Raw genomic sequence first — 72,089 nt, 5'->3', positions numbered from 1 at the left:
GGGGTATAGGATTTAATTGTTGCAACCCCTTAACCATATTTTTAACACATTTTGCCCAGTTAATTTATGCAATTTCTTTTGAAATATTTTTTGTATATGAGATTGTAAGTTAATGAATTTCTTTTGTTAGATTTTTATGATTGAACAAATGTTTTTTAACCTTTTCCCATGGAAAGAGACTTTCATTCTAAGGTACAGGAGTAATGCAAATTGATGAATAATTCTAGTTATATTTCATATGCATTTGTCTTTGCAGACTTACAATTTGATCTTCTATCATTAATAAAAATGGTAATCGAACACAGGTTTGTACAAAGGCAGTTTTGATAGCATAAAATTGTAAGGTGTAATTCCCAGAGTTATTTTTATAGATTTGCTTATTTTATGCAAATATATGTTTTCAAAGAGTGTAAGGCAGACCCCAGTTTCCATAAATCAGATTCAACAGGATGTCCTTCTTGATGAGGTGTTGGGGGAACAAATCCTCCATCATGCCATACAATGCTCACATTCGCTTGCGTGGATATGGGCTTGTTCTCTCCTCTACGCTATCATAGATCAGCTCCATTGGCTTTGGAACGGGCAGAACCTGAAGGGCTCCAATCAATGACGCTTCCATAGGAAGTATTAGATAAAAACCGAACTGTCTTTCCTCCACAGGATTCCCAATGAACCCAATCAGACAAGTGCATAAAAGTTGGAACATGACATGGGGGAAGTAATGGATGTGTACTGTTGTTATCCCAACTAACATTTTTAAACCCATGGATCTAACCACATAATGGTCTTAAGCTTAATCTTCCCTTGTAAATAATAGGGCAAATTGTTTGAATATGTCTTTTTTTTTCTGTGATTTATGAGGCAAGAAAATCTATTCAATAACATTACTATCTTGAACAAGTAACCCTGTAGGAGAATGCTCAGTGTGGAAAACTAATAATTTAAAATTGTCTATGGAGAGAATTCTATTTAATTGTGTTTGTTGTATATGCTGTTCTATCCAAGTTAATTGTTTTTCTGCAGCAGGGATTAAAACACGTGGGCTATTTAATTCATATGGCCCCTTTAGTATTTGAAATAAATTAGTCAATTGATAAGTAGGTATATCAAGACTGGGTCTCAACCAATTAATGTCTCCTAATAACTTTTGAAAATCGTTTAGAGTCTCTATACTGTCTCTTCTAATTTGAACCTTCTGTGGAATAATGGAGACATCTGTTAATTTTTGTCTCATATATTTCCATAACTCCTGCCATTGTGTCTTTTCTGGGGCTACTTCTAATCTATAGTCTTAGAAATTTTCAAGGAGGTATTGGTAAATCTCCTGTAATTGTGATTGAATTTCAGAAGCTATTAAAATATCATCTATATATTGATAAATTAGAGTATTAGGAAATCTTTTTTTGACTATTTCTAAAGGTTGATGCACATATGCCTGACATATAGTGGGACTGTTGAACATTTCTTGTGGTAAGACTTTCTATTGATACCGTTGAGTGGGTTGAGCCTGATTTAAAGCCGGGACAGTAAATGCAAATTTCTCATAGTCTTGAGGTTGTAAAGAAATAGTGAAGAAATAATCTTCGTTACGAGGAAACGAGCGGCACCATCAACCTGGGCCGACTTGCCCAGATGTATGTCATGCAGAAGCATATGCTTCAGGAGTTGGGTCGGCCCGGCATGGTCTGGCTCTGTGCTTACCCCTGTCCTCACTGTGGCTGTAGAACCTTCCATGACCCAACTCCCATTCTGTGATCCTGTTGCTTGAGTGTCTAGCTGGGTGCACATCTCATAGGCTTTACTCTGGGCACTTGGGCACTGAAGCCCAGACATAAGTGTACCGTTCAGGAACACAGCAGCCTGTTTCAGACAGCTACTCAGGGTTGGGGGGAAATGCTCACAGGGGACTGGATGGTTTCTTTGGGGAGATTTGTCCTAAGGAGTTAGAAATATGCACCTGAATCTCTCAGGGGGAGGGATTGAGGCTTGGGTGGTAGATGCGGTGATTACCTTTGCTTGAATGGTTGTGAATAAATGTAAGTAATAAAGAGAACTGGATGTTAACCATCTGGTGTCCTCCATGACATGTTAACATGACTCTCCCACCTGCAGTTACTGGCCAAGTAAGAAGATATGAGCATCGTGATGCACAGCCACTAGGCTGGATGAGGTTGGTTCCAGTAGATCACATCACCATGTATCCTTTCTGGTTTGGTGGTTCTTTCTGGTGCACCGGTACTTACTCACCTCTGTGATTTTTCAGTGGGATAGCACACACAAGGTGCGTCCACAGGGGCTGGAACAAGTGGCTTCCAGTGAGCACCAACAAGGTACAACTTCTCTGGTGCCGTCACAGGTAACTAGTCCAGTCCTTGGACTCAAACACTCCTCCCCACTGGGAGCCTCCATTGCTGGCCTCTGGCTGTTCCATGGTAGGGCTTCCCTGTGCACAAGTCAGGCCCCCAGTACTGAAAGGGACATCAGCCTGTCCGGGAGCCAGAGCCCTGGCCTCACAAGTCCATGCCTGTCATTCCCCTGGATCCAGCCCCTTCTTGAATTCAAGTTCCTGTGACCTGAAAACACATTTACATTCTTTTCAGCAAAATACTGAGCTGGAATAAACCTCTGCTTTGTTCTGTGTCCTGTGCTAAGAATAGGACATCCTTTGGTAGAGGATGGTCTAATGTTCGAATACTTTCCCCTCATGATCCTCCTTCCCATTAATCAAGGAGGTGGTAAAGCAACGCTGAGCCAGTGACAGGCCCCGGGTCTGAAGAGTGGACAACCCCAAGCCAGTTCCCGGAGAGCACTTAAGTGGACACATGTGAAGGTCACCCCGGGGAGATGAGGGTATGGAGGGCCACCCTGAGGGTCAATACAACCAAGTGAAGGGGAGATGTCCTAGTGTGCTGTTGGATCCCACAGTCAGTGGACAGTTAGCTGGCCATAGAGGAACAGGCTCCCTGCCCACCTGCCACTGCATTCTGGCCCTAGGCTGTCTCAGTTTGCTCACTGAGTGGCCTGCCAGAGCAGCACCTAGTGAGAAGGCCACATATCCAGGCCCAGGTGCAGGCCTCCATTAGCCTGTATGTATCCCTAATTGTGAGGAAGTCAGTCCTGTTTTTTCTCCTTCTACTGCCTCTCATTCAGTGCCAGCCACTCATGTGCTTGCTGCTCTCTGCTGGGTGTCAGCAGCTTCCTAGCTTGTCACATACAGCACCTGGCCCTTCGTTCTCTTTTTATTGCCATTCCTTTCTTTCTCTTCTACCTTCCACTCTTCTAGCTTGGGCCCATCAGCTTAGGAGCTCATTTTTCTGTTTCTTAGTATATTTCTTATTGATTTCAGAGAGGAAGGGAGAGGGAGAGATGGATAAAAAATCAATAATGAGACAAAATCATTGGTTGGCTTTCTCCTGCACATCCAACTGGGGATCCAGGCGTAAACTCCAGCCCCTGCTCCAACTGAGAATTGAACTTTGTCCTCTTGGTTCATAGGCCTCTGAGCCACACTGGCCAGGCCCACTCTGCTTCTTCTAGTGGGAAAAGAAAATGCTGAAGTCTCTGTAACTGTGGGTGAGCTCCCCACCCTCCAAAAAAAGAGGATAAGAGAACAAGGGTCAGAAAATGCATATCTCTTACAGCAAACGCTCTCTTTCTCTTCCTCTCTATTATTTTCTCTCCCTCTCCTTCTCCCTGTCCCTCTGTCTGACATGCACCTTCTCTTCCCATCCCCACCTTGACATGGAGTAGTGTCCATAATGGGAATTAGAACCTCTGGCATTTGAGGAAAAGCATAAAAATTTGCAGGATCTGAGGGAGGAAGGGCAAAGGCAAAACATCCTGTGGTCTGGGTGTTAATTCCTCCACACATAGAGCTCGTGCCCATTACCTTGTGGGGAGATTCACCTGTGGGGCCATCTTATGTAAAGCTCTTGTCAGCATGTCCTCCTCTGGAATTGCCCACTGTCATTAGCATTCTGTGCATGTCTCTCTCCATTCACCTCTCTCTAAAGAATTAATTTTAAAAACCCAGCATATTAAGACACAACAAAAGAAAACTCATTGCTGCATGTTGCCTCTAAAACCAAGGGTCCTGCACTTGACGCTTTATTTGTTCTGGAGACCACAACTGAGAAATCCAGAAAAATCCTATATTGCAATCTGGACTTTCCATCACAATATTCAGAAAAGCATAGTATCAAGGCAATGAGGCTTAGAAAGCTTAGATAGGAACTGCATCTATGAAGATGGGCACAGAAGAGACCTGGATAGGAGGTGACTGCTGGTACACAGAGATCGTGTACATGAAGGCCCTATGGGCAGAGTCTCTAGGACATCAGAAAGCAAGCAGGGAGAGTGACACACACATAGTAGGTTCCTTACTACTAGAATGTACCCTAGAGTCCACCAATCTGCACAGCAGTCAGGCAGCCTGGATACCGGGCAGCTGGAGCACACGAATGTCAAATGGAAGACTCTGAATAAAGAAGAGCCAAAGCCTGGCCTGTTTGGCTCAGTGGATGAGTTTTGACCCGTGAACCAGGAGGTCAGGATTCAATTCCCAGGCTGGGACATGTCCCCATTGTGGGCTCTTAGCCCAGTAGGTGTCTTATAGGAAGCAGCCAATCAAGGATTCTCTCTCACCATTGATGGTTCTAACACTTTCTCCCTTTCCCTTCCTCTGGAAAGCAATGAAAATAAATATGTCTAAAAGTATGTACTTAGCTTAGGGTTTTGATACCCAGAATATCCATTTAGAAATACAAGAAGGAGCCTTTTGTCATGGTCAGGATTTTTATGCTGTTCCTTCTTCCCCTTTAATCTTCCTTTTTAGTCCACTTCCCCATGGGATTGTATATAAAGTGATCTATTTCATGATGCGAAGTTTTGTATTGTTTGTCTAGTATTTCTCTACACCATAGTACGTTATCAGTACAAACCTACAGTGGTAAAATTAAGCTGAGTAAATTTGGCATCCAAATGGCTTTATTAGGTATTTCACCAATCCAGCAGCATTCCAGCTGGCAATGAGATTGGGGCTCACTGAGCCATACGGACCAGGGTTTGTCCCACTACCATCCCCAACTTTGACAGGCTAGACATTAAGGTCCTTAAAAAGTTGAAGTTCCAGCTTCCAAAATTAATTTCCCATACAGTATTCCAGTAAAAATAACTTTAAGAAACCAAATATTTTGGGGGAGATTTTTAAAATTGAATTTGGAAGGCTTGTTGATAACTATACACTCAACAGTCCAACAGGTGAGTTTTTATAAATTTTCCCATTTGGGACGTTTGTTGACATTCACTCCTAAAAATACTGAGGCTTCAAGATAACTCGATGTTTGGAGAGCATATATTAAATGTCAAAAAGTTGAAGAGGAAGTGCAGGAGCATTTCTATAGAAAAATACATATATCAATCAAAGGGCCCTTTTGTTTATTTAATTCAGAGGTATAGTCAGGAAAGCTTGTTAAGTGGCAAATTCTGTTTCAATGGTGTTATTCCCACTTCAGAAAGGTTCTGATGTCATTTCAATTAACAAAAGGATGCTTACATTTAGACTTGTTCAAACATTTATATAATTCCACATGTAATTTTTCATCCTACTTATACTATTCCTTTAAAGATTGAGGACATACCAAATGCCACAGGAAGGAGGTGAACAATTGCTTTACAGCCTTGTTGGAGGTGCCTCAACCCTTTTTTCCATTTAGGTTTTCCAAGAAGATGTCATTTGATTACCTCCCCCCGACAATTGCAAACAGGGCAGCATGCCATGAAGAAGTAACACAATGCTTCATTTTGTATGCAGTTCACTTCAAAGACTTCATGCACTTGTGGTCAAAGACACCTTGGGAAATTTAGGGCCAAGAATTCACCTCACCATCCAAACACATGGCTTTTATGTGTTTGTAGTAAAATCAGACAAGAAATCCCATTTAGTGGAAAACTTTATTCTGAATATTTTAACAATCAGATATTCAATTTAAACATTAAAGTATGTTGTTATTAAAATCAACACATAAAATAACCTTGAAGAATTAAAACTTTGCATTCTATGCAGAAGTTTCACAAAGGGATCTAAAATTCTTGCTTCTTCCCCAAACCCACCATTTGCTTCTATTCATTCGTAAATAACAGAAGACAATTTCTTTTCAAATAAAAAGCCGTCCATAACATAGCATTATTTTTAAGTTCATTTTCTACTTCATCTGTCACAGGGACTTCCCTCCTGGCAGCTCTTGAGAATCCCAATAAGTTGAGCTACTGCACTGCATGATTCACTCTCTCTTGCATAGATGGTGAATCCTATGATCCCCACCAGCATCACACTCATGGCCGCTTACAGAGGTGTCCCATTGGCTGTTGCAGTAATTGTTATGCCCCCCAATCATACCCATTTCGTGTGAGGCTGTAATACTCATCCCAGCGACTCCTTCCACCATAAGTCAGAGGGGGCCCTCGGGTTGATGGTGCACCACCTGTGCATCCTGTAAAGTCAGTGACCAAATAAAAATACTTTAACATCTTAACGAATAATTTTTATGTCAGTATGACATGACCCTAGTAAAGTCTTAAAAAGTTGGCAAACCTATGCTTTTATACACCTGTGCTAAAAATATGTCAGGAAAGCTGAGGTAGACAAGGGAGCTTACAATTACTTAAAATACTGCTGAAGAATAGTGTTTTGACGGAAATAATTGACTATGAATACATATGAAGGCACATTTTCTGAAAACGGGCTGGAATTCTGACTTTCGTATTATTCTTATGTTTCACGCTGTCAAATGCTCTTTCTGTTTAAAAAATTATACAATACCCCCCTGGCTGGTGTGCCTAAGTGGGCTGCGCACCGGTCTTGGCACTGCAGGATCCCGGGTTCAATTCCAGGTTAAGGGCATGAGCCCGGTTTGCAGGGTCCATCCCTGGCCCGGGTTGGGGATTGTGCATGGGGAAACCAATCGAAGTATCTCTCTCACATTGATGTAGCTCTCTCTCAGCCCCACTCCCTCCGTCCACTCTCCCAAGATCAGTAGAGATATATCCTCAGGTAAAAAACAAAACAAAACAAAAATGTTGCACTTCATTTCTTTAATAAGGAAAATAAATGAGTATGATCCTGCCCTCCTGAAAGATTTGGACTGTTCCAAATGAGCGACTAAGGAAAGAATACAAGACTTCCAAGATAATACAAAACACATACTGCATATAGTACAGCCTGTTGCAAATAAAAGTAAAATTCGAGTTAAACACAAGATGGCCTGTTAATTCCAATCCTGCCCCTTACACGCAGTATATCTGGACACTTACCACAGCTCTCATATGAACCTCTATAAAAATAGGAAAATGCAAATGGACAGAAGGCTTCAAGAGTCATTTCTCCAAAGAAGATACCCAAACAGCTAACAAGCTCATGGAAAGAGGATCAAAATAATGGGTAGTTAGGGAAACGCCAACCAAAACCTAAGTGAGATACCACTTTATTCCTAAGTAGGTCCCAATGTTTGAAGAGGAAAACAGCAGGGCTTGTTGGGAATTTAGAGCCACTGGAATCCTGTGCACAAGGAACAGAAAGGGCACAAGGCGTGGCTGCTGTGGAAAATAAGGGAAACTCCTACAACAAACATTTAACACTGAATTGCAATATGACTCCAAAATTCCACTCTAAATTTTGCACGGACAATAACTGGAGACTTCTATGAAATACTAGTCCAAAATGCTCACATCAGTCCTCTGGTGGAAACGACCCCAACGGTTGAAGTGGTAAATGAGCTGTGTGCACTAGAGCTGCAAGGGAATATTTAACCAGCCATTAAAGTGGCGGTGAACTGATTACTGCCACATGGATGACCCTTGGACACATTTATGGTAACGGAAACAAGCCAGACACAAAAGGTCCTATCCTGTTTCATGCTGATACTGTGATCTGTGGAAAACAGGTGAATCAATACAGATAGAACACTAGTTGCTGTTTCATAGAAGCTGGACTGAGGAAGAGAATGGTAGCGACTGCTTTACCTTCAGAGCTTTTATGTATGATAAAGAGCTTTACCTAAAGAGCTTTTATGGGTGATAAAGATGTTTTGGACCTACTCAGATATGGTGGTGGCATAAGACTCTGAATATACTATATGTTAGTTGGTCAATGGTGAATATTTAGTGTTATGATAGATGAATTTCACCTCAACAACAGACAGTGTATAGTATAGTTTAGGTGTCTTACGCTTTATTGCCCATTACCTATAACTAGTAGTGCAATCATCATCTCTTGGAGATATATGGTAATTTCTCCTGGAAGGGATTGTCTCTTTGCGAGGAACGCCTGCATAACTCCCTCTCCCACGTGACAGCGTTCCTGTAAATGACAAGTACTTACGTGAGGATATCATCTTGGAGAGCAATGTTTTAAGGGAAAACAATTATTCAAAACAACACTTTATTTCCTCTTTCCACAACAATGTTTAAATTTACTCTTAGGCTCTATTTAGGCTCATGCTTGTATGCGCTGTGATATGTTACTCTGGAATGTATTATCTTTTGACATCTTGTCCTCCCTGTACATCTTCCTTAATTTCTTAAATGACCATTAGTGGGAAAAAACCTTTCTGATTCTGAACAAAGTGCAAGAAATTTCCATGATGTCCACATACATATTTATCCGTGCCTACCTATAGCTTGACAAGCCTCTATCAGCTTTTCTCCTTCTCTACTTTGCTCTCTCTTGCTCACAATCTCTTGTCAACATTACTAAAAACTTCCTAATTTTCCCGTTACACTCACTTCTTCATGCACTTTCACCTAAGAACTAATAGTTATTTCGGTACGCAAGTATTAAACTATTAGCATTTCGGTTAAAACACGTTCATTGCTCCTGGATGCCCACAATATAGAGGCAAGTTATTTCCATTTAATTTCAAAATTGACTGTCTCACTTACCTTAGAACTTTTATGCTACACTTTCAACTACATTTTGGACTCAGGAAAAGCCACATGTGCTAGTGGTGCACTTGGATCTATTCTAATACTTGCAAGATATCACCTGTGCATAGTAATATTTTCTTGGGCCAGTATATGCCAAATTCATTCCACATATAATTTTATAATTTATCACCAATTTAGCATGGCTCTCTCCTAATGCTGACTAGTTTAAATGTATAACCTTAGTTTTGGTAATGATGGCAATATAAATTTTACTGCCTTAATCTGTACTACAAGCATTTAACAGCTCATGTGAAGAGCCCCGGATGTCCTTCAAAATATGAGAAATATTACATTTCCCATGAATATGACCATGTTTCAGTGCTAATTCTTATCCCAAATGTCCACAAATGAGCCTTTAATTTATGTGCTCACTAGCACATCCAAAATTTAAATGGATAGGCTATTTGTGTATATTCAACTGCAGAGACATATTGTTCTTAACTACACTGATTCCCTCAATGGTTTCAACTTTCCAACATAATAAATAGTGAGAGTCTCTATGTTAGACTTTAAGACATCTCTGTACTGATATGAATGAGTCACATTTGCCTTGTTTTTTTCACAACTATGTGCACTCTGTGATTTACCACCTTGCAATGCCTGACTCTTTCAAGTGTGCCTTTCCACCCTCATTTTTATTAAAAACAGACCCTATGAACCCACACATATCACTTTTCAGCCTGTTGACAAAATACTTATATTGTACTTATTAAGATGTGTTAATTTGGTTGCCATATTTCCTCAACAAGCATATGATTCTTGGAATCACAAAATATAACTTTATGGATATACCACTGGCCCGGTGCATGAAATTCATTCACAGGAGGGTGTGTCCCTCAACCTGGCCTGCACTGTCTCTAATCTGGGACCCTTGGGGGATGTCCGACTGCCAGTTTATGAATTGAGCCTGATCCAGAAGTCACATATCCCTCTTGAAATCCAGCACCACTGCCTCCTAACAGCTCGCCTGCCTGCCTGCCTGCCTGATCTCCCCTAACTACTATGCCTACTGGCCTGCTCACCCCCAACTGTCCTCCCACCCCCCAACCACGCTGCCCTTCTCGCCCCCAGCTATCGAACAGGGAGAGACTGATGGATACTCAGGCATCCTCCTAAAGGACCAACACACAAATTTCCCTGTGCTCTGGCAAAGGGAGGGTGAAGTGCACTGGAGCTGTGAGGGAAGAAGCCAGGACTAGGGACTCAGGGGATACAGCTCAGAAGATAGATACCCAAGTCTCCAGTTATTGTCGGTGCAAAATTTAGAGTGGAATTTCGGAGTCATATTGCAATTCAGTCCCGACTGTAAAACATTTTCTCTAGGCCACTAAAGAGATTAAGAATGACAATTGGTCTCCAGTAGAAGCCACCACCCGCCATGTTGCAAAAAATCTCTTGCCTGAGGATGACTGCCTACAGGGGCAATTCAAGTCAGAAGCCTACAAGTGTGTAGCCAGAGGTGGTCTCCTGAGGCTTTAAGTCTTTGCCTGACCTAATTAGTCATAAACAGCCTTTAACACTGTCCAGCATGACAGACTGAGAGGTGTAGAACAGCGGTTCTCAACCTGTGGGTCGCGACCCCTTTGACGTTCGGCCGACCCTTTCACAGGGGTTGCCTAAGACCAATCTACATATCAGATACTTACATTACGATTCATACCAGTAGCAACATTACAGTTATGAAGTAGCAATTACAATAATTATATGGTTGGGTCACAACATGAGGAAGTGTATTTAAAGGGCCTTAAGATGAAGAACCACTGATAGAGGATCTACATAACTCATCATCACAAACTCAAACAGAAAGCCAAAAGTAGGAAACAAAGAAACAATCCCAAAATGAAAGCACTAGAGAATTCTCAGAAGAGAAAAATGAAGTAGAGATAAGAAATTTATCTGAATCAGAGTTCAGAGCAATCATGGTAAAAATGCTCAATAGCATGAAAAAAAATATAGTAGCTATAAAAAAAGAAAAGTTCTAGGTTAAAAATATGACATAACACTAGTAAAGAACCAATTGGAAGAAATACACAGCATATTAGGGAAGCTGAGGATCAAATCAGTGAATTATTAGTCAGAGAGAAAATATCACTCAATTAGAAAAACCAGAAAATAAAACAATTAATAAACAGGAGCACAGGTTAAAGGAACTGTGAGGCTACTGGAAATGTAACAATATTACAGTAGTGGGTGTGCCCAAAGAGGCAGAAAGGGAGAAAGGCATAGAGAAGGTGTTTGAAGAAACAATGGCAGAAAACTTCCCTAACTTCTTAAAGGAAAATGTCACACAAGTGCAGGAACCACAGAGAACCACAAACAAGAAGAACTCAAACAGGCCCATTCCCAGACACATAATAATTAAAGTGCCAAAAATCACAGAAAAAGTGATAATTGTCAAGGCAGCAAAAGAAAAGAAATGTGTTTCCTACAATAAAGTTCCAATGAGGGCTGACACCTGGTTTCTCATCAGAAACTCTACAGGCCAGAAGGGAATGACATGAAGTACTTAATGTAATGGAAAGCAAGGTTCTGAGACTAAGATTACTATATCCAATAAGGCCGTCATTCAAAATAGATGTTTAAATAACGAGCTTCCCAGACAAAGAATGGCTAAAGAATACAACACCACAGACCAGAATTACAAGAAATGCTAAAGGGACTGCTGTAATGAGAAGAAGAAATGAGAGGGAAACCTAGGCATACAGAATTAAAATGGCAATAAATCAGTATCTATCAATAATAACCCTTAAAGTAAATGGACTAAATGCTCCAATCAAAAGGCGTAGGGTTGCAGAATGGATTCAAAAATATGACTCACCTATACGCTGTCAACAAGAGACCCACCTCAAAACAAAAGTCTCATACAGAATGAGAGGGAATTTTGCATGCAAATGGAAAAGAAAAGAAAAGCTAGATTAGAAATAAACATATCTGACAAAATAGACTTTAACATGAAGGCCACCACAGGGGACAACAATCCTAAACAGCTCACTAGATCAGACAAACTTAATTGACATCTTCAGAACAGTTCATCCCAAAGATACAGAATATACATTCTACTTAAGTGTACATGGGAGATTTTCAAAGATAGACCACTTGAGACACAAGCAAAGTCTCTTCAAATTAAACAAGATGGAAGTCATATCAAGCATCTTCTCTGATTACAAAGGCATACTGCTATATAATAAAGAGGTAATATGCAAATTATTCCTCACACCCTAACAAGATGGCTGCCTATGACCTGGCTGTCAGGGAGTTTAGTGAGGGACAACCAAATGACTGAACAAGCAGGCTGCATGGGGAGACCAGACTGGCATGGGGGGGGGGGGCGGGAGGGGGGTGTTTAATGAGCCACGACCAAACGACTAGACAGCAGGCTACTTGGGGCGACCAGGCCAGTTGCGGCTTAGTGAGGGACAAACAAACAACTGAACAGCAAGTTGTGTGGGGCAACCAGGCCTGTAGGGGTGCTCTGAGGGGCAACCAGGAAGACAGGGGGACTGTAGAATGAAACCAGCGCATTATAGGACCAGTTGAATATGACAAGGCTAGCGGGTGATGGGGCAGTAAGAGGTGACCAAACTGACAGGGGGAGAGTTAGGGGTGACCAGTCTGGCAGGGGCTTCATTGGGGGTGATTAGGCCTGCAGTGTGTGTGTGTGGGGGGGCAGTGAAAGGTCACTAGGCTGGTGAAGGGGCAGTTGTCGGCGACCAGGCTAGTAGGTAGGGGGCAGGTGGAGGTGACCTGGTCGATCACAGGGCAGTTAGGGGAGACCAGGCCAGCTGGTGGGGCAATTAGGGGTGATTAGAGCAGCAAGTAGAGGCAGTGAGGGTCGACCAGGCTGTAGGTGGGACAGGGGGCAGTTAGGGGTGACCAGGCAGGGAGGCAGGCCGGCAGGTGAGCAATTAGGAGACAGCAGTCCCGGATTGGAGAGGGTATAGGCTGGTCTGAAGGAACACCACCACCCCTCATGGAAGAATTTTGTGCACTGGGCCTCTAATATTAGATATAACCTCCAATAAAAATTAACAAAAATTCAAATAATGGCAGGCTAAATAGTACATTATTAAACAATGTTTGTTTGTGTTATCAAAAACATCAAAAAAGAAATTAAAAACATCCTGCAAAGTAATGACAATGAAAACACAATAATTCAAATTCAATGGTATATACTGAAAGCAGATCTGAGAGAGAAGTTCATAGCATTACAGCCACAAAAAAACAAAAAACAAAAAATAACTGGTAATAAATTATATAACTCTACAACTTAAAGAATTAGAAAGAAAGCAACAAGAAAGCCCAGACTGAGCAGAAGGAAGGAAATAGTAAAAATCACAGCAGAATTAAATAACATGACAACCAAAAAAAAAAAAAAATCACTACAAAATATCAACAAAACCAAGAGCTGGTTCTTTGAAAGGATAAATAAGATTGATGAACTTCTTTCAGGCTTACCAGGAAGCACAGACAGGGGACCCAAATCCCAAATAAACAATCAGAAATGAAAGGGGCTTAATAACAACTGACCCCAAAGAAATGAAAAGGGTTGTAAAAATACTATTCCAACAAACTGGTCAACCTAGAACAAGTGGATGTATTCCTAGAAAAGTACAAACTTCTGAAACTCAATCAAGAAGAATAAAAATGTCTGAATAGACGGATAAACAGAAGGTAATTGAAGCAGTAATTGAAAAACTTCCAGCAACCAAATCCTTGGGCCAGACAGCTTCACAGGAGGTTTTACAAAACGTTCAAACTAAAACCTTTCCTCCTTACACTATTCCAAAAAATTCAAGAGGAAGGAACAATTCCAAGCTATTTCTAGCAGCCAGCATTACCCTAATCCCAAAGCAGATGTAGATACTGCAAAGAAAGAGAATTACAAGCCAATGTATCTCTGATGAACATAGATTCAAAAATCCTCAACAAAATCCTAGCAAATCAGAACAAGCATTACATCAGAAAGATCATACACCATGAGCACATGGATTTATTCTGGGCATGAAATGATGGTGCAACATCCCCAAATCAATACACATGATACATCAAATTGAGAGATAAAAAGCACATAATCATACAAATTGATGAAGAAAAAGAATTTGACAAAACCCAACACGCTTTTTGGTAAAAACTCTCAGCAAACTGGGAATAGAGGGATCATACCTCAACATAATAAAAGCCTCATATGAAAAACATACAGACAACACCATACTCAATAGGCCAAAACAAAAAACAAGTCACCCAAGAACAGGAACAACACAGGGATGCCCACTGTCACCACTCCTGTTTGAGTGAGTGCTGGAAGTGCTACCATATCAATCAGGCTGCGTGTGGCATGACCAAATTGAGGGATGTCCGAAGGACTGGTTTGGGGCCGGGCTGGCCAGACTGCACCCATGCACAAATTTGAGCACTAGGCCTCTGGTAAAATATAACTACCCAATAAATGGGGAGTTTGTCTTATTCATAATCATTATGCAGCATAGTGTGTAGGCTACTAAATATCACTTGAAAGAAGACACTTAGGAATAATGTGTACACAAACTACATTTTCTACTGCTTACCACTTGAGACACAACATCAACTATTCTTCATAAATCAAAAAAATGGACTTCTGAACTCAAGAAAAATCATGACATGCAACTGGAGAGCATTATGCTAAGTGAAATAAGCCAGTCAATGAAGGAAAAATACCACATGATCTCACTCATTCATGGATAAGAGAGATAATTATAAACTTTCAAACAATAATAGATACAGAGGCCGATCTAACTCAAACAGATTGTCAAACTGCAGCATGAAGGTCGGGGTGGGTTGGAGGGCAGGAGGGAGGGAGGTAAGAGATCAAACAAAGGACTTGTATGCATGCATATAAGCATAAGCAATAGACATAAGACACTGGGGGGTAGGGGAGGTCAGGGAATTGTCAAGGGCTGGGGCGGGGGGGGGGGAAGGACACATGTGTAATACCCTTTGTAATACTTCAATGAATAATAAAAAAATTGAAAAAAGAATCATTGGGGGAAAAAAAGAAAGATCAAGTAATTTGCTCTATCAAAAAAAAAAAAAAGGCAGAAAAATCATGAGACAAATCCAAATCTTGGCTGTCGACAAATACTAAAAGATAAATATAAAGTAAAAGGATTAATATGTATTGAACTCCTTCAGTGTACCATAAAACAAGTTCTTCATTTAATAAATGAATTTGGTAATGTACCAGAATACAAAGTTAACACCCAGAAATCTATGGCTTTTTGATACACCAATAAAGAATTCACAGAAAAAGGAACAAAAAAAACAAAAACAACAATCCGATTTACTATTGTAACAAAAAAAGGAAGATACCTAGGAATAAACTTCACTAAATAAGTAAAAGATCTTTACTCTGAAAACTACAGGACATTGAAAAACAGGTAGAGGAAGACATAAACAAATGAAGAATATACCATGTTCATGTATTAGTAGAATAAATCTCATTAAAATGGCCACACTACACAAAGCATTCCACAAATTTACTGTAACCCCCATTAAAATACCAATGACATATTTCTCAGACCTAGAACAAAGTCTCCAGAAATTCGTATACAATAAAAAATAAAAAGACGGGCAAGAGTCAGAGTAATCTTGAGAAAAAAGAACAATGTTGGTCGTTCACAATTGCGGATGTCAAGTTGTATTTCAAAGCCACTGTTCTCAAGCTTGCTGGTACTGGCACAAGAACAGACGTGTACTAGTAGACCAATGGAACACACCTGAGAACATAGAAATAGACCTGAGCCTTTATGCCCAATTAATGTTTCACAAAGGAGGCAAGAGCATACAATGGAGTCAAGACAGTCTTTTCAATACAGGAGGTTGGAGAAATTGGATAGATACATGCAAAATAATGAAACTAGACTACCGCCTCACACCATTGAGGAAAATAAACACAAAATAGATAAAGGACTCAATTGTAAGATGGAAACCATAAAAATCTTGGAAGAATCCATAGGCAGAAAATTATGAGACATATTTCAAAGAAGCCCTTTACCAATATAACTCCTAGGGTAATGGAAAATACGGAGAAAAGAAACAAATGGGACGACATCAAAATAAAAATCTTCTGCAGAGAAAAAGAAACCATCAGCAACACACACACACACACACACACACACAAAAACACAACAAACAAACAAACAAACAAAAAACAAACAAACAAACAAAAAACAAAACAAGAAAGCCCATGGCTTGGGAGAACATATTTTCCTATGCTATATCCAGTAAGGGCCTGATCTCCAAAATTCATAGGGAACTCAGCCATCTTAAAAAAAAAAAGGAAGATAAACAATGCAATCAAAATTTGACTTAAATAGATACTTTTGAAAATTGCACATACAGAAAGCCAAGAGACATATGAAAACATGCTAAAAATCCTTAATCTTCCTAGAGATGCAAATCAAAATGACAATGAGATACCATTTCACACTTGTAAGAATGGCTATCATCAACAAATCAACAGACCACAAGGGCTGAGGAGGATGTGGAGTAAAAGGAACCCTCCTGCACTGCTCGTGGGAATGCAGTCTGGTAAAACCACTGTGGAGAACAGTATGGAGTTTCCTCAAAAAATTAAAAAGGAACTGCCATTTGATCCAGTACTCCCACTACTAGGGGTCTTTCCGCAGAAATTAGAAACACCAATCAGAAAGCATATTTGCACCCATATGTTCATTGCAGCACAATTTACAATAGCTAAGATTTGGAAACAGACTAAGTGCCCACCAGCAGATAAATGGATAAAAATGGTGGGGTACATCTACACAACAGAATACTACACTGCTGTAAAAAGGAAAGAACTCTTCCCTTTCCAAAAAGCATGGAAGGACATGGACAGCATTATGGTAAAGGATTTTACCATATGTTGAGGATTTTAGAATCTATGTTCATCATGACCAAATTGAGGGATGACCGAAGGACTGGTTTGGGGCTGGGCTGGCCAGACTGCACCCATGCACAAATTTGAGCACTAGGCCTCTGGTAGAAAATGGGGAGTTTGTCTTATTCATAATCATTATGCAGCGATCCTAAATGAATCACCAGATCAGATGGACTTAATTGACATCTTCAGAACACTTCACACCACAGCCACGGAACATATATTCTACTCAAGTGCTCATGGGACAGATTCAAAATTAGACCACATATTGGGTCACAAACAAAGTCTCCCCAATTTCAAGAAGATTGAAATCATACCAAGCATCTTCTCAGACCACCATGGAATAATATTAGAAATAAACTACAATATAAACAACCTAAAATACTAAAACACTGGAAGCTGAATAGCATGTTACTAAATATTGATTGGTTTACCAATGAGATCGAAGAAGAAATGAAAAACATCCTGGAAACAAATGACAATGAAAACACAACAATCCAAAACCTATGGGACACAATGAATGCAGTCCTGAGATTGAAGTTTATAGCTTTACAGGCCTTTCTCAAGAAACAAGAAAAAAATGGCAGTGAATCATCTAACTCTACAACTCAAAGAATCAGAAAGAGAGCAACAAGAAAACCCCAGAGTGAGCAGAAGGAAGGAGATAATAAAGATTACAGCCCAAATAATTGACATAAACACACAAAAAAATTACAGAAAATCAATGAAACCAAGAGCTGGTTCTTTGAAAGGATAAACAAGATTAACAAACCTCTAGCCAGGCTCACCAGGATGCAAAGAGAGAGTACCCAAATAAACAAAATCAGAAACGATAGAGGCGAAACAACAACAGACCCCACAGAAATACAAAATGTTTGTTAAAAAATACTATGGACAGCTCTACTCCAACAAACTAGACTACCTGGAGGTAATGGACAAATTCCTAGAAAAATACATCAATCAAAATCTCAATCAGAAGAATCTAAAAATCTCAACAGGCCAAAAACTATGGAAGAAATTGAAGCAGTCATCAAAAAGCTTCCATTCAACGAAAGCCCAGGACAAGACGGCTTCACAGGGGAGTTTTACCAAACACTCAAGGAAAAACTAAAACCTATCCTCCTCAGACTAGTACAAAAAAATCCAAGAGGAAGGAACACTTCCAAGATCATTCTATGAAGCCAGCATCACCCTAATACCAAAACAATGAAAGAGAATTACAGGCAATATCCCCCATGAGCATAGATGCCAAAATCCTCCACAAAATCTTAGCAAATCGGATCCAGCAGTATATCAGAAAGATCATACACCATGACCAAGTAGGATTTATCCCAGGGAAGCAAGGATGGTACAATATCCTCAAGTCAATAAACGTGATATATCACATAAAAAAATTAAAAGAAAAAAAAAACACATGATCATATCAATTGATGCAGAAAAAGCATTTGACAAAACCCAACACCCATTTTTGATAAAAACTCTCCACAAGGTGGGAGTAGAAAGATCATACCTCAACATAATAAAAGCCATTTATGACAGGCCCACAGCCAACATCATACTCAATGCACAAAAACTAACACCATTTCCCCTAAGAACAGGAACAAAACAGGGATGCCCACTCTCAGCACTCCTGTTCAACGTAGTACTGGAATGATTAGCCATTGCAATTACACAAGAACAAGAAATAAAAGGCATCCAAATTAGAAAAGTGGAAGTAAAACTGTCCTTATTTGCAGACGACATGATGTTATACATACAAAACCCTAGAGATTCCATCAAAAAATTCCTATACTTAATACATGAATTTGGCAATGTAGCAGGATGCAAAATTAACCCCAAGAATTCTGAGGCATTTCTATACACCAATAGTGAACTTTGAGAAAGAGAGATTATAAAAATAATCCCATTTCCCATCGGACCAAAAAAAGTAAGCTACCGAGGAATAAACTTAACTAAAGAAGTAAAAGAACTCTACTCAGAAAACTACAGGACTTTGGGAGCAAATGGAAGGAGCAGCTGAAGCTAGTAACACTCACACCGAATTGGCGAAATTGCTCAGCTGGTGAGAGGCTTTGCAGCCGGGAAGAGCAGAACTCCCCTGGAAAGGTAAAAAAAAACCACGGATTTGGGCAGGAAAGTTTGCCAGACCTCTGAGCCCAGAGAGCCGGAGGGAGACCGCATGGCAGACAGCGGCGTCCCCTGGGACAGGCACAGCCCCTGACGGGGGAAAGGAGAACCTCGGGATTCCTGGCGCCACCAGGGAAATTGAGAGCTGGGTTCTGTGACCACGGAGGACTGAGCCTAAAGGGGGCAGCCTGAAGAGCTGACCTGACCATGCAGTCCCGGTAAGAGAAGAAGCTTACAGAAACCAAGCCTTCCCCGTTTCCGCAGCCGGTGTTTGTTTGTTTGTTTTCACTGAATCCTGTTCATGGGACATTTCGGATACACTCACCTGTGCTGAAGAGAGGGAGAGTGTGCTGAGGAGTGGAATCTGGGGAGAGACTGGGGAAAGAGGGGGAGCCGGGAGAGGTGGTAGTGAATTGAGTGCTGAGACACCCCTGAGCCCAGGACTGGGGAAGCCACCCGCTCCTGAGTGTGAGTCTCCTCCCCCCAGCCCCCAGGCAAGGAGCACAGCCACACCCAGATTCCACCCTGTAGGAGATCAAGGATTAAGATAACCTGATCAGTCCCTGGGAGTTAACAGGGTCTGGCCTATAGGGGGATTTTCAATCCCAGCAACAACACAGCGCTGGTAACTAACTATTACGCAGTCAGCTCTGGGCAGTGAACTTCCACTGGACAGAGAGGCCCTATAGCCTCAGAGGACAACCCCAGAACACTGCCACCCAGAGGCTGACCCACAAACTGACTCTTTGCTAAACACAAAATAAGGCAGCCTGGGAAATAAATGAGGCATGCTTTAAAATAAGGACTGTGGTTTACAATACAGAGGAACAGTATATCGCAGGGAAACTCAACACTCTCCTGAATACCTGGAAGGTCTAAGGCGAGCCACACTGAAGAATAGAAGAAACGAAGGACCTCCACTACTGCAATTTTTTTTCTTTTTTCACTTTTTAACTAAGAAACCAATTTTTTTTCATTCTTTTTTTTCTGTTCTTTTTTTTTCCTGTTTTTTTCTTTCTTTTCTTCTTTTTCCATCACCTGATTTTACCCTTTTGATTACTACCTTCTTATTTTTAACCAGTATTATTACTGCTACCATTTTACCATTTTTTAAAGTGCCATTTTATTTTTTCTTTATTTTATTTTGGGATTAGTGTTCACCATTCTATTTCCATCGTTATATTATTGGTTGTTTCTAGTTTGCATTCATATCCAGGGAGCTGTTGCTGGAATTTGTTGGGATTAATGGCTGTTCTATAGGAGTATTCTCCTCATATAAAAAGTCTCTTCCCTCTTCCACTTCATTCTCTCTTTTTGCTCTTTTTTTTTCTTTCTTTTCTTTCTCGCTTTTATTTTCCCCCTTCCTTTTTCCCAATTTCATTTTTGCACTCCCTTTTTTTGGTCCCTACTTTTCTTTTCCTTTTTCTCTTTTCTCTTTTTCTCTTCCTTCTTCCTTATCCCCTAATTCTCTTAATTCAGGTGGTCACCTTTAATTGGGGTTATTAATATCGTGAATATATTTGTGTATAGTGCCTGGTACATGGTGCCTTGTTGTGTTGTATTTTGTGCCTTTAAATCAACGCAGCAGATCCAAGCAACAGCAACCCCCTGAGCACCTCATCCTCTGCTGAGGAATAGCAGCTGTACCTGAAACCTCGCCCCACCAGCCGGAAGAGCCACCACAGCTGTGAACAGCACCCACCAGAGGAGCTGCTGACAACTGAAGAGCAGCTGCTACCGCAACCGCCCGAAGAGCAACCACAGACCAAGGAGTCACTGCCACCAAGGGAGCAACCACTGAACAACTCAACGTCTAGATATGTCAGTGAGATCAAACATGGGTAGACAAAGAAACCACCAGAGGAAAGAGAAGGAGGACTCTCCAGAAAAGCAGCTAAGTAATACAGAGGCATGCAACATGACAGATAAAGAATTCAGAATAAGGATCCTAGAGTGCATAAACCGGATGGAGGAAAAAATCAACAACCTCTACAAGAAGCAAGAAGAAACAGATGAAAAAATCGATAACATATGGAAGAAGCTAGAAGAAACAGAAGAAAAAATTGATAACATATGGAAGAAGCTAGAAGAAACAGATGAAAAAATCAACAACCTAAGTAAGACCCAAGAAGAAATGAAGAGTGATATAGCTGCAATGAAAAACTCCATTGAAAGTATCAACAGTAGACTAGGAGAAGCGGAGGACCAAATAAGTGAATTAGAAGACAAGGAAGCAAAACACACCCAAAATGTACTGCAATTGGAGAAAAAAATTAAAAGACAGGAGGAGAGCCTAAGGGAGCTTTGGGACAACATGAAACGAAACAACATACGAATAATAGGAGTACCAGAACAACAGAAGGATGAACAAGGATTAGAAAACCTACTCGAAGAAATAATATCAGAAAACTTTCCTGAGGTGGGGAAGAAAAAAGTCACACAAGCCCAGAGAGTCCCAAACAAGGTGAACCCGAAAAGACCCACACCAAGACACATCATAATCACCATGGCAAATGTTCAGGACAAAGAGAGAATCTTACAGGATGCAAGAGAGAGACGGAAAGTTACATACAAGGGATCTCCCATTAGATTGTCAAATGACTTCTCAACAGAAACACATCAGGCCAGAAAAGAATGGACTGAAATTTACAAAGTGATGCAAAGCAAAGGACTGAATCCAAGAATACTGTATCCAGCAAGGCTATCAATCAAACTTGAAGGGGAAATAAGAAGCTTCACAGACAAAAAAAGACTAAGGGAGTTTGTCACCACCAAGCCAGCAATGCAAGGAATGCTAAAGGGACTGGTATAAAAATAAGAAATAAAAATCTCAGAAGGAAAACAGCCACACAAAAAAAGAAATGGCTACAAACAAGTACCTTTCAATAATAACTTTAAACGTAAACGGACTAAATGCTCCAACCAAAAGACATCGAGTGGCTGAATGGATAAAAAAACATGACCCATACATCTGCTGTCTACAAGAAACCCACCTCATTAGAAGGGACTCACACAGACTGAAAGTGAAAGGATGGAAAAATATCTTTCAGGCAAATGGAAAGGAAAAGAAAGCTGGGCTAGCAATACTTATATCGGACAAAATAGACCTCAAAGTGATGGCCTTAACAAGAGATAAGGAAGGCCACTTCATAATACTAAAGGGATCAATACAACAAGAAGATATAACCCTGGTAAACATATACGCACCCAATGTAGGAGCACCCAAATTCATAAAAAAACTCCTGGAAAACATCAAAGGAGAGATCGACAACAATACAATCATAGTAGGGGACTTTAATACACCATTGACAGCACTGGATAAGTCCTATAGACAAACAACCAGCAAAGATACAGCAATCCTAAATGACTCACTAGATCAGATGGACTTAATAGACATCTTCAGAACACTTCACCCCAAAGCCAGAGAATATACGTTCTTCTCAGGTGCTCATGGGACATATTCAAAAATAGACCACATATTGGGTCACAAGCAAAGTATCCCCAAATTCAAGAAGATTGAAATCATAAAAAGCGTCTTCGCAGACCACGATGGCATAATATTAGAAATAAACTACAATAAAAACAACCCAAAATACTCAAACACCTGGAAGCTGAATAGCATGCTATTAAATATTGATTGGGTTACCAATGAGATCAAAGAAGAAATTAACAACATCCTGGAAACTAATGACAATGAAAACACAACAATCCAAAACCTATGGGACACATTGAAAGCAGTCCTGAGAGGGAAGTTTATAGCTCTACAGGCCTATCTCAAAAAACAAGAAAAAATGGTAGTAAATCATCTAACTCTACAACTCAAAGAATTAGAAAGAGAGCAACAAGAAAACCCCAGAGTGAGCAGAAGGAAGGAGATAATAAAGATTAGAGCAGAAATAAATGACATAGAGACCAAAAAAACAATACAGAAAATCAATGAAACCAAGAGCTGGTTCTTTGAAAGGATAAACAAGATTGATAAACCTCTAGCCAGACTCACCAAGAAGCAGAGAGAGAGGACCCAAATAAATAAAATCAGAAACGATAGAGGCGAAATAACAACAGACCCCACAGAAATACAAATGATTGTTAAAAAATACTATGGACAGCTTTACTCCAACAAACTAGACAACCTGGAGGAAATGGACAAATTCCTAGAAAAATACAGCATTCCAAAACTCAATCAGGAAGAATCTAAAAATCTCAACAGGCCAATAACTATGGAAGAAATTGAAGCAGTCATCAAAAAGCTTCCATCAAACAAAAGCCCAGGACCAGACGGCTTCACAGGGGAGTTTTACCAAACATTCAAGGAAGAACTAAAACCTATCCTCCTCAGACTACTACAAAAAATTCAAGAGGAAGGAACACTTCCAAGCTCATTCTATGAAACCAGCATCACCCTAATACCAAAACCAGGTAAAGACAACACAATGAAAGAGAATTACAGGCCAATAGCCCTCATGAACATAGATGCCAAAATCCTCAACAAAATCTTAGCAAATCGGATCCAGCAGTACATCAGAAAGATCATACACCATGACCAAGTAGGATTTATCCCAGGGATGCAAGGATGGTACAATATCCGCAAATCAATAAACGTGATACATCACATAAGCAAATTGAAAGAAAAAAACCACATGGTCATATCAATTGATGCAGAAAAAGCATTTGACAAAATTCAACACCCATTTTTGATAAAAACTCTCAGCAAGGTGGGAGTAGAAGGATCATACCTCAACATAATAAAAGCCATATATGACAGGCCCACAGCCAACATCATACTCAACGGACAAAAACTAACACCATTTACCCTAAGAACAGGAACAAGACAGGGATGCCCCCTCTCACCCCTCCTGTTCAACATAGTACTGGAAGTGTTAGCCATTGCAATTCGGCAAGAAGAAGAAATAAAAGGCATCCAAATTGGAAAAGAGGAAGTAAAACTGTCCTTATTTGCAGACGACATGATATTATACATACAAAACCCTAGAGATTCCATCAAAAAGCTACTAGACTTAATACATGAATTTGGCAATGTAGCAGGATACAAAATTAACCCCAAGAAATCTGAGGCATTTCTATACACCAATAGTGAACTTTCAGAAAGAGAGATTATAAAAACAATCCCGTTTACCATTGCACCGAAAAAACTAAGCTACCTAGGAATAAACTTAACTAAAGAGGTAAAAGACCTCTACTCAGAAAACTACAGGACGTTGAAAAAAGACATAGAGGAAGACATAAACAGATGGAAGAACATACCTTGTTCATGGATTGGTAGAATCAACATCATTAAAATGTCCATACTACCCAAAGCAATCTATAAATTCAACGCACTTCCCATTAAAGTACCAACAGCATACTTCAGAGATCTAGAACGAACTTTCCAAAAATTCATCTGGAATAAAAAAAGACCCCGAATAGCTGCAGCAATCCTGAAAAAGAACAAAGTAGGTGGGATCTCAATACCAGATATCAAGTTGTATTACAAAGCCACTGTTCTCAAAACTGCCTGGTACTGGCACAAGAATAGGCATATAGATCAATGGAATAGAATAGAGACCCCAGAAATCGGCCCGAACCAATATGCTCAATTAATATTTGACAAAGGAGGCAAGAACATACAATGGAGCCAAGATAGTCTCTTCAATAAATGGTGTTGGGAAAATTGGACAGATATATGCAAGAAAATGAAACTAGACCACCAACTTACACCATACACAAAAATAAACTCAAAATGGATAAAGGACTTAAATGTACGACAGGATACCATAAAAATTCTAGAAGAATCCAAAGGCAAGAAAATCTCAGACATATGCCGAAGCAATTTCTTCACTGATACAGCTCCTAGGGCACTTGAAACTAAAGAAAAAATGAACAAATGGGACTACATCAAAATAAAAAGCTTCTGCACAGCAAAAGAAACCATCAACAAAACAACGAGAAAACCCACTGTGTGGGAAAACATATTTGCCAATGACATATCTGATAAGGGCCTAATCTCCAAAATTTATAGGGAACTCATACAACGTAACAAAAGAAAGATAAACAATCCAATCAAAAAATGGGCAAAGGACCTAAATAGACACCTTTCAAAAGAGGACATTCAGAAAGCCAAGAGACATATGAAAACATGCTCAAAGTCACTAATCATCCGAGAGATGCAAATCAAAACAGCAATGAGGTACCATCTCGCACCTGTCAGACTGGCTATCATCAACAAATCAACAAACGACAAGTGCTGGAGAGGATGTGGAGAAAAAGGAACACTTGTGCACTGCTGGTGGGAATGCAGACTGGTGCAGCCACTATGGAAGACAGTATGGAGTTTCCTTAAAAAACTGAAAATGGAACTCCCATTTGACCCTGTGATCCCACTTCTAGGAATATATCCCAAGAAACCAGAAACACCAATCAGAAAGGATATATGCACCCCTATGTTCATAGCAGCACAATTCACCATAGCTAAGATCTGGAAACAGCCTAAGTGCCCATCAGTAGATGAATGGATTAGAAAACTGTGGTACATCTACACGATGGAATACTATGCTGCTGTAAAAAGGAAGGAACTCTTAACATTTGCAACGTCATGGATGGAACTGGAGAGCATTATGCTAAGTGAAATAAGCCAGTCAATAAAGGAAAAGTACCACATGATCTCACTCATTCGTGGACAATAGAGACCATTATAAACTTTTGAACAATAATAGATACAGAGGCAGAGCTGCCTCAAACAGATTGTCGAGCTGCAGCGGAAGGCCGGGGAGGGTTGGGGGGCAGGAGGTAGGGGGGTAAGAGATCAACGAAAGGACTTGTATGCATGCATATAAGCATAACCAATGGACATAAGACACTGGGTGATAGGGGAGGCTAGGGGACTGTCTAGGGCGGGGGGATAAAATGGATACATATGTAATACCCTTTGTAATACTTTAAGCAATAAAAAAAATAAAAAAATAAAGCATAGTGATTAATCATAAAAAAAAAAAAAGAAAACTACAGGACTTTGAAAAAAGAGATAGAGGAAGACATAAACAGATGGAGGAACATACCGTGTTCATGGATTGGTAGAATCAAAATCATTAAAATGCCCACACTACCCAAAGCAATCCATAAATTCAACGCACTTCCCATGAAAATACCAATGGCATACTTCACAGATCTAGAACGAACTCTCCAAAAATTCATCTGGAATAAAAAAAGTACCAGATTACCTGCAGCAATCCTGAGAAAGAACAAAGTAGGTGGGATCTCAATTCCAGATATCAAGCTGTATTACAAAGCCACTGTTCTCAAAACTGCCTTGAACTGGCACGAGAACAGGCATATAGGTTAATGGAATAGAACAGAGAGCCGAGAAATCAGCCCGAACCAATATGCTCAATTAATATTTGACAAAGGAGGCAAGAACATACAATGCAGTCAAGATAGTCTCTTCAATAAATGGTGTTGGGAAAATTGGACAGATATATGCAAGAAAATGAAACTAGACCACCAACTTACACCATACACGAGAATAAACTCAAAATGGATAAAGGACTTAAATGTCCGATGGGAAACCATAAAAATGCTAGAAGAATCCAAAGGCAATAAAATCTCAGACATATGCCAAAGCAATTTTTTCACCAATACAGCACCCAGGGCACTTGAATCTAAAGAGAAAATGAACAAATGGGACTACATCAAAATCAAAAGTTTGTGCACAGCAAAAGAAACCATCAACAAAACAACAAGAAAACCCAGAGTGTGGGAAAACATATTTACCACCATCATATCTGGTAAGGGCCTAATCTCCAAAATTTATAGGGAACTCATACAACTTAACAAAAGGAAGATAAACAATCCAATCAAAAAATGGGCAAAGCATCTAAATAGACACCTTTCCAAAGAAGACATTCAGAAAAACAAGAGACATTTGAAAACATGCTGAAAGTCACTAATCATATGAGAAATGCAAATCAAAACAACAATGAGGTATCATATCACACCTGTCAGGCTTGCTATCATCAACAAATCCACAAAGACAACTGCTTGAGAGGATGTGGAGAAAAAGGAACAATGGTGCACTGCTTGTGGGAATGCAGACTGGTGCAGCTACTATGGAAGACACTATGGACTTTCCTCAAAAAACTAAAAATGGAACTCCCATTTCACCCTGTGATCCCACTTCTAGGAATATAACCCATGAAACCAGAAACACCAAGCAGAAAGGACATATGCAGCCCTATGTTCATAGCAGCACAATTCACCATAGCTAAGATCTGGAAACAGCCTAAGTGCCCATCAGTAGATGAATGGATTAGAAAACCATGGTACATCTACATGATGGAATACTATGCTGCTGTAAAAAAGAAGGAACACTTAGCATTTGCAACGGCATGGATGGAACTGGAGAGCATTATGCTAAGTGAAATAAGCCAGTCAATGAAGGAAAAATACCACATGATCTCACTCATATATGGATAATAAAGACCATTATAAACTGATGAACTATAACAGATAGAGAGGCAGAGCTGCCCCAAACAGATTGTCAACCTGTAGCGGGAAGGCCGAGGATGGTTGGGGGGCAGGAGGGAAGGGGGTAAGAGATCAACCGAAGGACTTGTATGCATGCATATAAGCAAAACCAATGGACATAAGATACTGGGGGATACGGGAGGCCAGGGTATTGTCAAGGTCAGGGTGGGGGGGAAAGCACACATATGTAATACCCATTGTAATACTTTAAGCAATAAAATTTAAAAAAAAGAAAAAAAAAGAGAACCATCAATGGTGAGAGAGAATCCTTGATTGGCTGCTTCCTACAAGGCACCTACTGGACAAAGAGCCCACAATGGGGACATGTCCCAGCCTGGGAATTGAACTGACCTCCTGGTTCACAGGTCGAAACTCATCCACTGAGACAAGCAGTCCAGGCTTTGGCTCTTCTTTATTCAGAGTCTTCCCTTTGGAATCCGTGTGCTCCAGCTGCCCTGTATCCAGCCTGCCTTACTGCTGTGCAGTTTGGGGGACTCTGGGGTACATTCTAGTACTAAGGAACCTACTATGTGTGCCTTCCTCTCCCTGCTTGCTTTCTGATATCCTAGAGACCCTGCCCATAGGGCCTTCATGTATAAGATGCTTGTGCACCAGCAGTCACCTCCTACCCATGCCCCTTCTGTGCCCATCTTCACAGATGCAATCACTGTCTAAGCTTTATAAGCCTCATTGCCTTGATACTATGCTTTTCTGAATATTTTGATGGAAAAGTCCAGATTCCAATATTTTGCTTTAATTCTCAGTTGTGGTCTACAGAACAAATAAAGCGTCAAGTGCAGGACACTCTGTTTTAGAGGCAACATACAGCAATGAGTTTCCTTTTGTTTTGTCTTAATATGGTGGGTTTTTAAAATTGATTCTTTAGAGAGAGGTAAATGGAGTGAGACAGACACAGAAGCATGCATTCATGTGAGAGAGAAACAATATTGGATGCCTGGGGACTGAACCAGAAACCTGGACATGTGCCCTGGCCAGAAATCAAATGGGGTAACTTTCTGGTGCACAGGACAATGCCCAGAAACACTGGCCAGGGTGCACTGACTTCTATTTTCTTCCTTATCTTGCATCTGGTGGTTAATAAATACTATCAATGCTAATAACAGTGGGCAATTCCAGAGGAGGACATGCAGACAAGAGCTTTACATAAGTTGGCCCCACAGGTGAATCTCCACACAAGGTAATGGGCACGAGCTCTATGTGTGGAGGAATTAACACCCAGACCACAAGATGTTTTGCCTTTGGCCTTCCTCCCTCAGAACCTGCAAATTTTTATGCTTTTCCTCAAATTCTAGAGGTTCTGAATCATATTATGGACACTATTTCCTGTGAAGGCGGGGATGGGAAGACAAGGTGCATGTCAGACAGAGGGACAGGGAGAGGGAGATGGAATAGGAGAGAGAGAGGAAGAGAAAGAGAGCGTTTGCTGTAAGAGATATACATTTTCTGACCCTTGTTCTCTTATCCTCTTTTTTGGGGGGGTGGGGAGCTCACCGACTGTTACTGAGACTTCAGCATTTTCTCTTCCCACTCGAAGAAGCAGAGTGTGCCTGGCCAGTGTGGCTCAGTAGGCCTATGAACCAAGAGGACATAGTTCAATTCTCAGTTGGAGCAGGAGCTGGAGTTTATGCCTGGATCCCCAGGTGGATGTGCAGGAGAAAGCCAACCAATGATTTTGTCTCATTATTGATGTTTTATCCATCTCTCCCTCTCCCTTCCTCTCTGATATCAATAGGAAATGTACTAAGAAACGGAAAAATGAGCTCGTAGGATGATGGACCCAAGCTAGAAGATTGGAAGGTAGAAGAAAAGAAAGGAATGGCAATAAAAAGAGAACGAAGGGCCAGGTGCTGTATGTGACAAGCTAGGAAGTTGCTGACACCCAGCAGAGAGCAGCAAGCACATGAGTGGCTGGCACTGAATGAGAGGCAGTAGAAGGAGAAAAAGCAGGACTGACTTCCTCACAATTAGGGAGACATACAGGCAAATGGAGCCCTGCCCCTGGGCCTGGATGTGTGGGCTTCTCCCTAGGTGCTCCTCTGGCAGGCCACTCAGTGAGCAAACTGAGACAGCCTAGGGCCAGAATGCAGTGGCAGGTGGGCAGGGAGCCTATTCCTTCCTGGCCAGCTAACTGTCCACTGACTGTGGGATCCAACAGCACACTAGGACATCTCCCCTTCACTTGGTTGTATTGACCCTCAGGGTGGCCCTCCATACCCCCATCTCCCCGGGGTGACCTTCACCTGTGTCCACTTAAGTGCTCTCCGGGAACTGGCTTGGGGTTGTCCACTCTTCAGACGCGGGGCCTGTCACTGGCTCAGAGTTGCTTTACCACCTCCTTGATTAATGGGAAGGAGGATCATGAGGGGAAAGTATTCCAACATTAGACCATCCTCTACCAAAGGATGTCCTATTCTTAGGACAGGACACAGAACAAAGCAGAGGTTTATTCCAGCTCAGTATTTTGCTGAAAAGAATGTAAATGTGTTTACAGGAACTTGAATTCAAGAAGGGGCTGGATCCAGGGGAATGACAGGCATGGACTTGTGAGGCCAGGGCTCTGGCTCCCTGGCAGGCTGATGTCCCTTTCAGTACTGGGGGCCTGACTTGTGCACAGGGAAGCCCTACCATGGAGCAGACACAGGCCAGAGATGGAGGCTCCCAGTGGGGAGGAGTGTTTGAGTCCAGGGACTGGACTAGTTACCCGTGATGGCCCCAGAGTAGTTGTACCTCGGTGGTGCTCACTGGAAGCCACTTGTTCCAGTCCCTGTGGACGCAACAAGTGTGCGCTGACCCACTGAACAGTCACAGAGGTGAGTAGGTACCAGTGCACCAGAAAGAACCCACCAAACCAAAAAGGATAAATGGTGATGTGATCTCCTGGAATCAACCTCAACCAGCCTAATGTCTGCGCATCACAAGGCTCATGCCTTCTTACTTGGCCAGTAACTGCAGGTGGGAGAGTTAGGCTAACATGTCATTGAGGACATCAGTCTGTTAACATCCAGTTCTCTTTATTACTGACATTTATTCACAACCATTCAAGAAATGTAATTCCCGCATCTACCACCCAAGCCTCAATCCCTCCCCCTGAGAGATTCAGGTGCATATTTCTAACTCCTTAGGACAAATCTCCCCAAAGAAACCATCCAGTCCCCTGTAAGCATTTCCCCCCAACCCTGAGTAGCTGTCTGAAACTGGCTGCTGTGTTCCTGAACGGTACACTTATGTCTGGGCTTCAGTGCCCAAGTGCCCAGAGTAAAGCCTATGAGATGTGCACCCAGCTAGACACTCAAGCAACAGGATCACAGAATGGGAGTTGGGTCATGGAAGGTTCTACAGCCACAGTGAGGACAGGGGTAAGCACAGAGCCAGACCATGTCGGGCCGACCCAACTCCTGCAGCATATGCTTTAGCACAGCATGCATCTGGGCAAGTCGGCCCAGGTTGATGTTGCTGCTAGTTTCCTCATAACTCTCCACGGGCGCCGCATAAATCACGCAACTCAGCTTGCTCAGCCCGACAACGTGGCGAAGCAGGTCCTCCAGGATGGTCATGGAGATGGGGTTTTCACAGAAACTTAGGGTTGTGAGCTGGGAGCAGTGGCTCAGGGCTGGCAGGATGTCCAGGAACTGGTGGTCCATGATCCCACACTCATCCAAGTCCAGGTCCTGGAGAGTGGGGGAGGCTCTCTCTAAAAGAAATTGGAGTGACCGAGAACTGATAATGGTCAGGTTGAGCCCACTGAAACTCAGGCTTTTCAGCTGGCTGACATTCAGATGCTGGGAGAGATGTCTAAAGTCTCTTTCGAAAAGCAGGCAGTTAGTGATGGACAGGGTCTCCAAGGGGCTCTTCAGGCACCTGGGGAGACATAGAGCAGTTACATGTGGGAGATGGACCTGGTGAGCAGAGGCAGGTGAGGATAATGCAGGCCTTCAGGGTAAAGAGGCCCATGTCACCAAAGCCTACAGTGTTCCAGATGATGATCAAACCCAGGATGTTGCACAGTGAAAAGTGACATTCAAGTCCGAGCAAATTTGAGTGGCATCTTTCTCCATCTGTTATCTGCTCCGTGATGGATTCAACTGGATGAAACCTCACACACTCCATTTACTCATCCGTCAAGTGGAGCACCTCATACCCTCCAGCCCAAACACACAGGTGTTGTGAACATAAAGGTGGGAGGAGCTCAGAAAGGAGCCTGCCCCAGGGTCTGAAGCAGGAGGCAACCAGTGCATTTTAGTATTGGAGACATGTCCTGAATTGCCTGCAACTGGGGCTTCCTTCCAGCCACAGCCTAGACCCCTGTCACCACCATCACTTAGCCCAATGAGGCCTCTGGCAGATGTGCAGAAAGGGCTAACCTGGGCACAGTCAGGCAACATCCAGCAAGGGCTGCCACCCTCCAGGAACTTAGATCACTGCATTGTCTACAAACCACCTATCCCATTTCGTAATGCCTCCCTCCTGAATCCTGCATTTACCACGCATTCCGTTTGCAAGAGCCTATGGCAACCCTTGGCAGACAGGTGACTGAGGCAGGTTTGGAGTGAAAGGCTGCCATGGCCAAATCTCTAAGTGCGGAACTTAACCCCTGAAACCTCACCTCTGATTGGCTTTCCCCTTGTCATTGCAATCCTCACTTGGTTCTATTGCATCATTTTCCCTTCAACACCACTTACAAGGATGCCCAAAGCTACCATCCCCTGGCCCGAATTCCTAGCAAGGAGTCCCTTTAGTAGCCTCTGTCCTAGTGCATACGTCCTACCTTTATCTGGGGGGTTATGTCACAACATGCAAGGTGACAGAGCGGTGAACAAGACACTGACTGTGTGGCCCGTCTAGTGGCTCAGGCACTCTAGCACTGCTGAGGGACGGCACACAGGAGAGCCCGTCACTGTGCACTGAAGTGGAAAGGGACTCGCTCTGGTCGGCAGGGAAAGCTCGCCACCCCTCACCTGAGGATTTCATCCAGGTGGCCTCTGAGGATGGAGACATCGTCCAAATTGAGCTCCTGGAGGTGGGGCAGGTTGAGGAATTGAGAGGTGACCAGGCCAACACACTGCTTCTCCTGCTCCAAGGTGGTGTGAGAAGACGTGAAGACGTGGGAGAGCAGGAACCGGCGCAGATTGCCCATCTGGCCCAGGTAAGGAGCGAAATTCCTCAGAGTGGACAGCTTCCAGGTACAGTTTACCTCCAAATCCTGGACAGAGTCCAGCTGCACCATATCCAGGATGTTAGTGTTTTGCTTCGACATCGCAAAAACCTTCAGCTTCTTAGAGCAAAGGTGCAGCAAACCTCTCCTCTCGCTGACTTTCTTAATCAGGTAGCTGAGGGACTCATCAAGGACACCTTTCTTGAGGCAAAGGTCTATTAACACCTCCACGGGGGCCAAGGGTGGATTTGGCCTGGCCGTTAAGCTGTGCACTTTCCTCCTATTCCTCATGGGCTGCAGGGCCTCAGGCTCCAGCAGTGAGCACACATGGGCTCTGGTACCTGCCCACACCATCCAGAACTCCAAATGAACTCTCTTCTGTAAATTAAGCACCTGCAGTTTACATCTCCTGTGGAGAAAATAGGAGATATGCTGGGATGCATTAAGATAACAATGAGTAAGACCATGAGCTAGGCATCTGGGCAGCTGGGCCAGACACCACACTGGACTTTGACTCCATGCCCCAGGAATCAACTGCTCCTGGTGCTACTGGGATCCTTCATGGTCCCCATTCCTGGTACCTTTAGGTGCCACCAGGAAGGAGTGGGCTCGTGTCCCTTCGGTCACCCTCGACAATTTCATCAGCCGTATATATCCGAAGCCTGTTCCTAGAATGACCCTAGCAGTGGCTCCAAGGCCTGCCTCAGCTCTCCCTTTGGCCCTGCCCACTCCCAGATCCCAGCTGTAACTGCTCAGATCCCCAGGGTGCGACCCGGCTACTGAATCCCCCATACCTGGGTCGAGGGTCCTGGGCAAGCATGGCATCGAGTCCCTCGAGCACAGCCTGCAAGATATCCTGGTAAGACTGCCGATGGTTCATCAGGGCCCCCAGAGGGAGGCAGGGGAAGGGCCAAGCCTGCACCATGGCCTTCAGGACTCTGCTGTGCTTCCCAGTGAAGGCTGTGATGAAAAGAGGTGGGAAGAGCTCCATAGGAAGCCACTCCAGAGCAGCGATGGCCGAGGCTTCATCCCGCAGCAGGCTCTGACATGCCAGTTCCAGGAGTCGGCGTGGAGCTGGGAGGCTCATCCCCATGAAGCTGCTATGAAAGAGATCCTGGGAGACAGCCGGGAGCAAGGCATCTTGTCAGGCTGAGCATGAGCAACCCCGGTCCTTCTCCCTTCAGAGGGACCAGCTGAGGGCCAAAGGCACTGCTCTGGCAACAACTGGAGCACCCCCAATTTACCCCAACTCCGTTTTCTGCTTAGGGTTGCAAATCCACTCAGCCCTGCCTCTACTCTGCCACTCAAAGGACAAGAACCAGGCACCAAGGAGGGGTGAGATGACCACTGGACCCCTCCCGCATCTGCCCACTGGCTAGCTGCAAATCTGCTGTGCAGTGAGGACTGGGAAACCAGAGAGATGATCCCACCCTTTCCAGGGAAAACATTTCTGAGGATCACTGAAGGACTGAAAACACCTGGAGTAGGGAGCAGCCCGTGGCCCAGGACTGCCTCTTGCTAAGTTCCAGGAAATAAAATAGATGGGGAAGATTAAGGAACACCCACACAATGGGTACCATTGAGGTCTTTGACACATTTTAAATGAGGCATATAAAAGCAGCACAAACGTTTTCTGAAGCATGGGGGAGCTGGAGGTGAGAAAAATAACCGTTAATTCCAACATGTACATTTTACTGGGTGTCCCTTCTATGAATATTAGAATGACCATTTTATCTATGACAACAGAGGGCTCACATGTCACAACTAAGGCTCCTCTCAATAAGAGACTGCAAAGCCTGGTCAGTGTTGCTCACGGCGTTGAGCATCCTCTCGTGCCCCCCAAATGTCACTTGAGGGCTACATTCCTAGCCCCCGTAGGGTGTGGGCAGGAGCCAGCTGAGGGATGTTTCTCACATCAATGTCTCTCTCTCTCTCTCCGCCCACTCCCTTCCTCTCTTTCTAAACATCAATTGGCTGTTATGAAAGACTTTCATTAATACCGGTTTTCACACACACAGCCCGGCCTCTACAAAACTACAAAAAGGATTTTGCCACTTTGGCCTACAATAGGCTCCTTAGCAATACTCGACTTTCAGACACAGGGAAAACTTGCCCTGTGAACCTCTATGAATGGCAAACATCAAAACAGAAATCAAAACATTTTGGATTAAGGCACACCTGCATCCAGAGGCAAAGGCAAAGTCTGCTCATTTGTAAGGAAAAAAGGACAAATCTCTGGGATCTTGGCTTGCAGGTCCTTGGGGACCACCTTAGGCTCCTGACTCACCAGAGCGGCGTGGTGCAGGGAGCCCTGTGCTCAGACCTGGACATTGACTCTCACGCTCTAGCTTCTGTTCCCTCCTCGGCCTCCTCAGAAGCCATTATACCCCGTCTGACCACACCTTCCTTTTGAGGTCCTAGCTGAAATGGCTACTTCCACCTGAGAGCAAAACCTTAGTCCTGGATCTCCAGGCATTTAACCATGATGGGGCTTTGCACTCTCCACACCTCCAACTGAACCCTAGGTCCATTCATGAAAGGAAAAGAAAAGGAAACCAGCCTGGAAGTAGACTTAATGGGGGTGTTGGGGCCACATAAAAATTCCCTAGTGTTCCCATTAACACCCCTTTAGAGAGACAGTGGTATCATCTCCAGAGAAAAAGAATTTCAATGCAACAGTATTGAGTACCAAACAGTCCCTGAGACTTGAGGTTACTTAGAATTGCAAACCCCGTGCCCATTCAAAGAGGAACAGAGGGATAGTTGGTCTTCCATATTTTGAGGAGCAAGCCTTCCCCAGAGCAGGTCAGGCCAAAATCACATCTAGGGATTGATCAGGAGAAGGGAGGGGCTGCACGTTTGGAATGGGACCTAGGGAATTACCCAGGACAAGGTGAACATTGGGGAAACTCAAAGACACTGACTGCATCAACTTAAGAACTTAAAAGGCTAGCGGTGAAGAAGGAAACTGGGTGGATCCCTTAAACCCAAGCTGACGGGGAGTATAGGCAGGAGATTCTGTCACCCTCCCTCTGTGGAGGTAAAGGGCATTTCCTCTCAGAAAAACCAGATCAGCTCAGCAACCTGGCTTGAGAAAATTAAATGTGAAAACGTGGGTTGTGGAGAGGCCAGAGGAGGGGTGTGGCAGCTGAACCTGGGATGTGACATACACTTTTGAAAGCCACTGAGGGCTGAGAGTCGTAGGCTCTTGGGAATCTTGGAGGCACAGAGAAAAATAAATGTGGGCAAAAAGACCTGTGTATCCTTACCAAGGAGCTGCTACAGAGGGCATTCTCTTTAGCTCAGGCATCCTCTTCCACATCCCAACCTTACACAGGCAGCAGCTTAGTCCCAGCCAAGTTCCAGGGGCCGGGGCCCTAAACATGACTGCCAAAGTCTGTATAAATAACTAATGTTTGCTCAACCCCAGGGAACAATCCATGCAAATTTGGCTTCGAAAAGCTCCTTTTGGGCCCAGGCCTAAAACTCTTACTCAGATTGTGAGGGAAGATGTCCTCTCTCAGGACAAAGCACAGTGCACAGATACACCTTCCCCTTCAGAAGATTTGAAGCTGTACTTGGCATGTAAGGATCTGCCATAGTTTGGGATATCCCCATGCTGTACTGAGTCACACATTGGATCTTATGAAATCGAGGGAGACACAGACAGAGAGAGAGCTACAGAGCGCGGGGAGGGGGAGAGGGGGGGCAAAGAGAGAGAGAGACAGAGGCAGAGAGGAGCAAATTTTCTGTAGGCTCTTCTGTACGCCCTGCATTGTGATGCCCAAACAACTTTCATATTCCAGGCAGAGGGACCATGTAACAGATTACCACAGTGGTGTTGACCTGAAAATTGCAGACTGGCTGATGAGGTTTCTGGAAGAGGTTCAAACTGTAATGAGGTCAGCAGTTGAGTCTAGACTTGGTATCATGGGCTTAAAGCCTGAGTGGTGCCACCTGGGGGTGAGATTTTCTCTTTAACACAAACATTACATGCACTGGCAGAAACTGGAAAATTGTAGGAGCCCAAGCTCAGGAAACTTCTATGAGATCCCCGTGTCCTGGAGGTACAAGGAGGCAGGAGGGACCACTTAGAATGACCTAGAAACAAAGTCTGAGTGAACATGCCTTCTTCACGAGCAAGAAATACTCCTCTATCCAGCCCCGCCCCCCCATACGGAGCCTGCTTTCCCAGGGCATGTGCTGTGGCACTGGGGGCAGGAGAACTTCCTGCCCAACATTGGATACGCTGTGCCGACTCCCAGCACCCACACATGAATTTGGGGGATGTTTTCACCACATCCTGGTCACCTGCCACCTGCTCTCATCATGGCCCTCACTTATGTAGAGGACACAGTAGCCTCTGAGCAGATGAGTAGGGCCGTCCTCTGCAACTGCCTTCTCCAGTCACAAAATCCCTACTGCGATCCCAGGTCATCTGCCCTTGTGACCGCTTTTTAAGGAAGGGGGTCCTTAGAATGTGCTCCAAGTCTGGGACCCTATTTATGCATCCCTGGAATGTCATTCAGCCCATCAGGAACCTGATGCTGGGGACACCCACTGATAATAGAAATCAGGAGTTCTCCCCAATTCTTCTGAGCTGTTCTGGAGAATGTGACAAGCTACAGTGTACAGAAAGAAAATCAACATCCCAGGTGCCTTTCTGGATCCAAAGAGGCACCAGAGAGGCAGGCGGATGCCCTTCCAGGGTTCCAGAGCAAGCCCTGCCTCTGTGGGCTTTCAGAGACCCTGGGGACTAGTCCCCATGCATTGGCTTTCCCATCGTCCACTCTCTTAACCCAGCCTTTGAGCAGACACCCTTCCAGCTGGCTTCTTTCCCTCTGCAGTCAGACCTCTTCCTACTCTGACTTATTCTGTCCTCTGTGCCTTTTTCAAACTCACAAGTCTCTGCTGGCATGACCTGACATGCCTGTCCCCAACAAGACCTGGTTGCACTTCAGACCCAATGACATCTAGACCTAAACAAGGGATTGCCTCTCTTTCTTTATCCCCCATGAGAACATGCCTCACATCCAGGACATGCCTGGGTCTAGCCCTTGAATGCCAAGGACGCTGTTGGAGGGCTGGCAGGAGGCACTGGCACAGAGTGGACATGTTCTCAGGGATGTCCACGGGACGGCTGATCCTGGCCCGCCAAAGACAGACTCCTCTCCTCTCTCACTTTAATCCTTGATTTACTCAAGAACATTTACTGAGTGCCTAAGGTGCAATCACTGCTATTCCGGGTGATCTGCAGGGACACCTCCTGGGAATGTCATGGTCTTCCTCAGAGTATCTCTGAGGCACGAACCCTCACCTGACAGAGTAGACAAACGAAAAAACAAAACAACTGGGCTGGAAAACGAGTAAATCACAGGGTGGTCTTGCTCTGCACTGTAGAGCACGCCTCACAGAACGGTAGCTCCAGCTAATACCCTGCCCAGCAATCCTAATAACCATAGGAAAAGTTGTTATTTTTCAATGGCCACTACAAATTTTTATCACAACATTAAAAACTGTTAGAAACATACAATACATGCAAATAAATAAAGTAGTAAAATCACTATTTAGCACCCTGTGATTTTAAATGTTTGAGAATTAGAAAACTGACATGCACCTTTGCAAACTATTTCAAGAGTAGTTTAAAAATGGCTTGCGGGTCTTCTGCTCATACAACTTTCCACACAGAGTGAGAGTCTTTTCCATGCCTTGGTCAACTGTCACATTGCTTTCTAGGTTTGGATAAGCTTCCAAGGTCCCATCCTTCCTGCTGCCTACGTGGGCACCTGTCTCTGGGAGAGTTCCTTTAGTGTGAAGCTCTTTGGCCTCATGGCTTGCCCTGGGACCTCTCCATCCTTTTTTTAGTCATAACCATGTTGCTCATTTACACTCCTCTGGGAGCTGGCCATTGCGAACCTGAAGCTGGGTCAGAGTCATGATGATGAGTAAAAGTAATTCCTCATGTTTGGCAGAATTTAAGAAATTACGGAAGCACTTCACTTTCCAAGTCTCATTACTTCTCTCTCCAGACAAGAGGCCTTGGCCGGGGCCATCTACTGACTACCTTCTCCATGTGCAGTAACTGAGGCCTGAATTGGTTGCCTGCACTCGTATCTCTGAGTGAGTCATGGGACGGTGACCCAAGAACAAGGTCCTGGTTCCTGATGTGAGGCTCCCATGGCCATCACCTGGGCCAGCCTGATGGGAGTGTGCCTAGAGAAGTCACCGGAGAATGGGAACATGCCACTCTATGTGTGGCAGCGGTGGTCACCATCAGGGTCATGTGCAGACAGCAGGAGTGCCCATTTAGGTGACAATCACCCGCCACAATCCAGGTGCTCGGCAGGTCCGTGCTCAGCCCTGGTGTAGGGACCCGGTCAGGTCTTCAGGAGGATGGGGGAGGTGATGGTGTGATATTCCCAGGGAGAACTAGGAATGATCTGCAAGTATGTAAATTGACTGATGAGGTGTCACGCACAAGATCTGGGTAGCAGTTATGCATGGAGGCCCCTCCCACAGCTGAGGTAGAGGAAAAGGAAGGGGTGGGGAACCCAGCTCAGTGCTGGGGCCACAGGAGGCATAGCTCCAGGGTGTCTCCCTCTTGGCCTGAGCTCCGCTATGCCCCGCCGCCTCATCCTCTGCACAGGTGGATCATACTAAGGAGGGCACCTTCTGGCAGCCCAGGGTTGACAATTCTCTCTGCCTCAAATTACCCTGCAGTTATGGTCTTGACCTCTCCTCTCAGGATCCTGGGACCAGTATGTCCTGAAATAGCCACTCTCAATGTGGCTGAGACACTAGTAACACAAGAGGTTACCACCAGGTGACCTTAGTACCAGCAGCATCTGTGTGAGGCCTGATATTCCCAATGCATGAGGGCGAGGCCTCTCCATCCCCAATCTCTAGCTCCCAGGTGTCCCTGACCTCCTTGGGCTGTAGCCAGGGGACAGGTTGGGCACTACTGTTACTTTGTTTCAAGAACCATCCCTTACCCTAAGTGGTGCAAGCTCAGGGGAAGAGTCCAAAACTTACCTGACACCAAACACCAGTTAAGTCAGTCTGTGGGCCCTCATGCCAGCCCTGCTCCAAGCAGAGTTGCCTGACCATGGGGTCCCTAACACACTACAGCTTCTTGTCTCGCGCTCGCTCTCTTTTACCCCATGAAAAGGCAGGAGAACAAATGATTTTTGGGGGACATGACCTGAGAATACAATGGCTGCTCCTGTTTCTGGTCCCCCAGGAGGGGACTGAGGATGCAGATCCCAACTATTTCCCTGATGATGAGAATGGAAGAGGCGCAGGGCTTCTCTAGATACCTAAGGCAGCTCCAGTAACCAGCTCACCTGAAGATTTCTTCCATCCGTGCTGGTTCAGCTCAGAACGGCCTCACGCCTTCCAGTGCTTGGTTACCCTGGTGGACCATGGTCTCAGTCACCTGTGTCAACCTAGGTCAGAGAAAGAACCAAATGGTCCCCAAACAAGGAAATAGCAGTTAATGCACGTACATAGGAAGCCATGGGCTCCTGTGAAAATCTTTGAGAACACCGTGGAGGAATCTGAAAACTGGAGATGTGCCCTGGCTGGTTGGGCACACTAGTATCCAACCAAGGGCTGAACGACCCAGCAGAAGATAGTCGGACTTCCTCCTTTCCATCTGCAGACCTCTGGTCACTGCACTGCACCAATCCAGCACACAAGTCCCCTGAGCCTGCTGTAAGGCACAACATACTGGCATCCAGTCCCCACAGCAGCGTCGCTCCAGCACAAGGACCCCCTGAGCCGAGTGCCCCAGTAGATGATACTTGGGCACTTTTGTAAGCAGGCATTGGGCATCCAATTCCAACTATGGTAGCTCATCCCCCAAAGCAGAAAATGTGACTTCTACCTACACGGGCCAGAGGTACAGCACAATCACTCTGATCCAGTGTGTGGGCCCCACAAGCACACACCCCTTGCACACAGCTCCTGGGCCCTTCTGTGTGCGATCACTGGGCATGTGCCTTTCCAACCAAGGGTGCATGGCTCCCTCAGTAGTATCCACGGCACTGCCCCACATCCGCGCCGGGTTTCCTACCTCAGGACAGTCTGCTGCTGGATCCTAAACTCCTTCGTGATTCAGAGAGGGAAATCACTTTGGCCAGAATCCCACTGCCTCAACCACAAACTACGAGATACCCGCCTCCGCACACTCATGGGCACTGGGCCCACAAGGTGAGTTTCAGAGTCATGCTAATCCAGCAACCGTCACACCACACCAGCTAAAGTCACAGTTCCTGAGCCGCAGGCCCCATGACTCCTTAATCCCAGGCAATGGTCTTTGGGAACAAACAGTGAGCACATACCAAGTAGACTTCAGACAACCTTTTCCACAAGAGCCGGAGCAATAATCACATCCAAAACACCTTGCAAAACAATGCTGGGGGTTAGTCACATTGCTAACCCATGATAACACTTCATCCACAAATAAGACACTAACAATCCAGATCCAACTACCTCAAGAGAATCCAAATAGCTCAAGAAGGGAGCTCCACTGGATTACCTATCCCAGAAGACCTGAGAGATCACACCAGTAGAAACACACCGAAAAGAACCTGGGTAGCAAAGCAGTTGAACCTAGCACACAGATACAATGCAAATATTACAACAATACATAGGGAGACAAAAAAAGCAATCCCCAAAGGAATGAATAAAGTGCAATCAACAGAAAAGGAGTTAAATGAAATGGAGGCAACTAACATGTCAGATTAAGAAAGTTTAAAATGCAAGAGGAGAGCCTATGGGAGCTTTGGGATAACACCCAACAAAACAACATCCGCATCATAGGGATACCAGAAGGAGAAGGAGTGAAGCAAGGAATAGAAAACATGTTGGAAGAGATAATAACAGAAAACTTCCCTGATATTGGCCAGAAAAAACTATGCAAGTGCAAGAACCACATAGAGTCCCAAACAAGATAAACCCAAAAAGACCAACACCAAGCCCCATTATAATTAAACATCAATACCAAAGTAAGAATCATAAAGGCTGTCAGAGAGAGACAGAGAAAGTTACCTACAAGGGATCTCCCATTAGAATATCAACTGATTTCTCAACAGAAACACACCAGGCCAGAATGGGATGGAATAAAATATACAAAGTGATGTGAAACAAGGGACTGAATACATACCCAGCAAGTCTACCATTCAAAATTGAAGATGGAATCTGGAGACTCACTGACAAAAAAGGGCTAAGAGAGTTTATTGACACCAAGCAAGCAATGCAAGAAATGCGAAAAGGACTGCTGTACAAAGAAGAAACAGAAAGGCAAGATGAAACAAAAATAAAAGAATAAAAATGATGACAAACAAGTACATATCAATAACAACATTAAATGTAAATGGATTAAATGCTCTAATCAAAAGACACAAGGTAGGTGAATGGATAAGAAAACATGACCCATATATTTGCAGTCTGTAAGAGACCCACCTCGGAGCAAAGGATTCACACAGACTGATAGTGAAGGGATAGAAAATAAAAGTGTTTCAGGTACATGGAAATGAGACAAAAGCTGGGATGGCAATACTTATATCTGACAAAACAGAACTCAAAGTGAAGGCCATAACAAGAGATAAGGAAGGCCACTGCATAATACTAAAGGGGGCAATTCAACAAAAAGATATAACTCTGGTAAACATATATGCACCCAATACAGGAGCACCCAAATACATAAAATACACACTTCTGGAAGGTATTAAGGTACACATAGCAAGATAGTCATAGTCAGGGACTTTAATCCCCCATTGACACTACTGGATAAATCCTCTAAACAAAAAGCCTCCAAAGAAACAGCAACCCTAATTGACTCTCAGTTCAGATGGACTTGACATCTTCAGAACATTTCATCCCAAAGCTACTGGATATACATTCTTCTCCAGTGCACAGGGGACATTTTCAAAAACAGACTACAGATTAGGACACGGGCAACGTCTCTTCAAATTCAAGAGCATAGAAATCATAATAAGCATCTTCTCAGGTCACAATGGCATAAATCTGGAAATCCACTGCAATAAAAACAATGAAAAAATCAAACACTTGGAGGCTAAATAGCATGCTATTAAACAATGGTTGGGTTACCAAAGAGATCAAAGAAGAAACGAAAAGCATCCTGGAAACAAATGACAATGAAAACACACAATCCAAAATCTATGGGACACAATGAAAGCAGTCCAGAGAGGGAAGTTCATAGCTCTAAAGGCCTACCTCCAAAAACAAGAAAAAAATGGAAATGAAGTATCTAACCTTGCAACTTAATCAATTACAAAGAGAGCAAGAAGAAATGCCCAAAGTCCTCAGAAAGAAGTAGATAATAAAGATCAGAGCAGAAAGGAACAACAAAGAGACCAAAAAATTACAAAATATCAATGAAACCAAGAGCTGGTCCTTTGAAAGGATACACAACAATCATGAACCGCTAGCCAGGCTCAACAAGAAACAAAGAGAGATGACCCAAATAAACAAAATTATAAATTAAAGAGGTGAAGTAACAAATGACCCCACCGATATACAAAGGATAGTAAAAAATTACAACAAACAACTCTACTCTAGCAAAATGGACAACCTGTGTAGCTGGACATTTGTAAACAAGGATCTGAAGTCCTGCCAAGAAGAAGTGAATGTTCTATTAGGAGCACAGCGGGAATTGCAAGCGAGCCACGCTGGGTCAACATTGCACACAATCTTGAGTTCCAAGAACATTTACCTCCCTGAGAAAGGCTCAGATTAAACAGTTGTAGGTGTAGAACAGAAAGGAGGGCACACATACAAGTTGTCCTTAATATGCTATTGTAATAATATAGAACAAAACAAGATTTAATTGATGAACTGCGGATGCACCGACCTCGTACCAAACGCCAATAAAAATAGGGGTGAGAATGGAAAGTTTGCTCCATGACTGAGTGAGCTGTAGCCCTCTGTCCGGCATCAATCATCCTGTGTGCTCGTCTTACCTCTGCGTCTTTGGTTCATTAAACATCCCTCAATACTTGGCGCCCGAACAGGGATCTTAAGGTGAGTATGGGGAATGCACAAGACTGCAAGGGAAGACGTCCACAAAGGTTTATGCAAAACCTTTGGCAAGCCAGGCAGCTCAATGGGGAACTCCCCAACGGCAGAGTTTCAATATATGACTCTGCTGCATTCAGTGCTTTAAAGCACTGGGGTTAGTCTGTCTCAAGACACTTTTAGGAAATTAGCTAGAGAAATAAAAAGGCATTGTTATTGGTTTGAGCCGACAGGCAGAAATAGGTAAATCTAAAGGTTTGGAAACAGATTGTTTATGCACTACGTCACGCCCATCAGAATGGAGATCCTATAGGAAAGGAAGTTTGGTCCTTGTGTACTTTGATTACTATGGCTCTTAAATCTTTGCAGTCAAAATCAGATTATAAGGCCACTCCAGTTAAAGTTACTAGCTCTCCTTCTCACTCTGCTTGTGAAACTGATAAAGACATGCCTAATAGACCATTATCTTCTTTGCCTCATGCAAATAATACGGACCAAAAAAGGAAAGATTTTGAACGGAAGTTGAAGGGATATGAAGATATAGACGAGACTGATAAAGAGGGCATCCAGGATTTGTCAGAAAGTGAAACTAGTAGCACTGATTCTAGTTCTAGTGAACAGGAGAGATAAAAAAAGAAAAGCAATACGAGGGATGACGAACAAGAGTTATTAAAAGATTTGCTGATTCATATAAGGGCTTTAATATGTGCTATCCCACTGCCTCATGTTAAACCCACTAATAAGTTACAGGAATTAATCAAAAATGCTTTTCCAGTTCAACAGCCACTGTCGGAGGAGCCCGGAGTAACTCCCACGGCTCCTCCTCCAGACTCACCACATTATTCATTGGGGCACAGAGGCAGTTCCAGCTGCCCTTGCCTACTGAAATAAACAAAATATTATTCGATTTAGAACCTGGAGATGAGATTGTTCCTCCCACATGGAGAAGAGATGATGATTTCCTTGCATTTCTGATACAGTGGCAGCAAATGCCACAGGACCTGCAACAATATCCCCAATATACAAATGGTTATGTTAATGTGGCTCATTGTCCTCATGAATTTAAATTGCTCAAAATTTTAAAAGAATCAATTAACTCTTATGGCATGCATTCTCCCTTTGTGATGGGATTACTTACTAGTTATGTATGCCTCAGAATTTTTGCTAATTCCCCTAGATTGGGAAGCTTTGGCCAAAACTCTACTGGATCCAGGAATATATTTACAATTTAAAACATAGTGGAGAGGGGAAGCAGACTTTATGGCTAGAGAAAATGCAGCAAAACAGCCTCCAGGACCAACATTTCAGGAATTAACTGGGTCTGGACAGGATGGGCGATTGCAAGCACAGGCATCTTTTTCAGATTTGCATATCACTCAGATAAAATTATGTTGTTTAAGAGCTTGGCAGAGAGTGGATACACCTGGAAAGGCACCTCCCGCTTTTACTAAAATTGCTCAACAAGCGGGGAGCCTTACACTGACTTTCTGTCAAGATTAACAACAGCTGTTAACAAGGCTATCTCTCAGGAAGAGGCACAAAGATTGTTTCTTCACTATTCCTTTACAACCTCAAGACTATCAGAAATTTGCATTTACTGTCCCAGCTTTCAATCAGGCTCACCCCACTCAACGGTATCAATAGAACATCTTACCACAAGAAATGTTCAACAGCCCCACTGTATGTAAGGCATATGTGCATCAACCTTTAAAAATAGTCAAAAAAGTTTTCCTAATACTCTAATTTATCATTACATAAATGATATTTTAATAGCTTCTGAAATTCAATCACAATTACAGGAGATTTACCAATACCTCCTTGAAAATTTCTAAGACTATAGATTAGAAGTAGCCCCAGAAAAGAAACAATGGCCGGAGTCATGGAAATATCTGGGACAAAAATTAACAGATGTCTCCATTATTCCACAGAAGGTTCAAATTAGAAGAGACAGTTTAAAGACTCTGAACGATTTTCAAAAGTTATTAAGAGACATTAATTAGTTGAGACCCAGCCTTGGTATACCTACTTATCAATTGACTAATTCATTTCAAATACTAAAGGGGCCATCTGAATTAAATAGCCCACGTGTTTTAATCCCTGATGCAGAAAAATAATTAACTTGGATAGAACAGCATATTCCACAAACACAATTAAATAGAATTTTTCCACAGACAATTTTAAATTAGTGATTTTCCACACTGAGCATTCTCCTACAGGGTTACTTGTTCAAGATAGTAATGTTATTGAATAGATTTTCTTGCCTCATAAATCACAGAAAAAATACAGACTTATATTCAAACAATTTGCCAAATTATTTACAAGGGAAGATTAAGATTAAGACCATTATGTGGTTTAGATCCAGAAGAAATTATAGTACCTTTTACTGTCAAAAAAATTCAAAAATTGTTTCAAATATGCAACAGTTAGCAAACTGATTGTGCTCATTTTTTAGAGAAAATACATAATCATTATCCTACAAAAAAAAGGTTACAATTTCTTAGGAAATCTCAATGAATATGGCCTCATCATATTATAGCTAACGAACCAATTCAAGGCCCTATTGTTTATACCAATGCTAACAAGTTAGGAATAGCTCGGGTTTTCATTTTCAACAGCTAACGAAGGTAATTCACTCTCCATACACTTCAGTACAATGCGCAGAACTATTTGCCATTGCTTTATTACTACAACATTTTCCTCAGGCTGTAAATATTGTCACTGATTCTCAATATGCAGTAATTACTCACTTACTAAAAGCTTTTGCAGTAATGGGAATACCTCAAAATATTAAGACTGATAATGGTTTTGCATATCTATCTACCAAATGTCAAACATTTTTTTCAATTTCATCATATCACTCACATCACTGGCATCCCTTGTAACAATACAGGACCAGCTATTATTGAAAGACAAATTCACACCGTAAAGGAAATGCTCAAAGAACAAAAAGAGGGAGAATCCCCTAAATGAAGACTATTAACTGCTCTATTTACTTTAATTTTTTTAAATCAAGATGAGACTGACAGGACTGCTGCTCAGCGACATTGGGAAAAGGAGGATTCACAAGAATTCAATCAACCTGTGTTTTATCATAATGAGTCCTCTCAGTCGTGGGATCCTGCATGGATCCTACGATGGGGGCAAGGTTATGCTTATATTTCCACAGGTAAAGAAAAGTTCTGGCTTCCTGAGAGGCGTCTTAAGCGGAGACATGGGAACCAAAAGGAAGTTCTACTTAAGTGACCTGACCAAGGATTCTCAGAGATGACGTTGACGGGGCGTCCTATCCGAAAAGCTCTATGGTCAATGCAACATTCATCTGTACCAACCTTGGGTCTGTTGAAGAAGCTTACCCAAGAGGGAGAACAACTGGTTTGGTGTCATGGAAAAGAAGTGACGCCATAGACTTTGTTCCTTGCTATGCTTGCACTAAGAACCACTCAGGTAAATGCTGAGAATCATACATACTGGGCTTACATTCCTAATACGCCACTGAATAGAGGTGTTTCTTGGTTGGATTCAAAGGTTCGAATTTATGTTAATGACTCAAATTGCTTACCCGGACCTTATGATGATCGAGGTCCATTAAAACCAGAAGAGGACCGTAGAGTCATAGAAAATCATACCACTGAAACGCAGGGAGTGCCAACATGCTTAGGTCAAGGAGACCATTGTTCAACAATACAGGCACAAGCCCTGCTGAACATTTTGAAAACACTACTACTGAAACAAAAAAAAAAAAAAAACAGGCGTTTGTTTCTTCTGAGGGACCATGGGTTTAAAAAGGTTAGTTGGAATAAGAAGAGTACTCCTCCATTACTTCTACCATGTCATGTTCCTACGTTTACGATCTTGTCCGATTGGGTCCATTGGGACTCCTGTCGAGGAGAGACAGTTCAGTTTTTATCTAATACTTCCTAGGAAGCGTCATTGATTGGAGCCCTTCAGGTTCTGCCCGTTCTAAAGCCAATTGAGCTGATCTACGATGGCATAGAGGAGAGAACAAGTCCATATCCATGCAAGAAAATGAGAGCATTGTATGGCTTGATGGATAATTTGCCCCCCTCAACCCACAAAACACATCATCAAGAAGGACAATCTGTTCAATCTGACTTATGGAAATTGGGGTCTGCCTTACACTCTCTGAAAGCATAGATTTGCATAAAATGAGCAAATCTATAAAAATAACTCTGGGAATTACACCTTACAATTTTATGCTATCAAAACTGCCTTTGTACAAACCTGTGTTCGATTACCATTTTTATTAATGATAGAAGATCAAATTGTAAGTCTGCAAAGACAAATGCATATGAAATATAACTAGAATTATTCATCAATTTGCATTACTCCTGTACCTTAGAATGAAAGTTTGTTTCCATGGAAAAAGGTTAAAAAACATTCGTTCAATCATAAAAATCTAACAAAAGAAAGTCTACATTTACAATCTCATATACAAAAAATATTTCAAAAGAAATCGCATAAATTAACTGGGCAAAATGTGTTAAAATATGGTTAAGGGGTTGCAACAATTAAATCCTATACCCCATTTACAAGCCACTTTAGGAGCTTCTGCTGGAATACTATTATTAATACTCCATCTCTGTATCATTTTATATTTAGTCTTCCAAGGACTCGGGAAAACCAAGCAACTAATTAAGAGAAAAACAGCTGTGTTATCTCTGATCCTCCATCAAATGAAGCAAGAAAAAAAGGGGGATTCGTTGCTGGACATTTGTAAACGAGGATCTGAAATCCTGCCAAGAAGAAGGGAATGTTCTATCCGGAGCACAGCGTGACTTGCAAGTGATTCGCACTGGGTCAACATTGCACAAAATCTTGAGTTCCAGGAACATTTGCCTCCGTAAGAAAGGCTAGGATTAAATCGTCATGGGTGTAGAACAGAAAGGGAGGGCAAAGCTGCAAGTTGTCCTCAATAAGCTCTTGTAATAATATAGAACAAAACAAGATTTAATTGATTAACTGCTGATGCACTGACCTTGTACCAAACCCCAATAAAAACAATGGTGAGAGGGCATAGTTTGCTACATGCATGAGCGAGGTGTAGCCCTCTGTCTGGCATCAATCATCCTGTGTGCTTGTCTCTCCTCTGGGTCTTTGGTTCATTAAACATCCCTCATCAATCTGGACAAAATAGTCATATTCCTAGAAAAATACAAGCTTCCAATACAAAATCAGGAAAAAGCAAACAATGTGAATAAGCCGAAAACTAGTGATAAAATTGAAACAGTAACCAAAAAGCTTCCAGAAAACAAAAGCCCTGGACCAGATGGCTTCACAGGGGAGTTTTACCAAACATTCAGAGAAGAAATAAAACCAACTCTTCTCACACTCTTTGAAAAATTCAAGAGGAAGGCACGCTTCCAAGGTCTTTTTATGAAGCCAGCATTACCATAATCTGAAAACCAGAAAAAGACACCACAAAGAAAGAGACTTACAAGCCAATATTCCAGTTGAACAGTGATGTTGCTATCCTCAACTAAATTCTAGCAAACTGGATCCAGCATTACATTAGAAAGATCATACACCATGACCAAGTGGGATTTATCCCAGGGACTCAAGGCTGGTACAATATCCGCAAATCAATAAGCATGATACAGCACATAAACAAATTGAGAGAGAAAAACCACACAATCATATCAATTGGTGCAAAAAAGTCATTTGACCAAGTGCAACAGCCTTTCCTGATAACACTCAGCAAAGTGGGAATAGAAGGATCATCCCTCCCCATATAAAAGCCTTATATGAAAAACCTACAGTCAACATCATACTTAATGGGCAAAAACTAAAGCCATTTCCCTCAAGAACAGGAACAAGACAAGGATGCTTGCTTTCACCACTTCTGTTCAAAATGGTACTGGAACTGCTAGCCACAGTGATCACACAAGTAAAAGAAATAAATGCCTCCCAGATTGAAAGTAAGAAGTAAATTGTCATGATTTGCAGATGGTATGATACTGTACATAGAAAACCCCAGACTCCTTCAAAAAATTAGTAAACTTAGTAAGTGAATTCAGCAATGTAGCAGACTACAAAATTAATGCCAAGAAATCTATGGCATTTTATACACCAATAGTGAACTTACAGAAAGAGAGTTTGAAAAAAAAAATCTCATTTATCATCACACCAAAAAAATTAAGATACCTAGGAATAACCTAACTACGACGGTAAAAGTCCTCTACTCAGAAAACTGCAAGACTTTGAAAAAGAAATAGAGGAAGACAAAACTGATGAAAGAACATGCCATGTTAATGGCTTGGTAGTATCAACATCATGAAAAAGGCTGTACTACACAAAGGGAACTATAGATTCAATACACTCCGCATTAAAATACCAACAGCATATTTCACATACCTAGAATGAACTCTCCAAAAATCCATCTGTAATAAAAAAAAAAGACCCTGAGCTCAAACAGGTTTGGCTCAGTGGATAGAGCGTTTGCCTCCAGACTGAAAGGTGCCAGGTTTGATTCCGATCAAGGGCATGCACCTTGGTTGGGGGCACATCCCCAGTAGGGGGTGTGCAGGAGGCAGCTGATCCATGTTTCTGTGTCATCGATGTTTCTAACTCACTATCCCTCCCCTTTACTCTCTGTATAAAATCAATGAAATAAATTTAAAAAACTAACAAACCCCAAATAGCTGCAGCGATCCTGAGAAAGAAGGCAAAGTAGGAGGTATCTCAGTACCAGATATCAAGCTGTTTTACAAAGCCGCTGTTCTCAAAACTGCCTGACATTGACTCAAGAATAGACATATAGGCCAATGGAATTGAATAGAGAACCCCGAAACCAATCCAAACCACTAAGCTCAATTAATATTGACAAAGGAGGCAAAAACATACAATGGAGACAAAACAGTCTCTTCAATAAATGGTGCTGGGAAATTCGGTCAGATACATGTAGAAAATGAAACTAGGCCACCAGCTTACACCATACACAAAAAATAAACTCAAAATGGATAAAGGACTTAAACATAAGACGGGAAATTAAAAATATTAGAGGAAGCCACAGGCAGCAAGTCTCAGATATATGCTGAAGCAATGTCTTCACTGACCCAGTTCCTGGGGCAATGGAAAATAAAGTTAAAATAAACAAATGGGATGACATCAAAATAAAAAGCTTCTTCATAGGAAAAAAAAAAAAGAAACCATCAACATACAACAACAAAGCCCACTGCAGGGGAGAACATATTTGCCAATGTTCTCTGTGATAAGGGTTTCATCTCCAACATTTACAGGGAACTCATACAACTTAACAAAAGGAAGATAAACAAACCAATCACAAAAATAGGCAATGGACCTAAGCAGATACTTTTCCAGAGAGGACAAAGGAAGGCCAACCGACACATGAAAACATGCTCAGAGTCACTAATCTAACTCAAATTAGTGATGCAATTTGCTAGAGAACCAAATCAAATGGACAATGAGGTACCAACTCAAAGATGTCAGAATGACTATCATCAACAAATCAACAAAGAGCTGGTGAGGATTGGGAGAAAAAGGAACCCTCCTTCACTGCTGCTGGGAATGCAGACTGGTGCAGCCACTATGGAGAACAGGATGGAGTTTCCTCACAAAACTAAAAACGGAACTCCCATTTGACCCAATGATCCCACTTCTAGGAATATATCCCAGGAGCCTAGAATTACCAATCAGAAAGGATACATGCACCTCTATGTTCACTGCAGCACAATTTACAATAGCTAAGATTTGGAAACAGCCTAAGTGCTGGTCAGCAGATGAGTGGGTTAAAAAGCCATGGTACATCTACACACTGGCATACTATGCTGCAGCAAAAAAGGAAGGAGCACTGACCATTTGCAACAGCATGGATGTATCTGGACAGCATTATGATAAGCAAAGCCAGTCAGTCAGTCCAAGAAAGATAAATATCACATGACCTCACTCATCTGTGGATTACAATGAATAACATAAACCGATGAACAAAAACAGATCCAGAGACAGAGAACCATGGATCAGACCATCAACCTCAGAGGGAAGGTAGGGGAGGGTGGGGCTAAGGGGGAGAGATCAACCAAAGGACTTGTATGCATGCCTATAAGCCTAGCCAATGGACGCAGACACGAGGGGGTGAGCGTGAGGGCATGCTTGCGTGGTGGGGGAGGGGTTGTGGGTAGAGTGGGCGATAAGAACACATATGTAATACCTTAATCAGTAATAAGAAAGAAAGAAAAGGAACCCAGGAACATATCATCAGGTGAGAATTCACACACTCACACTCTGGCACACTCAGGCACACGCACACTCACACCAGGAGAGGGCTCTGCTGTTCTCAGTGGGAATCACCTCTTATCTCCCAGCCTGACCACCGCTTTCTCACCAGCTGAACCAGAGGACAATGATGAGTGACGGGCCGGGTACTCTGCGGAAAGCGACCTCTCCCTCCTGGACACAGCCCACCGTCCAGCAGCCACTTTTCTGTCCCCTCTCTGTGCCCCACGCGCTGAGCAGGGCTGGGCTGGCCTGAGAGCCCACAGACTTCAGGAGCCAGATCCCGGGGGAGTTGGCGCCTGGGGCTGTGGGGGCGCCCTTGGTCAAGTGCAAACGCGGCCAGCTGAGGTCACAAAATAAGGGCCGACGCCGGAGTTCCATGAATTGTTGCGTGTAAGTCCCCTCAGCGAGCTCCCACTCTGGCGCAGCAAGCGGAAGGCCTCACGCCTGCGAGCCAGGTTTGGAACTCAGACCTTCACTCCAACCAGGTGGAAACTCATTTTCAGATGGAAAAAGCCAGTGGGGGAGGGGCTGCGGGTGACCAGTGACTAGAGGAAGTTCACCCATGGAGACAGCAAGTTCACCCGGGAGACAGCAAGAACCCAGAGTGTGTGCTTACCTTTTCCACAGGCTGTGCTCCTCACCACTGGGACTCCTGCACAGCAGGGGGGCTGGTGGGAAGGAAGAGGTGGGGTGCGGGGCCTCACAAGCTTCCTGGGACTGTGCACTGTTTCCTTTGGGGGTGAAATCTCGCGAGATCATGAGATCAGGAACAAACCAAGATCAGGGGGCAGGAGGGGGGGGCGTGTTTTAACAGGCCCAGAGAAGGTGAGGACAGGGGCGCCTGTGCCACACCCAGCAGGCTGCAAGGGGTTGCAGAGGGTGGGTGGCTGTTAGGGGGACCCTGTGCTTCCAGTCAGGAGGGTGGGGGCGGTCGCGGATGTGGAGGGAGAAACAGGAGACCGCGACCCCCAGCTAAACTCCCACTCGCCACCCCTGGTCTGTGTTTCTGGGGACCCCTTTCCCTCTGTGGTTGTGGCTGCCACTGACCTACCTCATTCCCTGGGCCAGGCTTGGCGCCCCATTCCCACCCACCGCAGCCCTCTGTCTGGAAAAGAGCTCCCTGCCCTGGGCTAGTCTACTCTCCCTACTGTCTGGATACAGACATTTTAGTAAACCCCGGGACAGAGAAGAGCTGGCCAGATGCAATTACATTGTCTCTCTCCACAGGTGCTCGCTCTCCTCAGACTTCCCCTGAGGTTTGGGTCACCAGAGCTCTTTGACAAGCCCCGAATGTATCCTTTGCTCTGCTCACCTCCCCTAAGCCTTCAGGTGATGGCAGCCTACCTGCCTTCACCCCCCCTCATGAAGGGGTTCTCCTCTCACCAACAAATCACTTTGGCAAAGTCACACCTGGGCCTGAAAGCAGAAGGAGTGAGCAGGATGCTCCTGAGGAGGAGCAGGCCAACAAAGCTGAGGAGAGGTGGGAAGGCACCAGCCACAGCCTCGTGCTCAGGCGCTGGCAGAGCTGCCCCTTAGCTGAACCTTAACCCAGGGCTCTCCTCACAGGTGGTCCTCCAGGGGGTACAGGGGGCCTGGCATGCTCAGTCTGACAGGTTTTGCTGCCTGCTTGTCCATAGTTTCTTTAGGAGACAAAAGTCAGGCTTGTGAGGAGAGAGGGAGAGGGGAAGAGTAAAGCTGAGGCCCATCCCTGTCATCCAAGCTGGCCTGAGGCATCTGCTGGGGGTCTTTGAAAATCAGCTTCTGATAGTGGGGAAGGGCTTGTAATAAGAATAGAGCCGCAGTTGTTTAATCATTACTTGCAAACTATAAATACGAGGCCCTGGGACACTGGAGGATGAAACAGTCTCTACTGAAAACATCGGCTGCCTCCATGGCCCATTGCCCAGAAAAGAATTGCATTTTGGGAAGAGACCATGCACAGGACATGCTTTCATTTGGCAGCTGTGTCCCCACCCTGACCCCCTCCTGAGGTCTTTCTCAGGAAGGCTGACCATTCCAATCTCATCCCAGGAAGGGGCTGAGCTGTTCCTAAAGTCATAACAGATTAGCCACCTTGTGGTCTGCCTTTGAGCTCCTGAAGGCCAGACAGCAGGCCCTCCCCTCCCCTTTGCATGTGACACTTGCAGCTGGCAGCTACAGGTAGCTATTTTCTCCCCCAAGAGGCTGAGAGCCGAATTTCCAGGGTGAGCGACTGCTCTCCCCATACTGACCGCATCCTTGGATAAACACTCATTGTGTGGCTCAACCCTGTCTCTGCTTAACTTGGCTCAAGTAGTGACAGGCAGCCTCAGACACATTGTGCTGCCTTGCTCTTCCTCACTCAGACTTGGGGAATATTCAGACTCTACAAACTGTGAGACCTTATCTGAGAGGGAGAGTGGGCAGACGACACTGTGTCCCTGTCATGCAGATGACCCTGCATCTCTTCACCTTAGGCTATGGGGCGGTCATGGGGGTGGAGCCTAACAGCAGGGTGGTGAGGCTGGCTTCTTGTGGGTCCCTACCCTGCCATTCCTCCAGACGTTCCCCATGCCTATGAACTAGCAGAGTTTAAAGTTTCCAGCTACATAGATGGAGGAATGAGGTGACTGCTCTCAGCCCAAGTGGATCTGGGATTGTCACCTAGAGCAGAGCAGATAAAAAACAGAAACAGAAACAACTCACCTGGGAACTAGAGTTTCAGCATAGCCCTCCCCCCTCTCTCCTAGATGCATTTGGCAACTATTTGTCCTGGAGTGGCTGCTAATGCCATGCTCAGAGCTACACACAGTCTATCCTCACAGAGTTTAGGATGAAAACAGAAAACACACACACACACACACACACACACACACACACACACACACACACAGCAAAACCCAACAAGACCATTATCTACAAATGACACTTTGTAAGTAATTCTGTCAAGAAAACCATGGGGCTGGTATGGAAAGTTACAGAGGCAGGAAGACTCCTGCCTGAGGGTTGTACAAGGAGGGGCCATCAGGGGCTTGGAAGGATCCTGTTCAGGGCATGAGGACAGACTGCACAATTTCTGAGAGAGTAATGTGCTTGGCCAATTTGAGAATGCAAGGGACACTGGGGCACAGGGGAGGGTCATAGAGTGACACAGAGGGGAATGGATGCATCCTGGAAGGTGAATTTCAAAGGGAATCTATTTGAAGTTTGTCCACCCTATGTTCATGATGATCTGGTTGCTTGTCAGCATTGCAGAGGTTGATGCACTAAAATGACGTGATCTGTTATGTGAAAAGCAAAATGCAGGCCACCTGACTGATTACATAATGCAACCGTATTCTTGTAAAATTAAATGTGAATATAACATTCATTTATTCCATTGCTTCACCCATAGCCTCATAATGTTCGCCATATTCCTAGGCGACAGTAAGCCTGCATAAGGAAGAGGGACTAAAGTTCCCGGGCCCCACTCTCCTGGGAAATCAGCAATTCATATTTATGAACCTCTTAAAGCAGTCCACATGTCCACTAACAATGACAATGCTAGTTATTGTAAAATATCTTCCTGTATTTTTTACAAGGTTCTCTATCACAATTGCCTCTCCTGGACTAGTGGTGAACTGCTATTTTAATTTTAGAAACATTAAAGTGTCAGTCAACCAGCACTGCATTATAATGATCACCCTTGTGACTTAAAAACCCTTCAGTGATGGAAGAGAGGGAAGCTGGATGCTTTTGAAGGAGCTGCTGTGTGTGTGGGGGGGGGTGAGTGTGTGTGAGTGTGTGTGCGCACACACACTCCTGCACAGCTGAGAGAGGCTGAGTCTAGCAAGCGGTGGGCAAACTGCGGCCTGCTAGACTGATCAGGCCCCTTAAGGTGTTCTATCCGGCCCTCAGAGCCAAAAGAGCAGAGGGTTCTTTCCCACTCCCCTCCGCTCCATCACCAGCAGCAGTGTTAACATGTATTAGTTCACACAAACACTCCATCCATGCGTTTGTTCTGGCCCTCCGCTCCAGTTTAAGAAACCATTGTGGCCCTCGAGTCAAAAAGTTTGCCCACCGCTGCTAGCCTGTCCTGTGAGGGGATAAAATAGAGATGAGGTGAAAGGGGTACATACTTTTTTTTACAATCACCTACAGTAAGCCTAAGGGGGATAGAAGCTGCAATCTCAAACTAAGCATGCTTGACATAGATAAAACATACAGCCCTTACTAAGGAGAACATAGCTTTTTGATGTTGTAGTCAGACTCATGTCAGGACATTTTGAACTTTAATGCTGTCAGTTGTTGTTTTCAGGTGAAGACACTACGACAAGAAAGAATAAACAGGGATCCAAAGCAGGGAGGGCAAATCAAGAAGGCATTTGGGGCTGACTTGTGCTTCCATGACACCCACTGTACAACAGGCTCCTGATTTCCTTACGGGCACCTGCAATGGCCTCTGGATGCCCAGTTCACTGCAGGAATAGTCCATGTGAAATGTCTTGGAGAGAATTCAGGGTGGCCAGAGTGCATTCACCACAGTGTGTGTTCCAATTTCTGTGAACCACACCTTTTGAAAATTCTTTTGGCGTAGCTATCCAGGAGCCCAGAGGGAAAGGCAGGAACCTTGATCCCTGGGCGGCATCCCTTCTCCCAGATTCGGGCCTTCCAGAGACTGGACTTGAAGAGGATAGAGCCCCCCACCCCATGTCAGTAACTGTTGGGGGAGAGGTTGGGTGTGTGGAGAAGAACACTCAGCTGAAGGCCAGCTGCTCACTGACAGGCGGCGCTCTCACAGCTCCAGGACCTTGGCCCGGCCTCAAAGCAACTTCTTGGGAAGGAGATGTAGGCTGCCCCACCAGTCCTGGTCCAGTCCTACTTGGACAGGTTGTCCACTGGTTGCTCCCCTGGTTGCTAAGTCTCAAGCTTGGAACAAAAGGACTTAGAATCCTGAGAGCTCAGGAACAATTTGCATGGAGATCCCTCCTCACCTGTGAACCTGGTTGGAGACGGGATGAGAGATTCAGTGGTGAGTGTCCTTTCAAGTGTCAGAGTGTCCGTGGGCAGAGCCCTGAGGGGCCTCCCCCATGGCTGGGCTCTACTGCCCTCTCTCTCCTCAGGACACAGGTGACCTTTCCCAAGGACAGTTCATGTGGGTACCTGGACTGACGCCTCTCCCTCCCTTCCAGGTTCACCTGAGTCATCCCCCTCTGCATTTCCACCTCTTCTCCAGGCCCTGGGCCCAGCCAGCCTGGACCCACCCGCTGCCCTGTCCAGCTGTGGGCTCAGGAGGTGTGCTGGTGAGCTGAACTGCCACCAATTCCAGCACTGGACACAGCAGCCACTGGAATTTATAACCCTGCCTCCTGGGACCGACAATGTCTGGGAACCTCTCCCACACTCCTGATTGATGGTGTCACAGGGGAGGAGGGATATCTAGCTAATAGACATCTGCGGAAGCCCTCTTATTTACCATGTTTCACTCCAATCAGGCAAATGCAACAAACTTCTGAGGAAGGTCTCTCTCTCTCTCTCTCTGAATCTTTTGGGCATAGCGGGTTGGGGTTGCCCAAAGGTTCTCTCTGACTCTTGGGCTTCTAAATAAACAGCTGAAAATCAATATCCCCAAAGGCAGCTTTAGGGTGGCAGAATCTTTGTTTTCTTTATTTCTTAACTATTGGCTAAGAGGGTTTAGACTGGTGTCAGTCAGCTAGATAACCCGCGTCTCATGGTTTCTTAACTTTCCTGACAGGTGTGTTCTGTTCTTCCTCAACTACCTGCAAATCGCCCATTCTGACTTCTGAAAAATAATCTCCCCACTTTCTCCTTTGTTCAAAATACATAGTATATAGTCCAGTCCACCTGGCTCAGTGGTTGAGCATGGACCTATGAGCCAGGCGTCAGGATTCATTTTCCTGTCAGGGCACATGGTAGGAAAATGAATTCATCTGCAACGGCTGGGTGGTGCCGGTGGGAGGCAGAGGATCAATGATTCTCTCTCATTGTTGATGTTGCTACCTCTCTTTCGCACTCCTTCCTCTGGAGTGGGAAATCAATAAAAAACTTGTTTTAAAAACTTTAAAAATGTCATATACCCAATGTTGCCTCAGTGTGTTTGTAATTTTATGGCTACATCAATTCTATGTGAAACCTTCTTGCACATGTACTAACCCCTGATGTTCTGTTAATCTCTGTCTGTTAATTTGGCTATTCACCCAGTCTAGAAGAACCAAGCAGCCACAAAATTATTAATGAGGTATTTTACCTTCATGTTTTGCACAAAGTCTTCTTAGTTTGATGTCTCTCACAGGCCATCTCACTAAGGATTGAGTGCTAAATTGTATCTTTTTAAATCAGGAATGCTGGGTCTGTATTTGCATTTCCTAACATTTGATAAAATAGATCCATTCACACACCCAAAGTGTTCTAAACAATAACCAAAGTATATGTTACCTTGATAGCTAAATTAAAATAAAAACTCAGCTCCTCAAGGGCAATGGATATATTTCAAGAGCTTAATCATCACATGAGGTTTGTGGCTACCGTACTGGACAGGGAGGCCCTGACCATCTGCTATGTGCAGCACAGCAGGTACTATAAGGCTGGGTACCTTGTTTCCAGGGGTGGGGAGGTGCTGCTCTTGGTGAAACTGGTCCCAGGGGAGATGCTGCAAGTACTGGTCAAAGGGAGACACGGCAAGGGTAGATGCTGCAGCTCTGTTTGCTGGTGTGGAAGCTGCAACCACAATTAGGGACTCAGCAGGGAACCTTTGTTTGGGCCCCAGTGTCCCCAACCTCAGTCCAGGGCTCACTAAGGTTTGTGCTGAGCAGAGGTCTCTGGGCTCTGCCAAACCTCCAAGTGGGGTGTGGGTGTGGGGTGTGGAGTGAGGCTCCGGGCGCCCTAAACTGCTCCTAACTAATATTTGATTTGCACCCATAGATGTGAAAGTGAATTATTCGCAGTTATCATGAATGTTTGTTAACCAGCAGTTGTCAACCTCTGGGTCAGGAACAATGGAAATATATCCTGCATATCAGATATTTACATCACGATTCATAACAGTAGCAAACTTACAGTTTTGAAGTAGCAACGAAAATTACCTTATGGTTGGGGGTCACCACAACATGAGGAAATTTATTAAAGGGTCGCAGCATTAGGAATGTTGAGAACACTGGTTTAGACAGTTGTGGAACTTTGGAACAAACCTTGGCTCACACTTATGGGGTACTGTGGTCTCAGCTCTTTGCCTTGAGTAACTCTGCTCAAGGGCCCTTTCTCCATGGGGAGCCCCTCCCAGATTTATTTTTAAACATATATACCAGACACACCCTCTTGGCCAGGTCAGAGGAGGCCGGACACTCTTTGAGGCCGCACCTTTAGGAGTCTGAAGTGAGGGGTGACAGTGACGATGCCCAGGCTCAGAGATGGACTCTGAATGAATAGGCATGAACACCTTCCCACCTCCACCCCCAACACAGGACAGCCTGCTGAGACCAATAACCTCAGGGGTAGGCTGCCCTGTCCAGCTCTGGGCTCAGGAGGCTCTCTGAGAGCCTCTAGCATGGCTGTGCTCCTGTGCTCCACACCACCCTTGATCAATGCACAGGCATAGTTTGTTTCTTGGGTGACCAGTTATTTCATTGAGGCTCACCTGGAGCCATGGTCCTGGACGTGCCAATCTGTCTGTGCCTTTGTCTTCATTTTCAAGTTCATGAACTGTCTCTTCATGACTCAACCTCCCTCAGCATTCAGGTCTCTGAAGCAGAAGCTCTAGAGGAGCCAGTGACACTGGGTGGGGAGGAGTGTGGGTTATAATGAGTGGCCTAGCACCAATAAGGCAGGGGCACTGCCTCTCAACTCCTGATGGATCCTGTCAGTTTGTAGACTTCAGGGATCTCAGACCATCCCTCTGGCTACCGGTTTGGCACTCCAGCCTCTGTGACCATCTCTAGGCTCCAGCCTGGAAGGGGGCTGATGTCATTGTTTTATAACCCATCTGTGGCACTTACCACACTGCCACAAGCAACTGGGGAAAATGAGAGCAAACCTGCCTGAGCTCCCAGGATCCCTGCTCACTTAATTCCTGCTTCCCTGTGTCCAGGGACATTTATGTCTCCATGGCTGGAGTTCTCTCTGAACTCCTCTCACCTCTCATCATGGACACGAGGAACCTACTCCAGTTTGGTGGCCCCTTGAAAAAGAAGCGTACCACAAGAGACACCAAAGATGAGAACTTCCTTTAGGCTCTCTGTCTCCTTTGACACAACAATCAGTCAATATTTCATGAGGACTGAACTGGGTGAGAGTTGGAGGGACAAATCCTGTGCTCTGTACAGAACTGACTTCCACAAGGCCCTACCCGCTGCCCTTGTACCAAGCTTGGCACAGTGTCCTTTCCATCTTGAAATATTTCCCAATTGGCTCCTTTGCCCCACCTATCTAAAGATAGCCTGAGGCTTTGTCTGGTGAGCAACTTCCTCCTAACTGCATTCACCTAACATGCCTAGACAAAAGCATGAAGAAATTCATCCACCCAAAGGTGTCATGAATGTTGAGTCTAGTGAAGAACTTCTGAAGAAACCTGGGCTGTGCTTCCGGAGTCTTGTGTACCCAGCTCTTCTCTCTTCTGTATTTTCACAAACGAAGAGTGTAGCCATCAGTCCACACTTGAGGAATCTCCTTGCCCCTCCTGGAGAAGAGCCTCCCAGGGACCAGGGGGAGCCTCTCCTCTCTCATGTGGAGTCACACCCTGATCACCTGTCCTTCAATTCTGTAATGCCAGGTAGGGGCTGGGCCCGATGCCTCCTTAGACATCAAGGAAGGAAAGGCAGAAAGTTGAGAGGTGCCAACAGATGTCACCCAGGCTCCACAAGGAAAGCCTCTTCCTGCCCGTGATGGGAGGGAAGGAATTCCTTAAACAAAGAACCACGTGGGATCCAGTTTGGGAATTCATAAGTGACGTCCTAAAATGTCTTTGATTGTAGAAAGAAAATGTCCTCTTTGGTTTATGGTAAGGCATATTTCAATGGGATGCACTAGTGAGGGCTGCAGAAGCTAGACTGCGAGCAAGGTTATACTGATGGATATTTCTAGATCCTTCCCTTGCTTTGTGTGCAGTGCTAAGCAGTGGGAACAGACTCTCAGGTTTCCATTAATATTAAATGCATTTCAACAGAAGGACAGCCAGGGCAATTTAAAGACGGTTTAAAAGTTGGTTTGGGGTAGCTCCTGTGTCTGGAACACCTCCATGTTCTACTGTGCAAAACATCCTGAGAATAGCCTCTCGAGCCTTGTGTGTGTGCGTGCATGTGTGTGTGTGTGTGTGTGTGTGTGTGTGTGTGTGTGTGTGTGTGTGTGTGTGTCACTGTGCAGGACTGGAAGGCTGGTTACAGAGCCTGAGTAATGAGGCCACAAAGATATCCTGGTGTTAATTAATCCCTGGGATCTGGGCATGTTACCTAATAAGGCAAAAGGGACTTTTCAGATGGGATGAACGCTTTGGGATGGGGACTGGGATTGTTAATTGTGTGCCTTGGTTTCACAGCCCACAGGACAGCACAGAGTCCAAATAAACATGCTTTTTGGGAGTGTCTCTGAGCTAGTTTCCAGAGAAGATTAGCATTTGAAGTGGTGGACCCTAAACGGATATCACCCTCCCTATGTGCACAGCATCAATGCACTGAGAATCTGACTAGAACAAAAGGCTGAACTCACCCCTATACTCATGGATCACCGCAGGGCTGGGGCATCACATCTCATTTCACAGGCGTCTGTCCTCACACTGGATCTTAAACCATCAGCTCCTTTGGTTCTCAGGTCCTCAGTCTCAGGCCAAATTAGACCAACAGCTTTCCTGGGCCCCCAGCTTGCAGATCTTGGGGTTTCTCAGTCTTTATAATCACACCAGCCAAGTCCTCATAACCTCCTGCTGCTCTAAAGAACCCTGACTAATACAGTGGATTACCAAAGTGTGCAGGCAGAGTTGGGGACAGAAGATAAACAGGAGATGAGACCACAGAGCAGAGATTGGAGTCATGTAGCTACAGCCATGGAATGCTGGCAACCTAGCCACAGGAGGAGCAAGGAAACAGACTCTCCCTGGAATCTCCACAAGGAACCAGCCCATCTCTCACCTTGACTTCTGCTATTCTAAGCCCCTGGGACTTCTCAGTCCCACAGAGCCTTTGCTCTTTTGTGCAATATCTTTTCTCCTCACAATTTGACAAATCAGTCTGTCTCACCTGGCACCATGATTCTCATCCAAACTTCCTATTCAGTGGTTTTAGGTTATGTGTCCTCAGCCTTGAGCCAAGAGCTGCCTCACAAGCAGCACCCTTGTACCCAGTCCATGGTAGAACATGCTAATCAGCCCTGAGAATAGCATCTGGGCCACCTGGTGTGGGAGGCGACACCTTCCAGTACAGGGAAGCTGACGGACAAAGGGCAATGGACTCACCGGGAAATTGAAGGGGCCAGGGGACCTGGTACTGAGCTGGAAGGGACAGAAGATGGGAAGGAAGTAATCGGGGAATCACCCGATTCCCCTCAGCTGCCTTCCCTGAGGAATTCACAGTCTTGGGCCACCAGGGGGATGTACAGTCTTAGGACCCTAGGGGCACAAGAGTCTGGATGTGGGGAAGGTACTTGCTGGGCTTTATGCTGTCCTGGGATGAAGTTTGAAGTGCTGCTTCCCTGCGAGCCCATGAGGTCCCCAAACTGTTGTGCACAATACATCATCTCTCAAAAGAGCTAATACATGCAAGGGCTCAGCTTCAGAATAAAACAACTGCAAAGACAGAGGATGGAACCATGCAGAGGAGCGACCTTCACTAAGGGGAGTAAGGGGCGGAGGGCAATATGCAGTCCCCATCTCTGCCATTGACACCCAGGAAATGGAGAGCCTGAACTTTATTCAGTCAAGCTGTCTTTACCTTTGCCCACACCACACAAAGGGGAAGTCCTGGGATAGTTATCCAGGAGACACCAGGACTCCCCCATGAGAAAAGGTAGGTATCCCCTGACTGGCTCGATTTCTGCATGCTTTCCTGGGCTCAGTCTGACATTACTTAGAGTAAATTAAAGAGTTTGACTCTTTTAAAAGCATTTACTGATTGAATTTAGGGAGAGAGGAGAGGAGAGAGAGAAACATGGAATTTTTGTTCTGATTACATAAGCACTCATTGGTGAATCCCTGTATGTGCACTGGACGGGAATAAACAGGCAACCTTGCCATACCAGGATGATACTGTGACCCACTAAGCCACCCAGCCAGGGCAAGAGCTTCATTCTTGGTAAAGCTCTTCTTTCCAGGGTTGCAGGCATAAGTAGACTCCAGGTCAGTTTGGAGTGGAATGTGGTGAGGAAGGTGAAGGAAGCAGATTTGCATGGAGACCCCTCCCTCCTCTGAGGGAGGGGAGAGGATAAGAGAAGTGTGGGGATCCAGGCTCAGGCTTTGGGTGTCAGAAGGCAGCATTCTTGGTGTAGCTCCACCATGACCTGGCCTCTGCTCCTGCTCACCCTCCTCACTCAGGGCCCAGGTGAGGCCTCCGTGGAAGGGACCGTGGGTTCACCTTGGCCTGATTCTTTGCCTCCTCTTCAGGCTCACCAGGTATCCAGCACTGCACCCACCAGTGAGTGTTTTTGCTGTTTTCAGGGTCCTGGGTCCAGTCCGCCCTGACTCAGCCTCACTCAGTGTCCAGGGCTCTGGGACAGTCAGTCTCCTCCACCTGTGGTAGACACGGCGTTGATTTTAGTGGTTATGATCATGTCTCCTGGTACAAAGAATGGCCAGGCATGGCCCTATACTGCTGGTTAATAAAATCCCAAAATGGCCATCAGTGATCCCTTATTTATTCTCTTGCCAAAAATGTGGAAAAACAGCTACACTGCCCAGGCCTGGGCTGCCATTGGAGGATGGGGCTGATTAGTACTGTTGTTCATCACATCAGCTGTGGCACTATCCACAGTGGTGCAAGTTTGTGGGAAAGTGAGACCAACACCTGCTCTGGGATCACAAGCTCCTTCCTTGCTCTGAAGATGCCTCTCCACTCTGAGCAGGGACTCTTGCAACATGGCCCTGAGGAAAATTCATTCTGTCTCTGGCCTTGCTCTTCTCCCAAAGCATTGAGAACAAAGCTTGTTTTCTTCACATAGTGTCCTCTCTCACAGACAATCCCAAAGGAAGCTCTCTGTTACTGGCTTGTTGTCTTTACTTGTGTTTTGTGCATCCAGATGACCACTCATTCAAACCTTTCATTGTGACAGCCACAAGGAGGCCCCTCATGTGCTTATTTGGTAGATTTCCCACAATCCTCTGGTAAATCCTCACATTAAATCCCTTAGCCTCTCATACCTGTTCAGACCACCTGGATTCATTTCTCCACAAATGTAGTGGGAATGAGAATAAAGGAAACATTTTATTTCCTTCTCTTCCTTTCTCCACTCCTTCCTATTTGATTTTCTCTCTTTCTATGCTCCCAATACTTCCCAGAACCAAGGAAGGTTTGAGGCTGGGGTTTGAGTGAAAGGTCCTGTGTCCTCTCAGAATCACCTCTGTGCTCAGGTCCCAAAAGGATGCTTCTAGAAGCACCCCATGGCTGCTTGGTTCTTGCAGAATCTGTGGGAGGCGGCCCCATTCCTCAGGGGTCCCCGAAGATTTCCGTGATGCTGCCACACTTTTTCAGTGATAATCCCAGTTAAAGTGCATCAAGCAGTACAAGTACACGTAACTATCAGGCCAAGAAGTTCAGAACTGTTAAAGGAAGCTGAGTCTAGATGCCACAAGCCATGGTGTGTGACCTCATGATCCAAAGGCTGTAAGTCCTCTCTGACTTTCAGCCCTGCAGATGTCAGCTCTTAGAAATGACATGGATGATCACCCTACTTGGAAGTTAAATCTTGGCTATAATTTTCTCCATTTAAGTCACTTGGTGACATTTTTCCAAGTACTGCTTTGTTTACAATCATGCTTTAATCGTCCAAGCTGCAACAGTGACCCACGTGGACCCTCTCGAGTCATGTCACAGCACAGTGGGAAAGGGTCCATGCTAATGAAGACGCGGAGAAGATCCTGAGTCCCAGGCCCACTCTGTGTAAAGCTGGTCAGAGGGGTGAGCCTGCATGTAGGGTGTGTGTGTTTGTGTTTGTGTGTATGTGTGTGTGTGTGGGGGGGGGAGCAATGTCCCTTTGCCGGACACCAGTAGGAACCAGAGAGTAATGGCTCTGCTGACCCTCCACCTTGGCATCTGAGATTGTTTGTGGCCCCTGACTGTAACAGCAAGGCCCATAGGTTGCATGTTATTTCGATGTGCATAGGACTGTGGGAGCCCCCATTGGCCCTTCTAGTGTTTCTCCTCAAAGGTGGACCACCTTTTCCTTTTGAGAAGGTAGTCACTATTTCACAAGAGGGGCTATTACAAGGAGAACCAGGACAAGCTGTTGGGTGATCAGGGTCTCTCTAATGAGACCTTGCTAGAGTAAGAAGCACACTGTTCCCTGGGTATTTGGAGTCTCTGATGGTAGACATGGTCCCTGCATTCCTTAAGTAACACCATTGGACACCTGTTTAATTTTTATCCGATGTGGAAGAAGTGTCATTTTTTGATGGAAGGGATTAGAAGTGATTTAGGTGTTACTATGGCCAATGTACCCAGCACTGTTCTCCCATAAGATTCAGTCAGAGACTCAGCACCACAGGGCATGACCTTTCATATGTCCCAGAACCTCCGTGTCAGGTGCCTCTCTCTTTATCATGTACTATTTCCAGATGTTTAATCTTTCATCCTAATTGGCATTCTGAAAGGAAATTATTGTGTATCTTTGACCTGAAAGTATGGGTTTGGGAATAAATATTAGTGTGTTTTAATGTATTTGTTTAGCTCTCTTGGTTATTAACTATTGTTGCAAGTAGTCCTTTTGCCTACTCTGGCAGTCTTCATGCTTAGCATGTATATGTCACATGTTATCATGTGGGCACATGGGTAGAGGAGGGTGTTAAATGAGAGTGGTTACTCCTGCAGCACTGGCTCTGGGCCCTGTGGTCCTGACAGAACAAGGCGCAATGAACGAGGACAAGGTGGAACTCCATGAAGGTCAGAGGTCTGCTTCCTGCAGGAAGGATGAGGATAACTGGAATGTGCCCAGGGCTTCCCAAACTTTTCCCAGGAGATGAGGATTCAGTCTACTTGGTCCACAGGTCCAGCTGATGGATTTCTGAACAGGTCAGGGATTAGTACCATTTCACTGTTATCTCACACCAAAGTCATTACTGTAGGAACTGACTTAATGGAGCCCATACAGGTTTAGGCACTGACACTGAAGCCATGGTATCACATAGAATATTGTCACTGCCAAACATATCCAATTTACACCGCTCTACACAATCACAGATGCCTGACCTCCCTTAGCCAAGGTGTTACCACCCTTTGCTCTTCAGAATGTCTGTGCTGTGGTATGAACTACAATGCAAACTTTGTGCCCTAGCTTTGTGGGAGCATCTTGATCCATAGAACTTCCAGTCATTACCTGAGGACAGTGCCATGTCAATCTGGAAAGGACCACTCAGTTCTGACTTGTCTGTTCTCCAAATCCAACTCTATCCAGAAGAATACACCACGCCAACCATCTCTCTGTGCATGAGTCAGATTTTGCCTCCAGAAGTCACATGGCTCAGAGGTAATGATTCTCAGTGGATCATGTAGGGGGCATGGCGAAAAACATTGTGTGTTCCAACTGACATCCTGGCGCACTCCTAGGAGAAGACCTGGGATAGGGCTCCTTGCCAAGTCAACTCCCAGAATCTCAAACTCAGAATCCCACTTCCTGTTTTTCTCTCAGTGGCAATCAATCCTACTGAGCTTTCTCTTCATCATGGGTATTGTGACCTTCAACTCTGCGAAGTCACTCTGTCTTCCTTTGATCCCATTTTTTTTCATCCGTTTCTCCTCCTGCAATTGATTTTACTCAACTTCTAATGTCTCCTCAAGCAAGGCGAAGAACTACCTCAGGAGCACTAACCCTCTGCCAAAACTACTTAGAAACAAGCAAAATGGTCCTAAGGGCTCGGTTTGGTCCACCTCATGTGGCAGGTGACAGGAAGGAAGTGGGATACAGAGGTAACAGAGCTCAGATGCATGTAGGAGTTATCGAGGGACAGGTACTGAGCTGGATTGGACTTGAAAGAGTAAGAGAAGCAGACAGAGAAGAGTCTGCCACCTCCCTCTCAGCTGCCTTTTCTGGTGCTCCAGTAGAATCACCTGAGGCCTCCAGAGTGCGCTGCTGTCCTGATTTGGATAGAAAACTTGCTGTCGTTTACCCCTGACCTGTATGAAGGCCTCATTGGTGTTTACCAGGAGATTCCCTTGAGTCTGTGTCTGCCACAAAGGGGTATGCTCTATGTCTGATGCGTCCCAACATTTCAACTTCCCAATATTTCTATTTCCTGAAGTGGCAATAAAGGGCCCTGAGCCTCAGACACTATGCAGGTTGGGACAAGGGGGACATGAGGACTCACTGCAACTGAGAGTGTCAAGGAAAAGGCTAAGAAAGAATGAAAGGGTCCAGATTTGCCCTTGGTTCTTGGGTAACTTAGCGATTGGATGTTTTCCTAGACAACCTCAGTCACTGACCTCACCTTCCTCCTAATACCACATGAGGGAAGTCCTCAATTCCTCAGACAAGAACCACGTTGATGACCACAGGAGGTACGACAGGGGCATCCAGTGTTGGCTCTAGGGGCCAGGTCTCAGTGTGTCCTGAGTGAGAAGAAACATGTCAAACTATTCCCATTCTCTCAGGTTGGCTCGCCAGATTGTGTTCTTGGTCTTTTCAGGGTCCTGTGTCCTGTCTGCCTTCAGTGTCTGGAACACCTGGAAAGTAGGTCACCATCTGCTTGCTGGAAGCAGTGATGGCACTGGGTGTTACATTTATGTCTCTGGTACCGTTTATGTATTTGACATGGACCCTACCCCCCTGATTTATGGGGTCAGCGTTGGGCCCTCAGGAATCCCTGAGCACTTCCCTGCCCCCAAGTCTGACAACACGGCCATGCTGACCATGCCTGGGCTGCAGTCGGAGGATGAGGCTGACCACTACTGTTGCTCACATATAAGGAGTGATACTCTTTACACCGTGGTGCCAGCTCATGGGACAGTGGGAACTAAACTGGCCCTCTGCTCACCGCTCCCTTCCTGCTCTGAAGATGCTTCCACAGCTTTCATTCACAATGGGCTGGAGCAACATTGCAGGTGCCTCTCTCACCATGGCACGCAAACCATCTCTCTAGCTTATTCTTTTGGGACAGTGACAGTTTCCTCTTTCCCTGTGTGTCAGAGTCCCAGAATATGCAACTCTTTCCAACTCTTCAACTGCAGTCATGGGGAGAAGAGGGCCTGCATGCATAGGGCCATTTTACCGTTCTCAGGAGCATCTCCACTTTAAGTGCTTTCATCTCTACTGCAGAGCAGAGCGCCAGAGATGGATTTTCTTCTACTGTTGTCCTCCTCAGTTCTGTGTGCCCAGGCTCTCTTGGCAGGATGGCCCTCCTCAGTGGGCGGTCCCTCTCTGGGCCTGCTGCTGAAAGAAGAGCAACTGAGAAACGGTGACTGTGTTGCCGAGGGACTGAGGAGAGTTAGGTGCTCTCAGTCTTTTGGGATACCTCATTGTGACACCATATCCAAGGAAGCTGACCAGTAAAGGTCTGGAGTTGCAACTCTGTTTTCCGGAGCATGTCCTATCCCTTAGAGCAATGGACTCCAAATCTGGAGGCAGTTCTCACAATGCATGTCTCCCCATCACCTGGTCCAGAGGTCCTCAAACTATGGCCTGGGGGCCACATGTGTCCCGCCGAAAACATTTATCCGGCCCTCTGGATGTGTTTTGCTGCTGCTGTGTGCATAGGAATTTGTTCATAGTTTTTTGTTTGTTTTTTTTTAAACTATAGTCCGGCCCTCCAACGGTCTGAGGGAGAGTGAACTGCCCCCCTTTTAAGAAGTTTGAGGACCCCTGATCCTAGCTTTTCCAAAATGGCTTCCTTTTCCGCACAAGGAAAGAGATACCGGGTGGGTGTGTCCTCCTTTTGTCAAGGCCCCTCAAGGTGTTTGTGACATTTCGATGAGCCAATCCAATTTCTACCTGGCACATATGTATTTCTGCTGTGCATATACAATGACAAGAACTGTTTGGACATCTCAGTCAGCAGGCGTAAGCACCAGAAAACCTGCACTGTGATCAACTCTTCCCAATTTTCCAGAATTTTCCCGGTTTTAGCACTAAAAGTGCCATATTGTAGCAAGGTCCTCATTCTCTGAAGATTAATATTATGGATATCTTGAGTGGGCTACCGAGTTCCCCGATTACACATTATTTCCGGATGTGTCTCTGAGGGTGTTCCTGGATGTGACCGGCATTTCATTGGCTGACTCAGTATAGAAGACACATTGCCCTTCCCGTGAGATTGAGCTCAAACAACCCACTTGAGGGTCTAAGCAGAACAAAAGGCCAGGGAAGAAGGAACTCACATCCACTTTGTCTCAAGGATTGAAGGGGGCATCGCATCTCACATTCTCCTGCCCTCAGACTTGAATTCACATCATCCTCACCCCTCGTTCTCAGGCCTTTGTACTGAAATTGAATGGCAACACCAGCTTTACTGTCTCTCTAGCTTATAGGGCAGCTCATGGGACTTTCCTAACTCTGTAATCAATAACCATGTGAGAGTCAATTCCTCACAACGGCTGGGCATATATCTAGGGTTGGGCAACCATAGATTTACAGTTGTTCATATGGAAAAGAATTCCATGATTAATAAATAATAATACAGGCATAAACTCTGTGTTTCCCATACTCACAGCTGTAAACCTGCCTGTGCCCCATCCGTGTGTTTCTGACTCAGGACAGACTGTGCCCAATGACAGACCTGAGGGAATCAAGCCTGCTTTGGGGTGTCCTTACTTTCCTATTGTAGGAGTTACAGTGCTGAAGGCAGAGGAATCCTAGGACATCCCCCCATTGCTGTGTGCGACAAAGGTAACAAGAACATCGCAGGATGGCTGGGGTTAGCCCAATCCAATTCCTGCCCTTCTCAGGGACCACAGGCAGAGCTGGAGATTGGTAATTCTCCCTCAACCCCTTCTTGATCCCGCTCTGATGGGAGAATCTTACTGGCACTTCCAGAAAAGGAATTATCCTGACAAAATAAACTTTGACATAATCAGTAAACCTTCTTTGTGTCCCACTTAGGAATGGCTCATCACGCAGCTAATGAGACTCTAAACAGCAAAGGATAACAAGGAAAGTACCTTTCCCAACTACAGGCCCTTGCTGACCCCTTGTGGCCTTAGATAGTGAATACCGAGCACCATGATCTGCTCCTACTCCTGTCCTCCCTCCCCAGCTCATGACCAGGGCCCGGGGCCCTCTGATCCACTTCCTGATCCTTTAACTTCCTCCAGAAAGGCTTATTTTGGGCAAAGATGTGTGGCCCATTGTAAAGCCTTTCTTCTTTGAAAGCACTGATACACCTTCGGACAGACACCAGTCCATTTTTGAGAGGTGTTGACAGCAAGCTCTCCTTAATGTTTTCCCCACCTTGGTAGGAATGCCTTGGGACTTAGAGGGGATGGAAGCCACCTTCGATGCCCAGAGAAGACCTCTGACAGAGCCTGGAACCCTCGACTCCCCACAGGTCTCTGGGTAAGGAGAATCCCATGGAGCTTGGCCTAGAGGTTAGCTCATGTCAGCTATCCGAGGCCAGTGAACCATGATGATCAGGGTTGCTAACTTCTGGGTCCACTTCCATGGCTTCTGGTTTAGCAGTGATGGCAACTGAAATCGTCACCTGTCTTCTGTGCTGACAAGGGTAGGTGTCAGAGAAAATTGCAATGTAAGTGACTATTCAAGTCAATGGTATTGAGAACCTATGGAACGGGAGCTATCATCAAGCCCCTGTCCTCCTGAAGTATACCCAGCCCCTGTCCACTGAAAACATATAAGATGTCCCTTTTTTCCATATTTTTCATGGCAGTTATTTTTTAAAAATATTTATTGTTGAAAGTATTACATATGTCTGTTTCCTTCCCCCCAGCGACACTTCCAGGCCACTCCAGCTCCCTTCCCCAGGCCCTGACCGCCCCCATTGTCTGCTCCTGTGGGTTGTGAATACATTCACACAAGGTCCTTGGTTGGTTATCTCGCAGCCATCACCCACTCACCCTCCCCTGCTTTCCCTGTGAGTTTCCACAGTCTGTCCATGCTTCCATGTCTCTGCCTCCATTTTTAAATCAATTTAGTTTGTTCATGAGATTCCAAATAAGACTGAGATCATGTGATACTTGTCTAGCTCTGGCTGGCTTATTCCCTTAGCATAATGCTCTATAGGTCCACCCATGCTTAGCAAATGAAAGAGTTCTTCCTTTTTTCTGCTGAGTAGTATTCCATTGTGTAAATGTACAGCAGTTTGTTTGTCTTATCCATTCACCTGCTGATAGGGCACTTAGGTGCTTTCCAAATCTTAGCAATTGTAAATTGCGCTGCTATGAATACAGGGGAACATATATTCTTTCTGATGTGTGTTTTGGGTTTCCTAAAATATATTCCTAGAAGTGAGATGGCAGGGTCATATGGGAGTTCCGTTTTCAATTTTTTTATGGACATGCCATTTTGTTTTTCATTATGGCTGCACCAGTCTGCTTTCCCATCATCAGTGTGCTAGGGTTCCCTTTCCTCCACAACCTTGCCAGCACTTGTCATTTATCGATGGTACCCATTCTGACAGGAGTGAGGTGATTCCTCATTGTCCTTTTAATTTGCTCAATGTCCTTTTGGTTTCTGGTACGTTGAAGGCGCTTGTTACATATTGACCTTTATACTCTGCCTTCACATGTAGGGTTTTGTAGTAGCTAATCATTAGATTTTATCATAATTTCTGTTGAGTTCAAAGACCCATTTATTTGACTTATGAAGAATAATTTATGATCATTCCCTTATTGCTACTTTCTAAGCACAACAAAATGTAGTTTGTGTAGACATTATTCCTCAATTTCCTTTTTCAAGAGATATTCACAGGCTTGCCTTCTGAGTGCTAATGGTTCTGAATAAGACCAACCCCCTATTTTATTGAGC

The 72,089-nt window shown here is 44.4% G+C and overlaps 1 protein-coding gene across 1 annotated transcript; it reads right to left on the bottom strand.

Annotated features, from left to right (window-relative positions):
• Positions 1–30,867: 30,867 nt before the first annotated feature.
• Positions 30,868–33,822, bottom strand: LOC132225567 (melanoma antigen preferentially expressed in tumors-like; the record flags this gene model as incomplete). Its single annotated transcript, XM_059680663.1, has 3 exons — positions 30,868–31,423; positions 32,521–33,126; positions 33,512–33,822. Coding segments are annotated over 3 exons (1,473 nt in total), but the record flags the coding sequence as incomplete, so codon positions are not given.
• Between the last annotated feature and the right edge of the window lie 38,267 nt (positions 33,823–72,089).

Source organism: Myotis daubentonii, chromosome Y (assembly GCF_963259705.1).
Source record: "Myotis daubentonii chromosome Y, mMyoDau2.1, whole genome shotgun sequence".
Classification (NCBI taxonomy): Eukaryota; Metazoa; Chordata; class Mammalia; order Chiroptera; family Vespertilionidae; genus Myotis; species Myotis daubentonii.
Note: the sequence above shows the minus strand (reverse complement) of the source record. Positions and strands in the feature narration are given on the sequence as shown.